This window comes from Hemicordylus capensis, chromosome 13 (genome assembly GCF_027244095.1).
Source record: "Hemicordylus capensis ecotype Gifberg chromosome 13, rHemCap1.1.pri, whole genome shotgun sequence".
Taxonomy (NCBI): domain Eukaryota; kingdom Metazoa; phylum Chordata; class Lepidosauria; order Squamata; family Cordylidae; genus Hemicordylus; species Hemicordylus capensis.
The window spans coordinates 244,914-314,008 of NC_069669.1; the positions used below are offsets into that span (position 1 = coordinate 244,914).

General features: G+C 59.9%; 1 protein-coding gene across 1 annotated transcript; it reads right to left on the bottom strand.

Annotated features, from left to right (window-relative positions):
- Window positions 1-1,824: 1,824 nt before the first annotated feature.
- On the bottom strand, window positions 1,825-48,488 carry LOC128336556 (heparan sulfate glucosamine 3-O-sulfotransferase 4-like). Its single transcript, XM_053276426.1, has 4 exons — window positions 48,466-48,488; window positions 47,122-48,132; window positions 4,916-5,600; window positions 1,825-2,950 (listed from the first exon to the last, which is right to left on the bottom strand). The coding sequence occupies exons 1-3, from the start codon at window positions 48,486-48,488 to the stop codon at window positions 4,955-4,957; spliced, it is 1,680 nt and encodes a 559-aa protein (XP_053132401.1). The 3' UTR covers window positions 1,825-2,950; window positions 4,916-4,954.
- Window positions 48,489-69,095: the final 20,607 nt, after the last annotated feature.

The following is a 69,095-nucleotide window of genomic DNA, read 5'->3' on the forward strand; positions in this document are numbered from 1 at the left end:
AAGCAGCAGGGCTGCCCAGGACCCGGAAGACCGCCCTCCCATGCAGCTGACCATCTTCCCAGGCCCAGCCGGCAGCAGGCGGAAGTCAGCCTTAGGGGCCTGGCCCAGCGAGGGGACCCGGCAAGGGAGGCCTGCAGGAGACCAGCTGCCAACCATGGCCGCCCGTCTGGTGGTGCTGCACACTTGAGGGGGTGGGGGGGTGGTTCTGGTCTTTCCCTTCCTTCATTTTAATCCTGTGGTTATTTTGTTCTCCTGAAAAGAACCACCTAGATGGAGCTTAAATCTTACTCAAACATTTTTTTGCCCAAGGAGTGGATCTATTTCTTAGCATAATTGTATCAGATAGGTTTGGAGTTGTCTGTGTGTGTGTGTGTGTGTGTGTGTATAATTGATCTGTTGATGGCTTTTTAAACATCTTGCAGAGGGCTGGAGAACAGCAGGGAGAACTAGGAGATAATTCTGGAGTCGAGCGTCTCTGCACCAAAAGTCCTCCTTATTTGCCTAATGCGAATTCCTCCCTGCCTTGGTAACACCCACTGCTAATGGTGCTTAATGGTGCCTGTAATTGGTGTCTCAAGTTATTCAAAAGTAAATTTACTAGAAAATAATTAGCAATTTTATAGTTCACTACTTCTTCATTTTGTTGATTAAAATTTTTTTTCCAGTGGCTTTTATCAGATGACACAATAGCAAGTGGCTGCAAAATAGCTTCTTCTACCCTGCAGGATAGGGTGGGAGTCAGCAAAGGGCGAGGAGGCCCCGGCTCACCCCCCGCCCCACCCCAGGGAGAAACTCCTGCCTGGAGCCCCGGAGAGCCTCTGCCAGTCAGTGTAGACAGGACTGAGAGAGACGGGCCAAGGCTCTGACTCAGGAGGGCAGCTTCCTCTGTTCCTAGCCTGGCTGGCACCACCATGCGTCTGATCACGGAGCCTCTAGGGAATCTGCTCAAAGCAAGAGCCACGTGGCAGGAAGCCGGGCATGTCCCTGGGCATCCCCTCGCAGGATGTCCTGACGCAAGCCCTGGCAGCATCTTCCAGGAAAGGCTGGGGAAAGAAGGAGGCCCCTGCCTGGAACCCGGGCGCGCTGCGGGATGGACCAGGGCTCTGCTTCAGCAGGAGGCGGCTTCCTCTGTCCCAAGCCCCCCCCCCCGCCCTCCGGACCCCTTTCCCTTGGCATGGGGCAGCAAGCTGGGAGGAGGCTGGCAGGCTCCAGAGAGCTTGTGGGGGATGGCGGGAGCTCTCCCCTTTGGGCCAGGAAGGCCAGCAGCCCAGGAGAGTCGCAGGGGCCACCCTGCGGGTGTCCAGAGCAGGGGAGGGGGCTGCCGGGGTCCTCCTCGCTCCTGTGCCTGGGAGAGCATCCGGCTTAGGCTGGGAGCCCTGCTCGGGCCTGACCTCCCCTCCACCTTGCAGCCGGCCGAGCACAGCCCCTTGAGCCCGTGGGGCTCTCTCAGCAGACCCGACCTCACAGGGTGGTTGTTGTGAGGACAGACCAGCAAGGCAAACCCCGGAACAAGGACGAGGTCCAGGGGGGCTCAGTGGCAAGGGGGTGGCTGCCGCCTGCTGCCTGCTCTTACTGGGATCCACCCCCCCCACCCCCACTGGCAGTTCTGCAACCCAAAGGCCACCTCTGCCTGGCCCAGAGGCAATGGCCGGAGACCCCCGGGAGTGGCTTCCTGCAGGCCAGTGGAGCTGGTGCTCGCCCATGGTGGCCCCCACACCGAGGGCCCCTCCTCAGCTCTGGCTCCCCCCCCCGCCCCACCCAGAAACAACGGTGTCCAGCCCAGCAAACTGCCCCCACCCACCAAGAAAGGGAGCTGAGAGCGGCAGCTGTTGCAAGGTTTTATTGTGTGCTCTTCCGGCTTCCCTATTGTTCAGGTAGAGGGTGGTGGCAAGGGAGGGGGTGGGCGGGTGGGGGGAAGGGAGGGGGGCCGCGGTGCCCTGGGCTGCTCCCACTGTCGGCCTCCGGACAGTAAGATCCCAGCTTTCCAGGACACTGACTTATCCAGTCTGTCAATAAAAAATTAAATATAATTTATGCTTTGCTAATGGAAATCAAATACAAAATTCAATCTCTTGTGTGCTGGGAATGCAGACGCTTAAATAGGGGAGAGAGGAATCCAACGTGGGGAGACGTTTCTTCCTGCCCTGCAAAAGCAGATGGGTAGAGCGGAGGAAACACAGGTGTAAAGGCCAGGTGGTGGGTGGGTGGGTGGGCGGGGGCAGCAGACGACCCTCCGGCAGCAGACCCGCCTTGCATGGAGAGCTCCCCAGTCTGTTCAGACGAGCAAAATCCCTGCACCGCTGGACTCCGGTGGAGGAAGGGTCATGTGAATACGGGAAAAGACAGCTCCGTCTTCTTGTCTGGGAGGAACGACATAGGCGTGGGGTTGCGAGACTGACACCCTTCCTGACCCTCGGAGGGTCCTCACGCGCAGGGCAGGGCAGGGCAGGGCAGCCTCCAAAGAGACCCGGGGAGGCCTTGCTTCTGCTTCGGCCACTCGGGGCCCCTCCCCGGCCAGCCCCTATCAAAAATAAACATCTGGAAATCGGGCGCAGGACGCCAGACGACAAGGCTCTCCTCCCCGCTCCATCCACCGGCACTCCCGGGGGCGGCAGCAGCAGCAAGAGTTCCCTGCCCTGGCCACCACGGTGGCGGTTCCAGCATCTCTTGCCGAGGCCTCGGCCACTCTTCCCTCCTCTCCGGTGCACAAGGACCCTGGCTTGGTTCGGCCAAAGGGGGAGAGAAGGGGCCCAGCAAGGGGGCCTGGAGACCCACCCCATGAGGGACGCGGGAGGGCAGAGAGGTGCTGATTGTACGTCGTCCAGGTGCAAAATAGAAGCTTTGGCGGCCAACTGGGTGTCTGTTAGGCACATCCTCCTCAATGGTGGTGGCAAAGCCGGTCCTGGGTGTCCAGCAGGTGAATCGGGCCCTTCCCAGCCTCAAGCAGGTTCTGCATGGAGGAGGGGAAAGGGGGTCATTCCAGTGAGCCAAGCCTCCCACAGGCGCCCACCCGCACCCAGCAGGACTCCTCTGGCTTCCCCACCCAGCAGCCTGCTGGGCTGAATGTGGGTGGGAGGGGAGGGGGGGAGGGGAGGGGTCTCCCTCTGCCAGCCAAGTGCCCTGCCGGTTTCAAGGCAAGCGGATCTGGGCCTCGGCTCTTCCCTCCCCCGCCCTGCCTTTCCTAAAAGGAAAAAGAAAGCTCTCCTACTCCCACCCAGGCTAGGCCAAGGCCACACGTTCCCCAGGTGGCTTCTTTGCTCTGGATTGGTGGGCTGCTCGGTGGAGGGCAGAGGAGATGGGCCATTCTAGCCCTCGGCCTCTATGATATGGGGGTGGGCAGGGAGGGCCATCAAGGTCTTGCTTCCAGACAAAGCCTGAGCTCCCATCTGAGCACTAGGCTCACATGGCCAAAGGCGGGGGGGGGTGTCAAATCCTGGTGCCAATTCCAAGTTGCCCAGTTTGTCTGATCCTGCCACAGGCTCAGTGTGTGTGTGTGAGGGGGGGCTGGGGTGGAATTGCTTGATGGGGGTGGAATTTGGGAAGAAAAAGAGTTCTCCCATCCCTAGTGGCAAACATGGTACGGGGGCGGCATCCTCCATTCGCCCACGAAGACCCCACTGGTGCTGGCAGGACGGAAGACGTAGCCCTCCACCTGAATCCATTAATCATTGTGAATTAAATTGCATAACAACATGGTTCTCATTTAGCAGAGGAAATGACAGTTTAATAACATGTGAAACAATTTAAAGTCAGCTCTGGTGCATATTTCCAATTTTCATGTAATAATAATTTCTGGGTTTGGAGGTTGGTGGGGGAAAGAGAGTGTTTCATGTCAGATGCTGTTTCCGCACCTAATCGGGCTAATAGGAACTGACGTTTACTTGTGTGGAAACAAATGCTCCCATCTGAGAGCCGAGGCTCCTGCCAAACTTTGACAAATGAATTTAGCACCTTTTCCCTAATCCCCGGCTCTTGTGCCACTTGATTGGCTAACGAAGCACATGACGGACGGGTCCTGCACACTCCCGGCCTCCTCCCGGAGCCAGCGTGCACTTCGGGACCGTCTTCTCCGCTTTGTCCAATCAAGGAAGGCTCTGCCTCCCTCACGCAAAGCGCAGCTGCTGGCTGCAGGTCTGCAACCGGGGTCTCTTCCGGACAGCCCTCCCCTGCCCACAGAGAAGGGGAGAAGCCTCCCGTCAGGTACCAAGCCGGTGGGAAGATGGTCCCCTGTGCCCAAGGGGCTGACAGTCTAAAAGGAAGCGCAACGGAGACCCCAGCGACAGCCACTGGAGGGATGCTGTGCTGGGGCTGCAGCGGGCCAGTGGCTCCCCCCTGCTAAACAGACAAGAGCCCCCACTTCCAACGCTGTGCCTTGGCCCAGCTGGCAGGGATGACTCCCAAATAAGAGTGTTCCACAGAGAGGCCTGAGAGTGGTCCCCCTTCAAGGTTCCCTCTACTTTTTTGTTGTCTCTGTGCAGAACAAGCTTTGTTCTGGCCAGCACCTGCGTCCCGAGTGGGGCCCTGCTGAGCCAGCCTGAGCAGGGTCTAAGACTGCCTACATGGCCACTCTTGGGGGCCACAGTGGCAGCAGGCAGGAAACGGGGCAGTTAGCTTGGTGGCCAGGACGGGGGGGGCAGGGCGGCCCTAGAAGCCAAGGGTCACTGCAGGAGCCAGGTGCCCAGGCCGGCTGCTGGGGATGGGGCAGGAGTGTTGCACCGGGATGCAAGGTCAAGAACATGACTGGAGAAGCCAGAGTGGGGGGGCAGCAGCAGCAGCAGAGGCCTCGCCCCCACAGGCTCCCCAGGGATGAATGCGAAGGTGCCCTGGAGGCCTCGCCCAGTGGGAGTCTTGCAGGTCCCTGGCAGCCCCCTCTCCCACAGGTCTCCTGCCCCACAGGGGACACCCCCCCCCTTACCTCGGGATAGGAGAGAGCTTCTCCCTGCCTTCCCCGGCCTCACTTCTCCCCCTCTTCCTGCTGCTCCCACTGGAAATCCTGCCCCGTCATTTGGTAAAACATGACATTGAAGGGCTTGTAGAACTTCTGCAGCCTCTGGATCACGTCCTGGTCGATCTGGGGGTGGGTCCGGCCCTTGGATTTGCCCAGGCAGCGGGGGGCGCTGCTGCCGCTGTCCTCCGGCTTCTTCAGGCAAGGGAAGCCCTTGGTGGTGTTGAAGGAGAAGAACTTCTCCGTGACCACCCGCCGGAGGCCCAGGAAGTCCTGCACCTTGGCCATCTCCCCGGCGGGGTCCGTGATGAGCCGCTCCCCACTGACAAAGTGGATCTGCGAGAGGGGGAAGTACTGGAGCCAGTTCTCCAGGTGGAGGGCATAGATGCCGATGCGGAGGGCGCTCCAGGAGGCGTCGATCAGCCCCAGGGTCCGGTTCTTGAAGGCCAGCACCTCGAAGGTGGGGATCTCCGGCTTCTTGGAGAGGGTCTGGGTGTAGTCGGAGATGGCCCTGGTGATGGGGTTCCTCACCACCACGATCAGCTTGGTGTCCTTGGCCATGGAGTGGATGCGCTTGGGGGCCTCGTTGGTGACAAAGTAGCTGGGCGTCTTCTCCATGGTGAGCTGCCCTTCCAGGGTCTTTGGCATCACATCCCTAGAAGACCAGAGAGAGAAGGCGAGGGGGGTGGGGTTAGGTCTGCTCCAGCTCCTGGCTGCAAAGCGTGGAGCCAGCCACAGCGTCAGCATCTCCAGGGAGGCGTTGCACACATGCCTGGAAGAAGAGGAGGGCTTGGTGGACCCTCCACGCGCAGAGGCAGTCTACCTCCAAAGGCCCCCCACCTTCTGGCCCTGCTTGGGGGCTTCCCTTCAGGGCGCCTGCTCAGCCCCCGTGGGGAGGGGCAGCAGGAGGCTGGGCCTTGGCTCTGACCCGGCAGCCGGGCTGGCCAGGCGGCGGGAGGCGCCCCACAGAAGCGCAGCAGGAGCCACTAGGCCGGCTGGTCATCCCTTGCTGCTCCGCTCCAGGGCACGGCAAGCATTAGCGCTGGTCTCAGGAAGCTGTTCTACAGTCAATTTGCCATAGGCATATGTAGACAAAAGTTAATTGACAATAAACCTGTCCCATACCTGCCTGAGCGGGAAGCCATCTGCTCAATTAAGCCTATTCACTTCAGAGCCTTGTACCAAAGTGGAACATTTAGGATTACACAAGACCTTTTTGTTATGATGACATGCTTTTAAATGTCTCTGCTAATAAAACTTAATACAGGAAGATCCCCTGCCTCTTGTCCCATAATTAAATTTATTTACTATCTTGTGTGCAAGGAGGAACGGCTTCTCTTTTTATCTCTAATTCACATGCTCCGTCAATAATTAACTGCGGCTGGGTTTTGAGGTTCCCACGCAAGAGCTTTTTATGAGGCCAGAGGAGGCGGGGACACCGCAGCACCTGCCAGCCGAGCGCCGGAGGGCTGGCACAGGCCTGGGTGGCGCCCTTCGCCCAGGAGGATCCCCGCACCCTCCGCCCCCAGGGAAGGAGCGGGAGGGCAGCCCGGGGCAGCCAAGCGGAGGTCCAGGCAGAGGGAGGTCCCCCTCGGGGTCTGCAGTCTCATTTGCAGGCAGCCCACTGCTTGTTGATCACCACATTCCCGTCCCACCCCTCTTCCAAGCAAATCATGGACAGGCCCCCCCTTTATCCTCACAACAACCCTGCGAGGTAGGTGAGGCTTAGAGAGTACGAGTGGCCCAAGGTCACACAGGGTGTTGCATGGGCTGAGCAGGGATTTGACCCTGGGTCTCCTCCCCGCTCTGACTTGGACGCTCTCACCACGATGCTGTGCTGGCCCAGAAGGGGCTGGGCGCAAGCAGACGGAGTGACGGGTGCTCAGCGCTCCACAGCACAGCCAGGAGGGATCCACCCGGGGGGGTGGGGGTGGGGTGCGCTTCCCCCGGGAGCTGCGCTCTCTGGACGGTGGCGGCGGTGGCAGCAGCAGTGGCCGCTCACAGAGAGACCACCAGAAGCCCACCGCTGGCACGGCGGCAGCCCTGGCCTCCACGGACTGTCTGTGCTCCCGCCAGGAGCCACCTTGGAGGGGTCCTCTCAGGATGCTCCTCCATGCTCAGCCGGCCAAGAGGAGGCGAGAGAGGAGTCTGGGGGCAGGCAAGGTCTAGGGCCCAGGAGGAGACTGGCTGAGAGCATGCGCAGTGGGCCAGGGTGCTTGGCGGCTGCTTGGCACATCCCTCCCCCCCCCCCGGCCTTCTTTGCACCCAGAGGGGGAGGAGCCGGCACACTTTGCGGACTGCAGCTGAGCTGGGGGGGCCTCTGCAGAGCAGCTCAGAAGGACCCCTCTGCTTCCCCGGCTGCTGCTGCTGGCCTGCCCAAGAGTGCAAGGCCGTCCCGAGAGGAGGGGGGAGGGCTTTCCTGAGACACCCCCCCCACCCCACCCCGGAGAGCAGCACTTCTTCAGGGAGAGCCAGAGAGCCAGGCCGGCCGGTCAGAAGAGGGGCCTTTGGAAGACTCACTGGCAGCAGGGAGCTGCAATGCCCGGAGAGGGGGGCCCGTTGCTAAAGCCACCTTTCCGCTCCAGTTCCCGGCCATGTCATGCCCAGGCCAGCCTCCCGGATCTCCTGAAACAGGACCTCACCTGGGCCAGTCCCAAGCGCAAGGCAGCTATTGAGTGTTACACTGTATAGACATGTTTTTCATATCAGAAACTTCCTCCGCCAGCCAGTGGCAGACATTTGGCGATGCTTCAAGTCGTCGCCACAAGCATTGAACTGGAAGCCCAAGAAAGCCTTCCAGGGCGGGGCAGGGCCGCTCAGGTACCGGGCGCTCTGGGGAGGGCTTGGCCAAACCGTTACCAAAGGCAGACGGCCGGAGCGACATTGCAAAAGAACAAGGATCCATTCCCGTCTCCTCTTCTGCAGCAAGCAACTCGCTAATCTGATCTCACAGCATGAAATGCACACACACTCCAAATGCATTTGAAGGGAGCCATCAATATGTGCTTTAGGGCAAGAAGGGATTGCCTGAAAGCAAGTAAGACGCTGCAGGGGAGGGAGCGCCAGAGGTCCCCAGGCAGGGGCCGGAAACTGCCAGCCTCTGGCTCCCAACTTCCGCCTGACTTCTGCCCAGGATCCTCTACCCAACTTCCAGTGTTGGTGACCAGCTGGGCAGGGAATCTCCGGGAGAAGCTGGAAACCAGTGGGGGGGGGGGGAGACACACTGGTTCGAGAGGAAACGTTGTGTACTTCCTACTTTCATCAGGGGCATCACTTCAAGCATGTTGGGGGGTGGGGTCGTCGAATTCTCACTGCGCTCTCAGCTCTGATTATGTTTCCTCCAAAGAACTTGACAGGAGGGCTCAGTCGCTTCCCCTCGCCTGGAAAGACCGCCTGCCCCAGTTGCAAGGAGCCAGCCAGCCAGCCAGCCAGGCGGGCAGGCTCCCGGGAAGCCCCTGTGAGTGGGGAAGTGCCGCGACCGAGGGGCCGGGTAGGTAGCGCCCTCCTCCCCCTCCGGGGCTGCCCCCCCTCTCTCTTGTGGCCACAGGGTGCCAGTTGCTGCTCTTGCCCGCCTTGGAGTCCAGGAAGGTCCTTGGTGGTTCTAGCGAGCTCTGCTTGGGCTTGTGAGGGCTTCTCCCTCCAACACGGAGGCCGGCCCTCCTGCCTCTCCAGGGCCCGCTGCTTTGGGTGCACACACAGGAGGGAAGCCTGGCTCTGGCTGGGGCCCCGGCCACCTCACTGGCGTTGCGGTGGGGGTGCTGGAGGGGCCTCGTCGTGCTGCCACACACACACACACCATGTGCAGAGGCTCAAGGTGGCCACACTCCTGCCTGGCACCGGCTGCCTTGCTGCAACCCGGGAAATGTGAGGGCAGAATTCCTCTTTGGGTGGAACAGTCAACTTCTCTGCTCCATAAAGGCGCACATTATTTATCTGCAAACAGCAGGAAATTTGTCTCCCATTCGTGGCTGCAGCAACTGTGGGCACAGAAACCGCCTCAGAGAGTGGGGGGAAGGAGTTTGAATAATGGCTCTTAACTGCTAGCTTCAAACAAGCTCTTAATTTTGAAAGGATACATTTTATAAATTGGTGAATTTGCATGTTGCCAACCCCCCCTTGTGGCTTATTTAAATCCAGATTATCCTGTTTATTCCTTCAGTCACAGCTGTCATTTATCTCTGCGTAGGCAGCAGCTTGTTCATTATATGTTGGAGGCTTCCTGCAATCCTGCTCGAAAGGCACCTTTGTTAACTGCATGTTTGTGCCTGTGCCACAAAAGAGGAAAGTTTTGCAGCAACTCCCACAGAAGGGAAAGTCTCCCGCACTATGCAGGCCAGAGGCGGCCCTGTGAGCCGGGTGGAGCCGGCTGCTTGCCAGCGCGGGACAGACATCTGCCTGCATCTTCCCACAAGAGGCCCTATGAGGCCTTGTGAGCAGGGCGCCCCCCTCAGGCAGGAGAGGCATTTCCCCCAAGGGGACCCAGCCCGGCTGCCATGAAAAGCAGCCGCCGCCTGCAGGAGAACCCGTCTGGCTCTTGTTGAATTGTGCTCCAAGAGAGGAAAAGGGAAAGGAAAGAGAAAGAGAGAGAACGCAAAAAAGGAATCGCTTGGCTTTACGCCAGAATTTGCATAGATGTAATGTCTTGTAAATCTCTTTCTGGTCTCTGAATCCATATTCAAGACCAAAAGCATTAACTGTGAAATGTGGTGCTTAATGCTGGAAATAATCCTACGCTCTCCAAAGCCCCACTACCGCAGCCCGCCCGCCAATCCCTTTGAATAAGCAACGCAGACCCCACAGCTGCCACTCCATAATGGGGGCATATTGCTCTAATTCCCGGGGGCTTTTAACAAACCTGGAACACCAGCTCATAAAGAGCTTTGCCGAGGAACATCCTGGCTGGCCATATGCTGCTCTCAGAGAGGGCTGGGCCACGCCAGGAGGAGCGCAGGCGCGCGGGGGACGGACACCTTGGCTCCCTCGTGGCTGCAGGAGCAGCCTTGCTGGCGGGAAGGGGGAGGCCCAGCAGCCGGGCCCCGTGGAGCCGGAGGGCCAGGGCCCCTCCGTGTGCCCAGACTAGCCCCACAGGAGGAGGCAAGTCCTGCTCTGGGGCAGGCCACAGGCTCTTCCCCCCACCCAAGGGCTCTGGAGTGTATCACCTGGAGCCATTTCTATGCTTTCCTGGTGCAGCAGAAGCGTCTATGGCAGCTACCAATTGGTGGTTAAAATGCAGCATGTCATGTTAAGACTGAAGCCATCAAATATTAAAGATCAGAAAGAACAAGAGGAGAGAAATAGCAGGAATGAGAGAAACCATCCCTTAACCACGCAGGAGGCTAAAAGGGTATCCCCCGCCGGCACCAAACAGCTTGGACACCGGGGGCAGGTGAGTCTCTCTGGGGAGCGCATTCCACAACTGGGGCACCACCACCCAGAAGGCCCCGCCTCCAGACGCCACCCATGGCTGCACCCCTGAAAGGGGTGGCAACATGGATCAGGGCCTCGGACGCACATCGGAAGGAGTGAGTAGATTCACGTGGCAACAGGCAGCACTCCAGAAACCCTGGCCCCAAGCCGCCCAGGGCACTGGTTGGTTTCCCACAGTCGGGCGGGCGAGAGACAGACACTCAAGCATTAGCAGCTGGTCCTCATAAGTTGCAGGCTGGCCATTCATCAGGCAGTCAGGATGATGACCCCAACTGCACCACTCTACCGGACGAATGACCAGCCTGCAGGCAGTGCAGGCAGAGAGAGAGGAGCCCCCCCTCGAGTTGCTTCCAGGAATCAGAGGCAGCTGTGCCTCCTTTGCCCCCCCCCCACTGGCCCGTGAGGAGCAGCTGCCCCATTGCACTCCCACGGTGCTTCCATACAGCGCACCCAGGAGGAGGCGGCGGCAGTGGGGTGCCGCCAGCCACGCCCTCTCACCCCCCCCCCGGCCCAGCAGAGCCCTCCTCCTGCAGGGGCAGCTCACACCAGCCAGCCAGGCTGCCCCTGCAGCGAGCCAGGCAGGCGGGGTGGGGCGGCGGCAAACAAAGAGAGGCAGCAAGCGGTGTCCTTCCAGGAGCTTTTCCAGACAGCCGGCTTCACCTCGGGGCGACCGTGAGGCTTTACCGGGAGTCGAGGGCATCACAGAGACTCCAACGCCAAAAGAGGCTTTCTTTATTTTTTACACCCAACGCACATCAGGCTCGGTTGCAATATGGAAAGGAGAACCCAAACTGTGTGTGAAGTGCTCTTTGAAATATCGCGGGGTCTTGGGGTAAATCTGGCCCATATGTGACCGCACAGCCACCCTCCCAAGGTAAAGCTGCCATCTGAAAAAGCTCCAGGCACTGCCCAGCGAGGGAGGGAGGGAAGCACCTGTGTGTGGGGGGGCAACCGTTCTGCAGGCTGGGCCCGCACAGCAGCCGGGAAAGGAGCTGGCTGCGTCATTTTGCCCGAGACTAGCATGATCTGGGGAGAGACGGCAGCCCGGATTCTCTGTCAACTGGGGGGACCCCAGAGAGAGCTGGCCTAAGGAGAGGCCAGAGACTCAAGGCACCTCCAAATCCTCCCCACTCGTCCTTGGAGATCCTGGCCCTCCAGTGCTGGACTTCAGGGCGGCCTTCCTGAGGCCCCAGGACTCCCACGGAGAGGCACCGGCCGGGCGGGTCATCCCCAAGGCTCAGAGCAGACCACAGCCGCCGCCAGACACCAAGGGTCCCCAGTCCTCCAGAGGGCTCTCCGCCTCTTCTGGGAAGAGAACGCCTTCCGTGATGGGAATTGCAGGGACCGCTTTGGGTAGTGCGCTGCCTCAGAACGGAGCGGGGCCCACTGCCTCCATTGCTCCATGGCAGCTGGTCAGCAGGTTCTTGCGGGAATCCTCCCCACACCCACAGCTTGCCCCTGCCCTTTTGCCAGTTATGCAGAATGCCCAGGGAGCGAGGAGGGCGCTCCTCTCCCCAGATGCACTCGCTGCACCCGCATGCAACATACGCAGGGCCCTTTTGCATCAGCTCCTCCAGGGGACCATCCTGAAAGGGCCTGGCGCTCCTCTTACAGCCACGTTCCCTGTGGAGGTATCTGCACTCTGTCCGTGCACAGGAGGGCGCAGAGAGCGATTGTGATGGCTGCCTTCGGCTCTGGGCCTCCTGGAGCCAGGCGTGAGAAGGGCTGCCTGCCCCCCACCCCCCAAACAGCCAGATTGAGCACAACGCTCTCCTCGCCTTTGGGCTTGGTGTTGGGGGACAGAGCCAACATCTTGGGTGAAATAAACCGGCATGTCTTAATCCGGGGGATGTCAATTAATCTTCCTTTGCCCCTCAGTGCAGCCTTCACCCTCTCAGTCAAGCTACTGAGAGAGTTGACCCTGGAGGGGAATTGGAGGGGTCAGAGGTGGGGAGGGTTTTGCTCAGTGCCTCCCCCCCCATCTCCCCCTCTGATCAGCTACTGATTGGAGTGGGTTACAGCCTGAGCACTGGCAAAGCCGGAGCAATTAGACAGATTAACGAACTCATCCAGTTTGCCCCCTTGGAGAAGGGGAGCGGGGAGGACTCTCCCAAGGGACCTCATGGCCACCACAAAGAGGAGAACAGAATTCAACGTCATTGGAACAGAATGCAGAAGGCCGAGATCTGCTCATCTGCGCTGGCATCAACCCCATCAGCCTTGCTGGTATCTCTGCACCTGGATCGGACCCACAGCTCAGCTAGGCCAAGATCCTGCCCTCAAGGGGCCACCAGCAGCTGCTTCAGAGAAAGGGCAGGAGCTCCGTACGGGCAACGAGCCTTCCAAGGAGGGCCAGCAGAGCCCACTCCTCTGCCAACCTGCCACCAGCCTCTCGGTGATCCACTCGGCAACAATGGCTGGTCCCGTCCCCCCGCCCCGCCCTGCCCCACCACCACGCCAAGGAGATGTGTTTGAGAGTGTTGCCATGACAACCAAGGTGCTAACATCAGCCGCAAACTGATAGGATCAGTAAAAGCAGAGAGAAGAAGGGAAGGACCAAGTTGCTACAGCAACCAGAACATGGATTTGGGAAATGTGTCAATAGCCAGACACGGAGGAAACCCAGGCCTTAGAAGGGCAGCGTGGTGGTGCCTCTGCCAGACCCAGCAGAGCGGGGGGATTGTGCTGGGAGGGCCCAAGACGGAGGCCTCTGACCGACTCCCCCCCACCCCCACTCTTCTCTCCCCCCCCCTCGTCAGTTCCTTTGCCTGCAGACCCTCCAACGCTCTGAGGTCAGCTACCGATCTGCCAAGGGCCCAGAGGGATCTGGCCACATAAACACACATGGCTAGGCGGCACCAGTCTTGCCCTCTTCTGAGTCACCCACTGCAGCAGCCTCCTGCCCAGTACTCTGGCTGATGCCAAGGCTGCAGGCAGGAGTCTCTCCCAGCCCTCTCTTGGAGATGCTGCTGCCAGGGAGGGAACCTGGGACCTAGAGGCTCTTCCCAGAGCCCACTGACTCCCCACCCCTGAACCTCAGCTGCTCTTTCCGAGGCCTGCTGCCTTCTCCCCCCCCCCCCGCCACCTTGTGTCTGGCCTGCAGAAGCCGCCTCTGCCCCTGCCTTGCCCTTCGGCTTGGGTAGCTGGCACTCTCTCCAATTGCCCCGCGGATGATCTCCCTTTCCCTGGGGAGTTCTGAGCGGCCTCTCTGAAACCTCTCCGGATTACGGTGCTCAGATCTTTCCCCTTCACTGCCTTATCATCGGCCCCTCTCTTGTGGTTTGGCTGCAGAAGCCGGGAGGGAAGACAGCTGCTGCTGCTGCTCAGAGAGTTTAAAGAAAGGGGCAAAAGGAAACTTGGGGGCAACTTAAGCTTCAGCAGAATTGACACACACACACACACACACGTTGAGAAACTTTCCAGATTAAGAATTTGTGCAAAGCCCCAAGATGAGAGCCAGAGGGCCTCATCCTGCTGCATGGAGCGCAGTCCTTTTGCTCGGCATCACCACTCCCTTCTGGGTCTCTCCAAGAGGGGCTCCTCTGAGGCAGCCCCCTTGGGCTCAGGCAGGAGGAGGAAGCTGGGGGCGGGCGGGCAGAGGAGGGAGAGCCCAGGGCCTGGGGGCTTGCCCCGCTCCCCTCACTTCTGGGGCAAGGTGTGCAGCCTCGAGGAATCCAAGCCCGCAGGCGGCCTGCCTCTGCCCAGCAAGGGTGCCCAGGGGCCTGCTAATCCCCAAGATTAAGATCACCGGTTCCAGTCACTGGGGAAGCCAGTCTGACCGCAGAAAGTGATACGGCGGCGGCGGCGGCGCAGGGAAGCTTTCTCGCCCAGAGCCCCAGAAATATTGATTTGGCTCAATTGTGCAATTTAGGCAATTCTGATCCGCTGCACACACGCCCCCCCCCCCCCCCGCCCCGCTCCGCTCAAGTGCCGCTGCCGTTCCTGAGGAGAGAGGAAGGAGATTGTCAAAACAGAGTGTTAAAATGGTAATGCTGCCTGCCGATCTCCGTGGCGAAGAGTTCAGCTTCCTCGACCGGGGAATTTACTCCCACCAAAAGGAGCACGTGGGACATAATGGGCCTCTCAGTGAAAACCGCCCCTGCTGGATCCGCCGAAAAGCTTTTAGGAGGAAAACGGCAAATAAATGGCAGCGGCGGCGGCGGCAGTAGTAGTCCTGGGCCATTGCAAAGCGCGTGCGGGTGATCTCCTAACGCGGCGCGCACAGCAGCCCCGGGAACGGAGGAGTCCTCGGCAGTGCCAGAGAGGGCAGCCATGGAGGAGGGAGGGAAGCGACGCCGTCGGTGAAACCACGCCGTGGATCAGGCCTCCCTGGCTGCAGTGGTAATCGGGTGTGTGCGAAATGATGGAGCGGGTGAAGAGGGTCCTGCTGCCGCCGGAGAGGGCAGCAAGCGTGTCGCGCTCCGCTCCGCGAACTTGTGAACTTGTCACGCAGCAGCCCCACCATCTGCGTACCTCCTCTGCGGCTGGCAGCCGCGCTCAGAGGGTGCTGCTGCGCCTGGAGGAGCAGCGCCTTCTGCCCGGAGCTCTCCGGGGCCCCTCCAAGCAGAGGCGGGAGCGGCTTCAAGTGAGGCCGAGGCGCTGCCCCTGGGCTCCAGCCCCCACCAACATGCGGGGAGGGGTGCCCCCCCCTCCCCCAGAAGCCCGGCGTCCTGGGCCAGGAGTGCTACTGGCCCAGCGCCGAAGGGCACCGCTGAGGGCGGCCCCCTCGCCTGGCTCCTTCTGGGGCCGCCGAGCCCCATTCATTAGGCATGCAAACATGGTAATTTCCCCAGCATCTGCCTCTGGAGCGCCCCGCGTCCTTATTATTCCGAGCAGTGCTCCCTCCCATAATTGACTGGCTTGCCTCGTTCCGGCCCCTGCCTTTCCACTCTCCTATAGGGCGCTTAATTGCAACACAGGCGCCATCAGAGCCAGCAACGCGGCCGGTAATTGGCTGCATCCTAATAACTGCTCACGCAGCAGCAGCAGCAGCAGCAGCACAGCAAAGGGGGCAGAAGACCAGGGCGGGGCGGGGGGCGCCATCTGCCCCAGCTCCTCCTCCGTGGCCAGCGCCTGGTGGGGCCTCCCCGCACATGTGCTCGCCGCGCACTCACCCACAGGGTGACAGTTGGGGCATTAACACAGACAGAGCGCTATTCATATCAGTTTGTACATTTAATCAGATTTTTTGCAGCTTTCAGCAAGATGTGGACTCCATCCCTGTCCAAGGCATTTGGTTCAAATCAGCTGAGACAGAGAATAATCAAGATTTATGATGCTCATTCTGACTCCGGATCACACAGTCAGTGTGGCTGGAACAGCTTGGCTTCCTCTCCCAAAGCCTGACTGGCAGGCGCTCCGCTCTCCCTCACTCCAGTGGCTTCACGTCCTCCTCCTCCTCGTGCAGACTGTCAAAACACTCCTCCTGCAGCTCCAGATAAGGGCCGAGCAGCCCCCCCCCCAGCCGCCTGATATGGGCACCTGAACCCCGGAGCCCTCCCCGCTCCCCAGAGTGCCTGTGAGCAACTAGGGTGGCATCAGAGACTGGCGGAGAGGGCAGAGCGGCCTAGGCCTGGCTCAGACCCTGCTAGGGAGAAGCCCATTGGGGGGGGGGCAGACCCAGCCCCGCCAGCCTGCAGCCCAGCCAGCCTCGCCTCTCAGCCTAGAGGCTGCCCAGCAGCAGGGCCCTCAGGCTCCAAATGTGCGAGGCCCAGGGCCCCTTGGGAAGGGGGCACAAGGAGGCCGGCCCATAGGGCAGGTCTCCTTCATCCCCCCCTCCGCTCTTTGCTGCAGGGGCCACCCGCTGCTCCCCCCCCCACGCACCAGCACAGAGGCAAGGGGGGGGGCCTCTGGAGGCCAGGCTTTGTGCGTAGAGGCAGAGGGCCCCCTCCACCCCCCGAGGCGGCTCTGCGCCAATGTGCAGCGGACTGGCACTGCCTGGTGTTCCTGGCCGGAAAGGAGATCTCCACTCCGGCAGCTGGCACTCCCAAGAGGCCAGCAGCTCCAGGGAGGGAAGAGGACTGCAGATGCTCTCACCTAACCGTCATTTATTTTCCATGTCTTGTGCATGAAAACAAAGCATTAGCAGCACCCCGGAGATGCCCAGGAGATGAATCGCCCGGCACCAACTCCATCTTCATCTCCAGCATCTGAGCGTAGCCGCCCTTCAGAGGGGCAGCCAGTTGGCGGGGGGGGGCGAAATGCCCCCCTCCTCCAGTGGCACAAGCCCAGGCCCGCCACCCCCGACTCCTGCGCTGCTGGGGGCACGTCTGTGTGACTTTGCTCAGAATGGCGGGGGGGGGGAGTTCAACTGGCCCCTGGAGTGCGGCGGCCTGCCAGCACTTGCGAGAAGCAGGAGCCACCCCACTTCAGGACAACCAGGGGGACAGGGCCCAGTGTGGGTAAACAGCATTCCTGGCGCCGAAGCACCCTGGGCATCGCTGCACAGACGGATGAGCATGAATGCTCCACGCAAACCAATTAGCACTCTCTCCTCAGATTATCCCAGGTCAGTTAGCAGCAGCCAGGCAGGGCCCTGCACTGCACACACATCGGTTTCGCCCTGAAACCCGGCAGCAGCGGCAGCACCCTGCAGGCCCAAACTCAGCCGTGCCGGAAGGAAGGTGGCCTCCCCTTCTGCGGCGCTTGGTCCCCCAAAGTACAGGGGTGCACTCCGTTGGTGCAGGGGCTCAGCTCTGTGGATCCTCCCCCACCTGGCTCGGGGCCGACACAAACTCCTTCAGGGGCCTGACCCACAGCCTGGGTGGCTTCCTGACCCCCGCCCCAAAGCCTGGCGCCATTCTCAGCAGGGGCTGCACAGCCCCCTTCGAAGAACTGCTTACGCAGGGGTGGGGGGTGGGGGCACTATCTCTGGGATCCCTCTTTGCAGGGAGCTCCATCCAAACAGGAAACTTAAGTCACCTTACTGGTTACATAGGAAGCTGCCATAGACTGAGTCAGACCCTTGGTCCACCTAGCTCAGGATTGTCTGCACAGACTGGCAGCGGCTTCTCCCAGGTTGCAGGCAGGAGTCTCTCTCCCAGCCCTGTCTCGTTGGAGATGCTGCCAGGGAGGGGACTTGGCACCTAGATGCTCTTCCCAGAGTGGCCCCATTATCCCCAGAGGGGAATCTCTTCCTGGGCTCACACTTCTACTCTCCCATTCACATGCATCCAGGGCAGACCCTGCTTAGCCAAGGGGACCAGTCATGCTTGCGACCACCAGACCAGCTCTCCTCTCCAATGTTCACCCTACGGCTCCCAGCAGTCGGTGTCCTGAATGTGGGGTCCTGGCGTTGACACACATTCGGGGGCCCCAGTGCGCCAAAGGAGAGAAGCCACAGGGGGTCTGTGCAAGGGGCACCTGCTACTGGCACGCCTCCCTGCAGCAAGGCTTGTTGCCCGGGGGTGGGGTGGGGGTTGAGTCGGATGCCAGTGGACGCAGCTGCCACTGCTGCCAATGCTGGCCAGGTGGGCATCCTGGAGCCCTGTTCACCCACATTGGGCTCCAGCCCTCGGCGGGCACCGAGAAAAAGAAATCTCCTTTCATTCTGGGGCTGCCAAGCAGATCCTCTTGGTAGGTGGAATCTATTAAAAAATTATCCTCCTGCAAAGATGCGCAAGAGTGGCCAGCAGCAGCAGCTGGCATCAAGCACTAGGAAACTGGCGGGGGTGGGGTGGGGGGTGGGAAGCTGCCCAGATTGGAGGCTGCAAGACACAGCTCTGTGTCAACTGGCCAAGGGCTCAGATGGGCCCCCTCCGGCTCTGCGGCTGCGGCTGCTGCGGCTGGCGTGGGATTCTTGAGGGACTGAAGCCCACCAGCACCAGCAGCACCACCACCAGCAGCAACGCCCCAGGGCCGGTGGGGGCCTTCTGGGGGGAGAATCCCCCTCTGGCGAGCAAGGAGCCCAAGTGGGGAGAGCGCCTGGCCACACTTGGAAGCGAGATCGCCACGCAACTCATCAGCTTTGGTGCCGAGCCGGAAATAACATCCCAGCCCGGCTGAGTCAAAAAAAGCCAGGAAGGAAAGGGAAACCGGGCTTGGGAGGGAAGCAGCGTGTTCCTTGGGAAGAAGAAGAAGAAGAAGAAGAAGAAGACGAGCAGTTCCAGCAACACACACGGAGAGGGAAGCCGCCGCGCTCCTCCCCCCCCGCCATCTGCTCGCCTCCTCCTCCGAGAAGGGAACTGGAAGGAGGGCCACTGGCAGCTCAAAGGCACTTGCCAGAGAGCCCCAGGAGAAGAGCACAGGAGTCCAGGGCAAGTGCTGGCCAGGCAGCCAAGGGGCCAGCCGGCCATCCCTGGGGGCTGGGCCTGGGACCCTCTGCGCGCCATGCAGGTGCTCTGCCCTCGAGCTGCGGCCTCCCCCCCCCGCTTCCAAAGCGGCCTTCGTCCTTGCTCCGTAGAGCCCGGCACCGTCTACTCTGGCTGGCAGCAGCAGCTCGGCAAGATCTCTTCCAGATGGCGAAGACGGGCCCGGCTGTGACTGGAGCGCCATCTCTGACACGGGTGGAGCACCCAGCCTCGGAAGCCGCCTGTCATCCTCTCCTGGGGGAGCTGCCCATGAAGAGGGGCTGGACCCAACGCAGCCCCCAGAGCGGCGTCAACTGGCACGAGCCCTCCTGGACCCTGGCACCTCTCCTGCCCCACCTGCATGGGCAGCCCACTCTTCTCATGCTGCCTGCCCTGGACAGAGATATTTGGCCGGCAGCCACGAGCAGGCAGGAGCCCGGAGGAGACAGACCCGTTCAGCTCGGAGGCTGCAGCTGGGCTCGGAGGTGCCCCTCCTGGGAGGGGGGTCCTCATGCCAAGGAGCTGCTCCTGCTGCCAGGCGGGCAATGCTGCCCGGCCTTCCCTGCACAGGCCTTGGCATGGCACTCTGCCCCCCAGCCGGCTGCCCTGCTGACACCCTCCTGGCCGAGGGGACCCACAAGGGAGTCCCAATGCCCACAGGCGCTGGCAGGCGTGCCTGCTGCAGTGGGCACAGGAGAGCTGGTCTGGGGGCAGCAAGCAGGATGTGGCCCCTTTGCTAAGCAGGGTCGGGCCTGAATGGGAGACTAGAAGTGTGAACCCTGCAAGAGATTCCCCTCAGGGGATAACGGAGCCGCTCTGGGAAGAGCACCTGAGGTCCCAGGTTCCCTCCCTGGCAGCATCTCCAAGACAGGACAAGAAGATTTTTTAGTGAACCAACAAACTACCAAAGCACAATTATATACCAAGTGGTTGTGTGTACATCATGCATACAAAGATTTACACACAAGGATTTGGCAACCAACAGGGTTATAAAGTATATGCGGGCAGTACTGTAACTGGGGGTCGAGGCTGACTCCTGCCTGCAGCCTTGGAGAAGCCGCTGCCAGTCTGGGTAGACAATACTGAGCGAGATGGACCAAGGGTCAGACTCTGTGCCCACAGGAGAAGGCACGCAGAGCTCCCGGCTGGAGTGATCCTCGGAGCCCTCCCACCCTGCCGGAGAGGGGCCAGCCAAGGTGGGAGAGCGGACCCCGCCCCCGGGAGGTGACGCAAGCAAAGGGAAAGCCCAGCAGCAGCACCTGGCTCTTGCGGAGGAGGAACCCGGACGTGCGCTGAAGGAGGTTGGGCCGCCCCTATGGCCGGATCCTGGCGTGGTTTGTGTGGCCGGCAGCTGCAGGCCGCTTCCCAGAGAGAGAAGGGGGGGGGGTCACTAACGCCAGATCAATATTTACTTAACACGTAGGCTACCCTTTGGAGGCGCTTAATGGGACATTAATCATCATTAACTGGCAGTAATGGCACTCCCTCCCGTCAGCAAACCAGCCTCGTGGGAGGCTGCTCTTGAGGTTCCCGACGGCACCCGGAAGGGACCGGCCGCAGCAGAAACACTCCGCAGTGCGGCCCGCTCGACCTGCCGGAGCCTGCTTGTCCCTCCCCAGGAGAAAGCTGGTCTCCTTCCTGAGCAGAAAGAGGAAAGGCCTCTTGCTCGGAGAAACCCCCAGGCGGGGCCTCGTACATCCCCAGCCAAGAGGAGCCCTGTCCTTCCAACCCCCCCCCCCCGAGCCTTTTCCGTGGCCTCCGCCAAGGGCAAGTGGGGGAGGGGCATGCCGAGGGAGTCAACGCCGCCCAAAGGACTTGGGGGGGGGGGGCGAGGCACTCCTGCCCATGGATCACAACAGGGGCCCGCCTGCCGGTCAAGGCTGGGCCACCAGGGAGGTGGGAGGGGGAATCCACCCGCCCCCCCCAGGCGGCCACAGGACTCCTCCTGCCGATCCGGGCGTGCAACTGGCATTTACCTGGGAGGAGGAGCGAGTAGAGACACAGCTCGAGTGCCATGAAAAATTAGACCTTCCCCCCAAGCTGAAGCAATCGCAGATTTACGGTTTCATCTGCAAGGGCCTCAACACCTCCTTTAGTGCAGTTATGTGGCCATTAGGAGGGCGATTTAGCAATAAAATGTGACTGACTTCATTACGGGCAAAGCAAAAGAGCGCGGCCGCTCCTCAATCACCGGCAGGCCACACACAGGACCACGACCGGGACCGGGAGCAGGAGGCGGCGCCCGGGCTCGCAGGGGGGCACCCCAGTGGCCTCGCAAGCAGATCTCCAGCCCCAGTGATGCAGCAAGGCTGCTGTGGGGGATGAAGGGGCCAACCCCGAAACTGGAGGCGCCACCTCCGACAGCGGCACGGACGGCACCCATCCTCCTCTGGGAGGGGCCCCTCCTGGCGCTTCCTGCTGGCCCTCCCCTCCCCTCTCCTCCACCTCTCGGCCGAGGCAGCAGCATCTTCTGCCTCCTGGAAGGTGGACGAGGAGCTGCCCCCAGAAGGGGGGCCCAGTCTTGGATCTGGCCACGGTGTCAAGCCGTGGGGGGGGGGGGATCACTAACACGCCCGGCCCGGAAGGGAAGTTGCTCGACAGGGACTGAGAGTTGCCCTGGGCAGCTGAAGGGACTTGCCATCTCCCGGAGAGGATGTCCAATGCCATCCTCCTCTCCCTCGGCCACCCTCAGCCTGCCTGATTAATATGCAATGTTTCGGCTCTGGCTTGGGAGGCTCCACTTGCAAGGTGGAAACTGTGAAAAATGGCCAGCCTGCAGGCAGCACAGCTCTTGGGCGAGGTGGGCTGGGCGGGAGAGGAGATGTAGGTGTTTCCCACAGTCTGCCCGATGTAGGTGTTTCCCACAGTCTGGGGAACAGACCCGCAGGGATTCGAACCGGCCATCTGGCTTGCTAGGCAAGCCATTCCCTTGCTGTGCCATGAGGTGGCCGGTGCTTGGGAAAGAGCAGGAACCCTAAAACACCAGTGGGCAGGGCCCCTTGCTGAGTGTGTGTGTGTGTGTGTGTGTGTGTGTGCGCACATGGGGGCGTGCCAGGACCCTTGCCAGGCCATCAGGTGTGGGGTGGGGGGGCAGCCTCTTCCCAAAAGGGGAAGAGCAGCAGCTGCTGAAGGGGCAAGTGGGCGTGATGGGGGAGTCTCTCTTGCCACTGGAACCCCCCACCCTGTCACTTTGGAAGCAGCCGAGGGGGGAGTCCCAGTCAGGGGTGCAGGGGGGGGGAGCACAAGCCTGCAACAATCCCCAGATCCCCCCTCCCCCAGGAGCTGGGGCAGAAGAAGGAAATCCCCCCTCCAGCCCGGTCGGGGAATCTGCCCAGGAGGCTCCTTGCTGCAAAGGCAGCCAGCCAGCCAGCCAGGCAGCCAGCCCGGCCTCTCCCCTCCCCTCCCCTCCCCTCCCCTCCGCATTAAGAGCTGTGAAATCCTAAATGTGCTTGTTAAATGGAGAGCCTTCTCTGCACTTGGGCAGCTCCGCTGTTATCTCAGATAAGTCAGAGCCAAAATCAATTTCGCTTGACAGGTGAGGCACTTCAAGTAAACCTGCTCTACAGGCCTCAGGGCGCTGCTGCTGCCGCCGCTGCCTAGCTAAAACCAGGCTTCTGTGCGGAGAATACAGAGCGGCTGGTGCTGCTGCTGCCTTGGGCGGGTGTGTGTGTGTGTGTGTGTGTGTGTGTGTGTGTGTGTTTGTGCCTCCAGGATGGCCCCCACCTGCCACTGCAGAATGGGGGCTTCTCCTGGGCCAGGGACATCAGGCCTCTGTGCATACGTGTGCAGCAGCACCTTAAGAACAGAGGAAGCTGCTGCCTTCTCCTGAGTCAGAGCCTTGGTCTCTCTAGCTCAGGATTGTCTACCCAGGCTGGCAGCGGCTTCTCCAAGGCTTTCTCTCAGCCCGATCTGGAGATGCTTCCAGGGAAGGGACCGGGAACCTTCTGCCTGCAAACCTATTTTTCCAGTCGAACAGCAGGCGGAGAGAGTGCCAGGGCGGTGGCAAGGGGCACCCTTCCAGGGCGGCACCATCCTTGGGATGTGGGCAGCCAGGTGTCTGGAGCCGAAGGCCTTCTTCCTCCTCCCTGCAGGCAGAGAGGGGCGCTGGCCGCTCTCCTCAGCACAGCCAGGAGGGCCCCCCACGGCACAGGAGAGCTCTCCCAGGCTGCCGCGGATCCCTAGCCTTGGGCGGGGGGGGCAGGAGGAAGCAGAGCAGCCGGGGCAGGGGGGGGGCTCTGGAGGGCAGGTGTCCCAGCAGGCACCCATGAGCGGCCAGGCCCTGCTGACAGGAGGAGCCGCCCTGGCCCTGGAGGAGCCAAGGGCGGTTGTGGGTGGGCGGCCACCTGGAAGCTCGCCAGCCCCAGTGGCAATGGCCAGGGAGGCCCCCCCAGCCCCAGCTCCTGCAGCCAGGCATCCTCCATGCCCCCCAGGGCAGCGGCTGCTTCCACCGGCCAGAGCAGCAAGGCGCTTCTGTTCTGAGCTCCCTCCGGGAGGCCCTCATCCACTCCCGCTGAGCCAGCGCTTCTCCCCAAATGCCGCCAGGCCTTCCTGGCTCCAGAATGGACCCGCCAAGGGCATTCCTGCTCCCCCAGAGTGGACCACCCACCCCTCCTCACCACGGGGGTCTCGAGGCCCACGGCGCCACGTTCTGGAGGCCAGCCGCAGCCACTGGCCCCGTCTGCTGCCACGGGGCCCAGGGAGGCCTCCCTGCTGGTCTCTGCCCACCAGCATGCCATGAGGGCACACCGGCTCTCCTCTGCATTCTTCGCCCCGCTCTCTTCAGGTCTCAGCCCCAAAGAGGCCCCACTGCCCAGGCGGCCAGCTGCTTCACCATCACCTGCTTCTGTGAGGCCTTACTGGGAAGTTGCCCCCCCAAATGGATGATTATTTTCTTACCCTGGATATAAACCAGGCGGCACTCCAAGGCACCGTGGGAAACCCAAAGGTGCCTTTCACATGTGTGTGGAGTGTGAAGTGCTCCCGGGAGCTCGCAGGGACAGGACCTGGGGTCAATCTGGCCGGTCTGTGGACACACACACAGGCTTCTCCCGGCTGGCGCTGGCCACCTGCTCTCTCGGCGGCGGCGGCTGCTGCTGCTCCGGAGCCTCCACTCTTGCTCCTCCTCGCAGTCCCAAAGGGCGATGGAGGGAGCCCAGGAGACCCAGGCAAGTCAGCCGGCTCCGTGTGCCTCCTGCAGGGCAGCCGGTGTGTCTGGCAAGCAGCCCTTCCCCTGACAGGAATCAATGGCACATTCGACTTTCCTTCCTGTGGCTCCCGCTCAAGTGGGATTTGACAATGATGGAGAACAGATTGGCCTTAAATACTGCCAGGAGCGCCTCATTGTTCAAGGTGGCGGCAGCAGCAGCAGCATCAGCCCCTTGCAATCCTCTGGCTGGCCTCCGAGGCACCACCACTGTGGAGGCAGGAGCAGCTCCCCAGCCCCCGGCAACCAAGCCTCCAGCTCAGGGAGGAGGGGGGGGTCCGGCTGGAAGAAGGTGGCCCTGGCTGGCCAGCCCTCCTGCTCTGCCTGCCCAGCTGGTGCTGGGCTGCTAGGCTGGGCCTCTTCTGGCCGGGCCTCCTCCGGGCTGGCCTCCCATTGCGGGCTCCAGCCTGTGGCACAAGCTCGGAGCCAGCCACAGCACCAGCATCTCCAGGGAGGGTTAGGGCTGCCTCTCAGGCTGGCCTGACGGAGGAGGCGGTGGGGGTTGCACGTTCCCTGTTCAGTGGCAGGCCCACCCGCCTTGCCAGGCATGGCCTCTTCCGTCTCCAGCGCTTGCCAGCACAGGCCCACACAGAGAGGGCACCCAACTGGGGCATGGAAGGAGATGCCAGCCCGCAGACTCTGGCCTGCCCACTGCCGGCTCCATCCGTGCCAGTGCCAATATGACAACATTGGAAACAATAAAAAACGCATTACAACATAAAGTGCAGGTCAAAAATGTAGAAGCAACGCAGCCCCCCCCCCCGCCCCAGGGAGAAAGAGCCCAGTGAGCCGATAAAGCCGGCCATGAAAAGCCACTCCGGGCAGCCGGTTGGCGGTCTCAGGGAAGCCCAGCGCTCTCCGCCGTCGCCAATCCTAAGCGCGCTTACCCGGGAGGAAGCCCCGCCGAACACTGCAGGGGGACCCGCTCCTGAGCCCACAAGCGCGGGGCTGCTGGATGACCTTGTTCAGGCCACGCCCGCCCCGCAAGGCCCAGCCCTGGCCGCCCCCTGGCCAAGGGGGCTGCCGCTCCAAAGGGAAGGGGGCTGGCCGCCCTCCTGCTCAGCCACCACAGGCCCCCTCAGCTCACACGCTTTGCTTTGCTTTGCTTCCCAGGGGGTGTCAGGAGACCCCGGCCAGGCAGCTCCTCTAGCTCAGCCCGGAGGCTGATTCGTGTCCAGCTTGCTGGAATCATCACTTATTTAGAAGTCACTACAAAGATCCTCGAGATCTGAGCCTCGGCTGTGTTTTCAGAAGTGCCTAGTTTATCTTTTATTCCCTCTAAATGTTTGTTTGCTATCCTGTTTCCCAGGAAAGCTGCTTCCGGCTTGTCTGGAAATTTCAGGAGTCTGCCTTGTTCCGAGGCTTCCTTTTAAAGGACTGGCTTTCGAAACTGTGCTCTGCGGGGGGGGGGTGGGAGGGAGAGAATGGGCAGACACCTTGCTCCAGCCCGGCAGCCCAAGCAGGAGATGGGGGCTTTCCATCCGAGCCATCCCTCTGCAAGGCCTCCTTACCGGTAGCAGTGCCTTGGGATGGGGTGGGGGAAGCAGCCTCCAGATGGACAGCACCTGCAGCAACCGTGGCCAGGATTCCAGGTGCCAAGAGCTTTAGGGAGATGTTAAATGGGACTCAATGGGTCTGCTGCAAGGAGATGGGAGATTTCGGGCTGATTCAGAGCATCCAGGAGCCCAAGTGTGCCATGGGCAAACCAAGGCTGATCTGTCAATAGCCAAGAGGACCGCCTTGCTCCCTGTGCAGGAAGGGGCTATGCTGGGTCCTCTTTGGCCCAGCTGAGGCCAAGTGGAGCCCAGCAGAGGGAACTCCCAGGACCTAGGGGGTCTCCTGCAGCTGTCACAGCGGGGGGGGGGGTCCACGTGGATGGAGGAGTCCTCTTCAGTGCTGAAGCTTGAAACCAGAGATGGTCAAAGTGTCAAGCACGGGCTCGGGGCCTCGCTTCTCCCACACCCTTGCATTAGGGGATTCTGACACTCCGCAAGCGCACAGATGCCCTCTTGTCTTTCTTTGGACGTGATCTACTGCAGGGCGGAGTCTTGGGTATCTCCCCTGCACTGCTGCATCCTACTGACAGAGCTGGCTCTAACCTTGAGCACACCCATTGCGCATACACAACTCACCACCATCACCACAAACCTCCACAAATGCACAACTCAAAAACGACACGAGCATTGCAGGAAGCACGGCCAGATGAGGTGACCATTTTGACACCCGGCCATCTGCCACCACATCAGGCATGCGGGGGGGGGGGCTTTTGTCAGTGGGACAGCTGGGAAGTAAATGCTCCCCTCCACCCCAAGTGCCAGGATAAGCTCTGGCAACAGATAAAGCCTCTCCTTGTTAAAAAACACTTTGCGGATTTGATTCCCAATTCTGGCACCAGCCCAGAAGGGCTTGAGGAGATCTTAAGCTCAGGGAGTGGAGAGATCAAGCATTAGCCAGAGAGACGTTTCGCCACCAGGCGTCCGGAGGCTTAAACTTCCAAGGTTCGGGGTGGGGGGGGTGGCGAAAAGGGGGCGGGCAGGTGCCTGCTGGCTCTGGGGGTCCCTCCTCCACGCTGGGCTGGCCACAGACACAAAGAAGGGATGGGGAGGGAGCTTCCCCAGTGACAAACTATTTCAAGCCAAGTCCCTCGGCAACCCAAAGTGGGCAAGGCAATGATTAACCAGAAGGATGGGAGGCAAGGGGGGGGGCACACTCTGCATCAAAGGCCAGGAGAAGAGGGGCCTGAGGGCTGGTCGCCTTCAAGGCCTGCAAGCGAGTCATTAAGTGGTGGATCCAAGTCCCCAGTAATGAGCCGTTAGTTGGAAGGGGGCAGGCCAACATGGGACGGATCCAGCATCCACTCTCCAGGGCCACATTCCAGGGAGTGTCAATTCCTTGCTCAGGAAAAGCGCCGTTTTTGGGGAAGCTGGAAGAACAGCAGAAGGGAAGGGAGTCACAGCAGGGCCAAGAGAGAAAAGCCCATAGCGGTGGGATGCGGGGGGGGGGGGGAGGAAGACCCTCGGTCCATCTAGCTCAGTAGACTGAGCAGCTCAGTCAGCCCCTCTACACTGACTGGCAGCAGCTTCTCTCAGGCTTTGGGCCGGCATCCCTCCCAGCCCTCCCTGAAGATGCTGCCAGGGATTAATCCGGGGACCACGGAGCTATGGCCCTAACCCCCCCCCCGCCACCCCCCCCCGTGCACACTCACAGTGATCTCCTCTTGAAAGCAAACTCAGCCCACATAAAACATGTATTTAACCTGTTGCAAAAAGGAAAACAATCATCAGTTCTGTTACACTGTTGCATGTCCTTCCTTTTCGTACTAAAAACGTATTCCCTGTCGGCTTGAAGCTATGAATGAAGAGTCTCTCTCTCTTCAGTCTGTTAATTCAGAATGAATTAACCTCCCCAAGCCAACCTGGATCATACACAGACTTTTGCAGGTTTACAGAAAGAGCAAGAGCTTCCCAGCACCCTGGAAGCAACACTGAGGGAAACGGGGGGGGGGGCCACAGAGAGGGCAGCCGCCTCCCCGCACCACGTCTGGAGCAAGGAAAGCGCTCCGGAGGAAGCTCTGGCAAGGCCGCCTGGCCTGGAACAGCAGAGGGCCAGCCGGCGGGCTCTCTGGATCCGGCAGCACTTCCTGCGGAACTTGAATCTGGCACCGAGGCAGCAGAGAGAGCGAGAGAGCCGGCAGGAGCCCAGGAGGGAGCGTGGGAGGTCCTGGCTGGCTGCCGCGGTGGGCGTTCTAGTCTGGGTGTTCTAGCGGCAGTCAGTGGGGAGAGAGGTGCCGATGATCCCCCTGCAGAGAGGGGAGGGCCCAAGGCAGGATGGATGTCCAGAGCCCATCGAGCGCTGAAAACCCAGGACTGGCGGCAGGGTGGCCACTTGCCTGACGCTGCTGCAGCCCACCCTCCTCCCAGGACCCAGGCTCTGCTGTTCCCGCTCCTGTCCTCAAGTGCTGGGGTGGGGGGGTGGGGGGAGGCAGCTGTTGGCTGGGCCCGAGAGGTGGCCTCGTTGGGCATTCCAGGAGCAAGCAGGGCAGGACCCGAACAACCCCTGGCCATCAGTTCTGCCTCCATCCTGATGGGGTCGCACACAAAAGCACCTTCCCCACATCACGCAAGATCAAAGCTTGGGGAAGCCCCCCCACCCCGTGCCACAGCAGAGCGCCCACCCCAGGGACTAGGTGGCTGTTCTGAAGCAGGGGTGGGGTGGGGGGGTCTGCAGCAGGCCACCAGCAGGAGAAACCAGCCCAGAGCAAGAGGAAGCCGGGCAGCAGGCCCCTCCCTCTGCAGAAGGGGGGCCTCCCTTTGCTGCTGGTTCTGGCCCCCCCCCAGCATTTCCCCCCAGGCAGAGATGCTGTGCAGCCTTGAATTGCCTGACTGTCCTGATCCCTCAGCAAGATCAGCTGGAATATCCGTTTCGCAGAAGCACAGGAGCCAGGATGGATTTCAGCCACTCACAGCTAGCTACCTGCTTCTTTATAAATCAATCTAAGAATCAAGGTTTCCTTTTAAAATTGTTTACAGGACGAAAGAAAAGAAAACAGCAGACCCCAAACCTCGAGGGTTGCCATCTGCTGAATGCCACCCGTGCATTTGGAAGCATCACCTCCGGAAGGGACTGTGGGAGACGGGAGCGGAAGGAAGCCAGGAGGCACTTGGGGAGCCGCCTCCCTCCCCCAGCAGGAGGGAAAGGAGCTCTATGGGGCAGCAGCCGGGGCAGCTGGCTGCTGCAGCCTCCACTGTGGCAGGGGGACCTTGCCTGGGGGGAGGCAGCAGCACCGGCTGCCGTTCAGCCCCCCTCCCCGCTTTCAACCACCCGGAGAGGAGGAGAGGGGTCTTTCCTTCCCTTGGCAGCCCAGTCACTGCTGGCCCTGAGGTGCCTTCTTGGCAACCGCTTCCCCAGCTGTGCACTCAGCATTAAACAGAGCCTTGAACTGTCTGCTCTCCATCAGAAAAGTTATTCCACAAAAACTGGCACAAGCAGCCCTTGCGGGGAGCAGTTTTCGAGAACACAATGGATGCCCAAGTGCTCCTCACCTGATCCAAAGCAGCTCCGGCCTTCGGTATTTAAGAGAACTCCCTGCTCTCAGGACCGGCTCCTGGGCCAAGGATGGGCGTCTGCCAGAAGAGAGGAGTGCCCGGAACATCCTCTGCCCAGAGCAAGACTCGCCATTTGTGCTTCCGTGTGCCCTGCCCTGCCACACTCTGAGGGGTCTTGCTGGATCAGAGCAAAAAGGGGCTCCCCACCCAGCACTCTCCTCCCCGCAGTGGCCAACCAGATGCCCCAAGCCAGGGCGCGGCTACCATTGAGCGAAAGGCTCCCAAGGACACGGGCCCCAGCTCCTGAGGGCCCTCCAGCTCCACCCCTCCCTATTTTCTTCATTATCTCCCTCACGGCCCCCTCTCCCCTAGCTACACCCCTGCCCCAAGCAGAGCAGAAGGCAGGAGCCCTCCCCTGCTCTGTACTCCTCCCCATGGCACACTGCCCCTAGACAGGGAGGCTCCATCGAGCCCTCCTCACCCCTCTGCCCTCCTCCTCCTCCTCCTCCACAAAGGCGTCTCACCCCCTGCTAGGGCCACAGCCTGCGGTCAAGGGCTCCACAGGCCCCAACTGTCCTCTCCAGGCCTCGCTCTGGGGAAGGGAACTGAGCTTTGCCCCCTCCCAGCCCATCTCTAGGTGGCCCTGCTACCCCTAAGCCTCAGTGGGCGAGGAAGGCAGGAAGCCCCCCCCCGCCCGAGGGTGCTGCCCCTCCCTCTCCGCAACCGGATCTCTTCAGGCGTGTGATTACAGGCTTGCACGTTCCCTCGAAAGGTCAGATAACACAATGCCACGGAATCATATTAGCGAGCGGAGCGTCTCTCGGCTTGGTATTTCGCTGCAAAACCCCATAAAGCAGGTTGGCTGTTGCAGTGAAACAGACATTGTATAATAAAGTTGGCGTAATTGTCTCCAGAAACAAACAATCCGTTTACGAGGAGCGCTGCCTGTAATTGCACGGCCCCCAAACAGCTGCTTGCTGCGCCGGCAGCCGAGCAAAGGGCTGCGAGAATATTGAGCTCAGATATTACAAGGAGGCACCTGACACAATTTAGGTACAGTACCGAACCGCCTCGCAGGAGGAGGAGGAGGAGGACGAGCCGGGAAATAAACAACTTCCAAGCGCATTGTTGGGAGACAAATATTCGATACGCCGTTTAATGTATGGATCGCTCTGAGCGGTTCGTCTACGACAATGGAGGGAGAGGGCCCTTTTTCCACCCAGGCTGCCATGACGGAAATGCAGAATTGATTGCAGGCCTGATGGGGAGGATTCCAGGGGAGGGCCATTCCTAGGCCAGCCCAGGTCCCGGTGCTCCTTTTAAAGGTTTGCCTGCAACTGGCTCCAGCAAAGCTTCTCCATCACATTTATTTCCTCTCCACGTCCCCATCGGCTTTGAGGAATGACTCCGCTTGGCCGGCTCTCTCGTCCCGTTTGACCGTCTAATTTTTCATCCAGCTGTGAAAGGGCTTTTCCTGTCCTCAACAGAGGGACCTCGTTTCTTTGCCGGCTTCGGCTCCAGCTCCAGCTGGGGGCGGGGCGCTTCCAATGGGCTGGAAACGGAGTCCCAAATTGGCAGGCGGGTCTTGGGCCTGGCCTCAGACACCCCAACGCCCCCTGCTGCAGAAGGGTGTGTGTCTTCTCTCTCCCGTCCCAGACTTTGCTCTCCAAGCCAGTGGCAGGCAGGCAGGCAGCCCCCTGAGCAGCTCTTCCAGCTGCTAGTCACAGACTTGGGCGGCGGGGGGGACGGGACGGACAATCTTCCAAAGAGGTGCGTGCTGTACCCAAGTCAAGGGCACTCTGCCCCACACCGCACACAGGGGCTGCAGAGTGCGGCCCTTCACTGGCCAGGACCCCCCCCACCTGCCCCTCCCTGCTCTGCAGCTGTCTCCCACCCTTTAGAGGGGTGGGTCTGAGCTGCTGCGTTGTCCTTCCAGGAAACCAAGCAAGGCCATGCACAGGGATGGCAGAAACAGCACCAGCAATCCAGCCCCCGCAGTTTACAACCAGCATCGTCGGAAGAGGTGAAAATGCCCTCCGTCCTCCACAGTGCCTGATAAGCATGCAAAGCACTTCCCCGCAGAAATCTTTACAGCCTCCTTGCAAGTTTCACAAGGTCAGGATTCTCCAGCCCTGCTGGATCAGACCCCGAGGCTGCGCCTTGTCCCCCAGCAGCCAACCAGACGCCTCCTGGAAGCCCACAGGCAGGGTCAGGCAGCGACTTTCCAGCATCTAGTGGTAGAGTGCCTCTCAACATGGAGGTTCGTAGCCACTGACAGACCTCTCCTACCCCTCCACAAAGGGGTCTCATCCCCTTTTAAAGCCACCTCCGCTGGGAGGTAGCTCCATCTAAACTGCATTTTTAAAGGGTGCAAACAGGAGGGGTGCTTAGGATCTGCCCCACCCCTGAGCACACCCCCTGGACGAGTCCCAATCTGTCCCTTTTCAAAAGCCAATTCGGTGGTGGCCCCTCGGCTTTGGAAGGCCCTCCCTGAAGAGCTTCGCCATGCTCCCTCTCTGTGTTTGTTTAAAAAAAAACAACCACCAAAAACACATCTTTTTAAAGAGGCTTTTTAATGTTCCACCTGTTGCGTATATCTGGTAGGTTCTTGAGTTCTTTCGTTTTTATAATTCTTAGTTTTTAGCTCTAAGATTTTAATCTGGAATTTTAACAGCTAATTTCGATTGTGGTTTTAGCTTGGATTTTTAACTTGTTTAATTTGGTTAATTTTATTAGTCGGATTTTATATTGTAACTGTTTTATAAATGTTGTGAGCCGCCCTGAGCAGTAATGTACTGGAGGGCGCAGGGTAGACATATTTTGAAGAAATAAATTAAATAAATACTTTTGATGATGCAAGACACTCCTTGCTGGTGACTGGGGGAGAAGCCGCCATCACCCAGTTTCCTGGTTTGGGGGCTCCAAGCCGCTGCCTAAAGAGGGGTCCTGGCTGTAGACAAGTCACCTGCCTTGAGCCCTCAGGAAGAGACAAGTGAGGTGTTCAAAGGAAAGGGGCTGCCTGTCTTGGGGGGTGGCCCGTGCCCCAGAGAGCCCCAGAGAGCCCCAGCGGCTTTTTAACAGAAAGACAATCAGCATCCGGAGAGGGATCAACACAGGAAGCTGCCATCGACTGAGTCAGGCCCTGGGTCCATCTCGCTCAGGACTGTCTACCCAGACTGGCAGCGGCTTCTCCCGGGTTGCAGGCAGGAGTCCCTCTCAGCCCCAGCTTGGAGATGCTTGCTGGGTGGGAACCCGGAACCAAGCAGGCGGGGGCTCCCCCCAGAGCGGCCCCATCCTCCCCTCGGGGGAAGGTCTTGTCGCAGCGCTCAGCCCATCCCAAACGCGAGCCAGGGTCAGCCCTGCTTGGCCACGGGGAGAACTCCTGCTGGCTGGCACACTCGGTGGCCAGCCCTGCCCTGGGTCTCCCCCCTCCCCAGCATCGGGTGGGGCTTGAACCAGAAGAACCAGCGAGCCCCTCATCCCTCCCCCCCCCACTGGCCACTGCTCGGAGGCCGCCCAGTTGCAGCCTCTGCCCCCCGCCCCCCCCCGGCTCCCTGGCCGGCCCTTGCTGGGGGGTGGGGGTGGGGGGGCAGCAGCATCTGCCTCTTGGGCTGCCGCCTCTTCCCTGTTTCCAGAAGTGCAACATGGAGCCAAATGAAATACGGAGAGGAGCTCATTTTCATGCCACGGAGGGAATTGTTTTATTACTAAAGCAGCAAATAGAACTAATTGAATCCGCAGTTTAAGAAGGGGAAGGGGAAGGGGGGGATGGGTACGGTACACACAGGCGGGGGGGGGGGCAAAATGAGGCCTGAATATTCATAGGCCAGGAAGCTGCAAATCTTGGGTTGCAAAACATCTTCCTAAATGGCAAGACGGCCAGAGGCGAGGCAGGCCCAACTCTCAGGGGAGGCCGGCTTGGCACAAATCTGCTGCTGCTGCTGCTGCTGAGAGGAACGCCGGCCAGAGGGGCCAGGCAGTCACCAGCAGGACCGTGCAGGCAGCAGCCCAGCCGGGGAAGAAGGACTCCGTGTGGGGGGAGCCCCTCCCGTGCATGCAGAAGACGGGGCCCGTGGCCAGCCCTTGTCCTCCTCTCCAGGCAAAAGCATCTTGGGGAGCAGAGCTGGGCAAGGGACTCCGCAGAGCTGCTGCCCGCCAGAGCAGACAGTCCTGGCTGAGGCCGACCGAGAGCCGGACTCCAGAGGGCAGCGTCCCAGGCGTCCCGCTCCCTTGACCCAGAGAGGGCCCCACGGCAGAGAGGCTGGCTGAGGAGCCAGGCCAGCCAGCAGCCGATGCAGAGGGAGGGCCCCCGCCTGCCGCTGGGTTCCAAGAGGTGGGCCACCAGGAGGGGCAGCCATATCGTGCCCACAGAGGGCTCCACAGGCTGGCAGCGCCATCTTGGCTCTGGGGAGCCCCTTGAAAGGCAGCATCAGCCACAAGGGCAGCAGTGTGCCACCCCCCCCGCCCCAGAACAGGGCAAGCCACGAGGAGGGAGCCCTGGCAGCCACGGATCCCAGCAGGGGCACAGCCCAGCCACCTCAATGCACCCCAACAATCCTCCTCCCGAGGAAGCCGAGGGAGCCGCAGCTCCCCTCACCCGGGGGGGGCACTCCCGATGCAGCCACTGGCAGCCTGCAGCCTGCAGAGGGGGGGCCCTGCCTGGGCCTGGAAGAGAAGCCCGGCCTCCAGGGGCCAAGCCCTTGCCAGCACACCTGGCCTCTGGCTTGCAGCTCGTGGAAAGGAGAGGCTGGCAAGGCCGCACCTGCCCCGATGGGCCTGCGGTGGAGGGCAAGGCCCGGCGATTCTGCTCCGTCCCAGGCAGGCAGCCAAAGCAGGGACAAGAGAGCGTCCCCACTCAAGTGAGCTGCCAATACATGGGGACAAGCTGAGGAGTCCGAACAAGACAGCCGTTGGGTTTGCTCCTGCAAGGCCAGTCCTAGGCCTCAGAAGTGAGCTCGGATGCTGGCCAAGGCCACGGCGACAAGCCCCTTCCCTGGGCCGGCTTCTGGGTCTCGAGAGCACCGAGGCGGGACTTGTAGGCAGCTACTAGAGAAAGCCTCCACCTCCGAGACTTAAGAGAGCTGGTCTGGTGGCAGCAAGCATGACCTGTCCCCTTAAGCTAAGCAGGGTCTGCCCTGGTTGCATACGAATGGGAGACTAGAAGCGTGAGCAGCACTGGAAGAGATTCCCCTCCGGGGATGATGGAGCCGCCCTGGGAAGAGCATCTGAGGTTCCCATTTCCCTCCCCGGCAGCATCTCCAAGATAAGGGCTGGGAGAGACTCCTGCCTGCAACCTTGGAGAAGCCGCTGCCAGTCTGGGTAGACAATACTGAGCTAGAGGGACCAAAGGTCTGACTCGGTATGAGGCAGCTTCCTATGTCCCTATGTCCATTTGCTGGTGGGTGAGACAGTTGGGAGAGGGGTGAAGCCGCGCCCTCTCCAAGTGTCTGCCCCCAAGTGTCTGGCAGAGTCCTGGGGACCCCAGAGCTCTCCCAGGGCGCTGCAAAATGAATTCACAGACCACCACGGACCTCCCCCCTTGCCCCCGTCCCCCCACACACTCAGCCCCCCCCCCCGACTCAGCGGTGTGTGGAGGCATCCAGCCAGCCCCCCTCCCCCCCACGGCTGAGCCTCTAATGGCTCCATCCTTTCAGCAGCATCACACACAGCCAATTAAACCTGCCACTCGCTTGCCTGACTCACCGCCATTTATGACCCTCCATTTCCAATGGCAACACAAATATTAATTACAACACAAAAACCTGCATTAATGTAACACCGGGGTTATTCATTAAACACCGAGGAGTCAAGCAATCAAGACGCCGGGGGTCTCACGCCTGGGAACAAAGAGGGCTCCGTCTGCGGGGTGGCCTGCACTTCAGAGAGGGGGCGCTCCTCCAGCCAGGCCCCTGCCTTTGAGAGGCACACGCTTGGGGGTGCTGCAGAGACATCTCTGCCCCCCCCCGAGGGAGTCGGGCCAGCACTCCACCCGGTCAGTCCAGCAGCGGAGACAGCTCCAGTGGCTCCCCTCTCTCCTGGCCCCCTGCCCGAGAGCCGAGCTGCCTGCAGGCTGGCCATTCTTCAGGTAGAGCTGTGTGGTTCCAGGCAGCACAACTCTCCGCTGAGGCAGGAGAGTGAGGAACCACCCGAGCTGCTGCTGGGAAGCAGAGGCAGCTGCACTTCCTTTGGTGCCCCCATAGCATGCGTCTCCCCCAGGCCAGCTTTGCAGCGCCTGTGCCATCTCCTGAACTCGGAGCCTTCCAGAAAGAACCCAGGAAGGCCCCGGCTGCTCACGAGGAGGAAGACGGAGGTGCCCCTGGTGGGACTGGCCAGGTCCCACCCAGGACTGTGCCGCAGCAGGATGGCCGGGAGCTGCACAAGGGGCAGACCAGCCACAAGCAAGCCGAGCGCTCAGCAGCAGGTCCAACTCCAGCCAGAGGCCCCGGCAGGATTGGCTTGAACCCCTTTGCGACAACTGGGGAGGCCCAAGTTGGCACAAATCAGCTTTCCGCTCAGGTGGCGAAGTTCAGCCCCTTCCAACAAGGCCAGCAATCAGCGCCCTGCAATGAGTAACAATGCAGAATACCATTGGGAGAGATCAACCCTCTTTGCATCAGAATGAGCAGCCGCCGGGCTTCTTGCTGGATCCCAGCACTGCTGGGCCAGGGAGAGGACGGCTCCCCCAGCTGTGGACTGGGAGCAAGGGGGGGACTGGCAGGCAGGGTCAGGCTGAGGGTTAGCCCTAACCCTAACTGGAGACACCCCCAGCCGAGAGCACCCCACGGACCAGGCAGCCAGCCAGAGCCCGCATGCAAACCAGTCCTTCCCAGGGCTGCGCCTACGTGCTGAGCGGCCCTGAGCGAGGAGGCTGGGATTCATTTACTTCCAATAAATAGCTGGGAAATTAGCCCAAAGGTGAGAGCAATGACTTTGCATGCAAAACGGGGCGGATCAATGCCTGGCCACATTCTCCAGGGGCAGAGCCAGCCGCCAGCCAGAGAGCTTTTCCACGCCCCCCCCCCGCCCTGGAAGCCCCCAGCCACTCCTTCCTGGTCAGCCGGTGCAGCAGCCGAGTGTGGGTGGGTGGGTGGGTGTCCCCGGAGGGCCTGCAAGAGGCACCGCCCAAGGAGACACGTCCGAGCAGCATAGGAGCAGGAAGGGACCCGGGAGGCCCCACCCACCCACCCTCTTGCTCAGTGCCGCAGGTGGTCCCAGCACCCCTTACAGGCCTCTGCTTGAAACCCTCCAGATCGCTCCTTGTGGCTCTCACTTCTGAGCAGCTGCCGGACACACCAGCCATCCACACGAGCTCTTCCTCAGTGCTCCCCCCGCCCGGATATCGGGGAGTGGGGGGGAGCAAGATGGGCCCTCGCTGCCCCCAACATGCTCCCTCTTGCTCTGCCACTGCCTCCTGGGAAGAGAGGGGAGATGGACTCTGGATTGCTTCGGCTTCCTTTCCACTTCTTGATATACACGGGATCGGTTGCTGTGCAAGTTGAACTGCTTTTCAAGTGCAAGGCTGCATTTGGATAAATAGCCAGGAAGAGGTTTAGGAGTCACTTTGGGCTGGGTCAAAAAGCAGCACATGTGCCCCTGCCAACTGGGCCAACTGGGGGCTCTCCTCCGGGGCAGAGCAACAGCCCCGATTCAGCCCAGTGCAGCAGCTCCACTGACTGTTGTGGCCATCGAGTTGGGGTTTGTTCAGACGACACCTTTCCCTCCCACAGCCAACCTGTCCTCTACCAGAGTTTTGTGCCATGTTGTCCCACAAACCCCGGAGTTTTGGGCTGCCTTGTTTAAGGGGGTAACAGACATCTCAAACTGAGGCCCCAAGAAAATGCTCCCCCAAATGCATTTTTTCACACCTTCCTCATATCCTGCCACAACCCCAAATGTTGTGTTGCCCTCTCTTAACCATGTGCCAAAAACACAGTAGTAGATGGGTGCAGGAAAATATCTGTTTATTACAGTACAGTTTATGTGGGTGAAAAACAAACACACAAATGTTTATTACAAACAAATGTGTTTGTTACAACAGGCATATTGCAACAGACACGCATTTCCTTGCACACACACACACACACACACTGTTCTTTTTTGCCTGAGCTGGTGGTGATGATGCCCTCCTGGCTCCCTTTGAAGGGTGTGGCTGGCAGCCAAAGTGAGGGCTCCACATGGGGCGGGGGGGGGAGCAGGGGGTCACGCCACCTAAAAGCGTCATCCAGAGTTGCATGCCAGTTCTGTGGGTTTGGGGACAAGAAACCCGCGTGGTTGCCACGGCCCTTGAAAAGGGACCTCGTTTTTGCAGAACCCCGTGGTGGTAGCCCCTTGCTTAGTGCTGGGAAATCTACTGCTTGCAGAGTTTCTCTGTAATAATTTGACCCAAAGGCCGGTGTCTGGTCGCACTGTGCAAGAGTGCAGTAAGCCGTCTGTGTGCCCCTCTTAGGAGCAGAAGCCGCACGCAGCGGAGCAGCTGGGAGAGAAGCCCTGAAGGAGGGCCGTGCGATGCTTCTCCCCCAGCACATGCTTCTCTACAGCAGCTGCAGCTGCAGGAGGCTCCATGTGGGCAGCTGCTCTGGGTGCCTGGCCAAGAGGCCGGCCAGCCGGCCCGCTGGCCCAGGGGCCATCAGCCAGTGCCAAGGGGGCAGGCATCTGGCAGAGCCCTCAAGGAGGAGAGCTGCAGCCCCGCTGGCTTACTGGGCGGCACGGAGGCAGAGGGGGCAGGATCTGCCTCCAGGCACAGTCACGGAGTGGCCCAAGAACACCCCTCCCTCCCAGCTAGCAGCGTTTCCAGCAAGAGGGTGCTCAGCAGGGCAGGCGCCGCGAAGGGAGCGCCCCAACACGGAAGAGGCCGGCCCAAGCGCCAACTCTCTGCCAGGTCGGGGGTGGGCAAGGAGAAAGCTCTCACCACTGGCCAGCAGGGATGCAGGGGCAAGAGCCCCCCCCACCATGGGCCACTGGGGATGATAATCAGACAGGAAGCCCAAAAGGGGAGGAACCACCGTGTGTGTGTGTGGGGGGGGGTGTCTTAATGGCTGCTGCAGCACCTGCACAGACCTGCTTAAGAAAGGAAGCTCTGCTGATGATGAGCAAGGTGGCTCCAAGGCCTGGAGGGAAATCGCAGGAGCCCCGGGTGGGGTTGGCCCCTGGCTGGAAAGGAACAGGGCGACTCAACCCCCTTCCCACCATTCTGAGCTGCACAGAGTTAGACTTGGAGGAGCAATTTGTGCACACATATTTATTTCTCCCTTGGGAAGTTATGTAATTTCCAAACCAAAATGTTTTGTGTATTATTATAACTTTTTAAAATGCTTAATGTTCACTGAGGGTCTCCAAAGTATTTCTCTCTCATTCCAATATGCTGCTGAACCAGCACCTCTTGGTGAAAGGAGGCAGAAGAACATCCGGGCACCCCGGTTAGATGATAATAGATACTAAGACAGATGCACATGAGACTGGCTGTACACATTACGCCTGCAGCACATATTTTCATATGCATATTTGCACTTTTGAAACAAGTGAATTCAGCAATCCAGTTCTACTCTGGCTTCTAATGCACACAGCTCATGTGATGCTGAATGAATCTGAGCAATCTCTGCAAGTGGCACCAAAGGATAACCCAAGAGCTGGAAGAGTGAGAAAGCAAACCAACAGGAGTGTATATCGCACAGTTGTTCAAATACTGTTATTTTACCTTTTTTCACTCACCCTGCTTCCGGATGAGGCCTGACCTGGATATGGTTTGGGGGCAGGGGGGGGGAGTAATGACAATTCAGTTCTCTGAGGGTGTTGACTGGGAACCCCAAACTGAGATGTTCATTACACCCTTCAAGGAGGAGGCACAAAACTTGTGATCTGAGGCCCAGGTATTTGGTAGAGATTTTGGGAGGCTACAACAGTGTTAATGTTGGGAGCATCAGGAGGAAGTGCAGCTTCATAACTGTATCACATGTGCACACACATATATGAACATAAATGTAAGCATTACAGTTAGGGAGACAGGCTACTCCAGTCACTGGCTCGTATCCACATTAAGTTACTCATAAGCAGTCTTACTAAAATTACTGGGACAAGTTTACTTCGCTTAATTTCAGTGGGAGTACTCTGTGCTCATTTTCTGAAGCCTGTCAATCAGGTAGAGGGGAGGGGCACACTGAGCTTCAGCACACAGCCAGCCAATCAGGAGAAGAGGAAGAGGGTCTTCATCCTCCCCCACTCCTTCTGCAGAGGATGCCTTGGCTTCAAGCCATGACCCTCAGAGGGGGGAACGAACAGGGCAGTGGCAGTGTGGGGAGGAAGGCGGGGCTCCGAGAAGCGAGAAGAAGCGCTGGGAACCACTTTGCCAGGCGAACTGCCTTGTCAACTTGCACGGAAGAGCGGCACAGAACCCTCAGTCTGAGAGCCCACCCACCCAGCCGGCTGCCCCCTCCACCCCCACTCCTTTTGGGGACTGCCCGGCCAGCCCACCAGCACTCCTGGAGGCATCCATGGCTTGAAAGCGGCCATGAATTTGAGCTGCGCTCAGCTGCTGTTTATGTTGCAGAATAAATTCTTTAAAGAAGCTGGCGCACTTCACAGGAGAGTTTGTTGAGGTAAATACCTTCATTTACATGAAATGCGACCTGCGATTGTAATGTGGAAGCCATAAAGAGCCGAAGGGCCTACAATCCAGCCTAGATGCCTGCAGGATGGAAAGCTGGCGGGGGCGGGTGGGAAAACCAGCAGTTCCTCCAACATTTACCAAACTGGGCCAGATACCCAAAGGCAGGCAGGCAGGCAGGCAGGCAGGCTGGGAGACGGCCAGCAAGATCCATTTTTCCCCATAAGTGTAGGCTCCTTCTCCTGCTTTCAAACACTTTGCCTCTTTAAAAGGTTTTTTTTTCCTTTCTCCCACTTCGACTTTCAAGATAAAACATGTAAATAAAGAAAAAGCCTCAATGAACACCGTGCTCAGGAGATGGGCGGGTGGGGGTGGCAGCACCTCGCTGCAGCAATGGACAAGCTCCCCCGGAATGCTGCCTCCCAACACCCAACAGCTCCTTTGCAGACACAATCTCTTGTATTCAGGCTAACTTGGACTCCGCTGTTTTTGCAGAGTCTATGAAGGTGATGTCCAGCAGTCTTAAATGGGATCCGTCTCAATCTGTGATGCCCGAGGATGTGGACAAGCTACTTGGGGCAGTGCGGCCTACCACTTGCTCTCTGGATCCTGCCCGACTTGGCTGCGTCTAACTAGCAGGGAGATTGTTGGAGATGGCCTCGTTAATTTCATTAACTCATCGCTGAGGGAGGGTAGGATGCCTCCTTGTTTGAGGGAGGCAATGATTAGACTACTTCTTAAGAAGCCTTCCCTAGATCCCTCAGTGATGGATAGTTATAGGCCGGTCTCTAATCTCCAATCTCCCATGGTTGGGCAAGATGATGGAGAGAGTGGTGGCTAACCAGCTCCAGGTTTTGGAAGAAACTGGTTATCTAGACCCATTTCAAACTGACTTTAGAGCGGGCTATGGGGTTGAGATGGCCTTGGTCAGCCTGATGGATTACCTTTACCGGGGAATCGACAGAGGGAGTACGACTGTGTTGGTTCTTTTGGATCTCTCAATGGTGTTCGATACCATCGACCATGGTATCCTTCTGGATCACCTGGGGGAGTTGGGGATAGGAGGCACTGCTTTGCAGTGGTTCTACAACTATCTCTCAGGCAGATTCCAGATGGTGGAGCTTGGTGACAGTTGCTCTCCAAAATGGGAGCTATTATATGGAGTCCCTAAGGGCTCCATTCTGTCACCAATGCTTTTTAACATCTACATGAAACCGCTGGGTGAGGTCATCAGGAGATTTGGTGCAGGGGTGTTATCAGTATGCTGATGACACCCAAATCTATTTCTCCTTATCATCATCATCATCATCATCATCATCATCATCATCATCATCATCAGGCATTCATTCCCTAAATGCCTGCCTATAGGCAGTAATGGGCTGGATGAGGGATAACAAATTGAAGTTGAATGCAAGCAAGATGGAGGTGCTCATTGTGGGAGATCGGAATTTGAGGGATAAGTTAGACAGTCCTGTGATGGGTGGAATTAGAACAGGTACGCAGCTTGGGAGTGCTTTTGGACCCAGGCCTCACCCTGGTATCTCAGGTGGAGGCTATGGCTAGGAGCGCTTTCCATCAACTTTGGCTGATTTGACAGCTGCATCCATTCCTTGAAGAGAATGATCTCAAAACAGTGGTGCACCAGCTGCTAACCTCCAGGCTTGACTACTGCAATGTGCTCTATGTGGGGCTGCCTTTGTACGTAGTTCGGAAACTTCAGTTAGTTCAAAATCTGGCAGCTAGGCTGGTCTCTGGGGTAACCTGGAGAGACCATATTATGCCTGTTTTAAAACTGTTGCACTGGCTGCTGATATATTTCCAGGCAAAATACAAAGTGCTGGTTATTATCTTTACAGCCCTGAAGGGCTTGGGTCCGGGCTACCTTAGAGAGCGCCTTCTTCAGGTGTCCTGCTCCTACCACCACCACTGCCTCCCCCGCCCCATGCATCACATTCCTGCCTTATCTGGGGAAGGCCGGGAGCTGCCTGGAGGGGAGGCAGGTTCCCAGCTCCTCAAAACCTCCCGTTGGGGACTCCCGAGCAATTCCAGATAAAAGTGACAGAAAAGCAGGTTTCCAGAGAGATGCTAAAAGACAGTGGGCCACTGCTGACTGATGTGTTGCGAGCAACATTATAATATATCCAGTGTGAATGCTTGAGGAAGTTTGACTGTGCACGGCCCTCCCCTGGATTTGGTGCTAAGAGTCCAGCCATTCCTTCACATCCATACCCTTCTCAATTCACTGAAAGCACTTCAAGCAAAAATCATTTGAAAGAAATTACCTCTGTGTATTATACCATGAGCAGCGAAAGATGTCCCACATGAGCCTCACTGGCCCCCAAAGCAATAAAATTTCTGCTGAAGTGCGCAGTATAATAACTCAGGGAAAAGAAGTCCCCATGACAACAAGAGGGGAGAGAAAGCCATGAACGGCGGCGCGGAAGATTCAATCCGCACTCAATACAAGGTGTCACCAATTTGCGTGGCTGCTGCCGTTCCCTCGCTGAATCAAAGGCCTTCACCTCCGATCCTCCTCCCGGGAGGAGCATAACAGCCGCTTCCCTCTCCCGCAGAGGGGAGGAAAAGTGGCGCTGCTGCTGCTTCGCGGCATGTGCCCCTTAATCGTATCAACTGCCTGTGGCTCTGGACCTGCCCAGCACCTAGCCCTGAAGGAAGATGAATCCTGACCAGGCAGGCAGTTCTGGTCAGCAGGCACAGAAGCCAACTCCTCCCTCCCAGCTGCCTTAACAAGGGATGGCGGCGCGGGGGGGATGGGGCATGGAAATCAGATTTCAGGTCTTGTTGCAGCTGAGGGGAGTGTGTGTGTGTAGGGAGAAAGGGCTTCCTTCCAAGGTCCAAGCCTTTGGGCCAGTTCAGAGATCAGACTCAAGCTCTCACGCTGAGCGCAACTACACCAATCCTCTGGCTTTCACCTTCCTCTCCTGGCTGAGAAGCCGAGATGTGTGGTGATGCCTGAAGTCAGCAAAGCCTGCCTTGTTCTAACCAGAGTCCCCGACCAAGCCAGGCTGCAGAACGAGAGGTTGCCCAGAGAAACCTCAGCTCTGCTCCTTGCAGCCACATCCAGATGTCTATTATGACGACCACCAAGATTTATATACCACTTTTTAACAAACACCCTCCAAGCCGTTCACATCAGAACCTGAACAACAAATAACGTAAGCTGGACCCTGGACCCCCAGAGGGCTCACCATCTAAAAGAAACGTAAGGCAGACACCAGCAACAGCCCCTGGAGGCATGCTGGGCCTGAGGTGGAGAGCGCCAGGGTTCGTGGCTCCCCACCTGACCTGCTCAATAGAAGACAACCCCCACTTTTAAAGGGGGCCTCTTTGCTGAGTCAAAGGTAAAGTGTGCCATCGTGTCGGTGTCGGCTCCTGGCACCCACAGAGCCCTGTGGTTGTCTTTGGTAGAATACAGGAGGGGTTGCCCATGGCCTCCTCCCACCCAGTATGAGATTATGCCTTTCAGCACCACCCTCCTATATCGCTGCTGCCCAATAGAGGTGCATTCCAGTGGGGATTCGAACCAGCAACCTTCTGCTTGTTAGTCAAGCATTTCCCTGCTGCGCCACTTCAGGTGGTCCTTTGCTCAGTTCGCAGAGGATAGCCGAGCAAGGATGGAAAGAGGCAGCAGCGGCCAGGCCTTCCTCCCGCCCCGCAAGTGGAGTCCCCGGCTGCAGAGCAAGAGAGCCAGACCCAGGAAGAGCAGAGGCCCTGAGCCAGGAGGCAGAGAGGCAGGAGGCTGGCGCCAGAGCAGAGCTGCCAACGCCAACCCCCCACCCCCAGACTCCAGCCGCTGGGGGCTGCCTTGTGCTGCGGCCCTGAGCAGCCTCCGTGCCACAGGTGGTCCACCTTGCTCAAAGCCCCCAAAGCTGCTCACTGCAGCCAGATCTGGAGCTCACAGCAGGGGCCCAGAAAATCAATACCTTCCCCAAAGATATAAGTAGTACTGGAGATGCAGAACACACCATCCAAGACGCGTCCACCAGAACACAGACTACCGAGAAGGGTCTGGAGGTATGAAACTGGATCAGCAGAAAGAGATGCCCCCCCCCCGCCCCCCACTGCATCAGAATTAGGAGGAAGGAGCAGCTCTCGCACAATCACGCCCGTCTGTCCACTCCAAGCCAAAAGCAGCCAAGGCTGGTTAGCCCAGCCCACGGAAGGGCCCTGACAGAGGAGGAGGACGACAGTTCTGCAGGTCACTACAGCCAGTCGTAAAAACAAGCCTGGTTGTGACTGCCTTGCAAGCTGCACATCACTACGGAACACTGAAGTCATCGGTCCGTCAGGAACAGGCAGGCAGACACACAGACACCCCAGTATTGGATAGTTTTCCATCAGTGCCTTTTGGGAACTGGGCTTTGGACACTAGATGGAAGCCAGCTTTTGAGTCACACAGGATTCTTCCTTCGCCCGAGTGCTCAGGGGGCTGCAGCACTTGGCCAGGCTTGCAGGGTGCTCTGCACCCAGCAACATCAATGGACCAAGGCGGAGGACTTGTGGCCAACACTTTTTGTAACTGTCATGCCGCGAGTGTTGCTAAAGACTGGGGCTGCCCCGGCCTGGTGCGATGAGCAAGGAGCAGGAGTGACACGCAAAGACCTCCCCTTCCAGGGGCAGAAGCCACTGCCAGGAATGGCTTTGGCTTTTCTGAGGCAGAGTGTTGTGTAGGCACAGCTGAATAACGCAGTAGGACTCTCCACCTCCACAGAGCTCCGTGACCCTTTGCTAGTCCAGGTGCTCGCCTTGGCAGCCACCCCGGCCCATCGCCACAAGGCCCTCTTCCCTGGCTGCCAAAACCTGGAGAACGCCCACAGCATGGCAAGTGCAGTTGGACACACACACACACCGCCCCCCCCCCCGAGGACGCCAGCCTGAACCCCACAGCACTGCGTCTCCCTGTGTTCAACGTGCCGCCACCCTGGGGACACACGCGCATGCGCACGCACTCGGCTGGGCCCGGCTCCGAGCGTGTTTTATAGCAGATAACAAAAACTCTGGGCAGTAAAAGTTTAGGCCTTTAAAACTTCAGGATGACAAATGGCAGCGCGCCTGGGAAACGGCTCAGCGACAAGGGAAGACTCCTTGGGCCGGGAGCTACGTCCAAGGCCAGCTGAAGGCCAGGAGCCCAAGGGGGCCGGGGGCAGAGCAGCGGCGGCGGCGGCGGCAGCCTCCTGCGGATAGACGCAGCTGGGCACAAGGGGGGGCACAAGGGGGCCCCCTCCCCGCCCCCACCCCCACGGGTCTTGCTTCTCCACTGCACACTCGCTCACACATGCACACGGCCTATGGAAAAGGAAGAACCACCCCAAACAGGGACAGGGACTTGTCCCCCATGTGGGGGGTGGGGGGGTGGCACGGCTCTCATTCCATGTCTGACTAATCACCATATCTGGGGCTGAGAAGAAGTCCCCCCCCCAACTGGGTCACGCCGTCCCTCTTCTCCTCCTGCCCCCCAGGCCTGGAACAGAGGTCTCTGCTCCACAGCCTGCCCTAACCCTGCACGGCCGGAATCGTGTGGGTTGGGCAAAGCCGAGCACTGCACCAGAAGGCGCCATGGCATGGCGGGGGGGGGGGGGTGGCAGGGGAGCAAGCCAGAGCAAGGAGCTGCCCAAACCCGCCACTCCTTTAAGGTAGGGCAGTATTCCAGAGGCAGGGCAGAACCACCCCCACTGCTCCTTGCCCAAGCTCTCCTCGGGAGCAACTGGTCCAGGGCCACCACTCCACAGCACTGCAGGGGGGGGGGAGATCACGTGGCGGGGCTCCAAGCCAAGGCTGGTGCAGAGCAGAGAGCCGGAGCCTGGACCAGCTTCCTCCAGCCCAGCGAGCCACGCCCCCACCCTGGGCCCACAGGCCTCTGTCCCCGGCCCAGAACAGGACCCCCACCCCACACACAAGGGGCCAGAGGAAAAGCAAGCGCCACGGGGGGGGGGGAGGAGGCAGCCACTGGTCCCAGCCCCCTCTCAGCTGGCCAGGGTGGCTGCCGACATCTTAGAGACCACTCCCTAAGGAAAGCCAAGCCGGCGGGTCCCAAAGCCCTTCTCCTCCTCCTGCTCCGCGCCATCTCTACAGGCCAGTTGGTGCAGGGCTTTGGTGGGCCGCTCTGGGGAGAGCCCGTTCCCCGAGGGGCCCCCCCTCTTCTGCGGGCTCAGCATAATCCCGCCTCCTGCCAGGCTCCCCCTTTCAGACCAGCCTGCTGCCCCATTGTTGGGCAACACACTGTGCAGCTGACCTGCTACCAACAGGCTGGGGGGGGCGGGGGGGCTGGCTCCTCCTGCACAAGAGTCAGGCTACCTGCAGGCTGGGGAGGTCCCTCCCGGGCCAGCCCCTGCCCTCCCACTGCAGGACTGGGGGGGCTCCTTGCAAAATAAAGCACTGGCCCGGCTGAAGCCAGGCAGCCCCAAGGTTGGACTCCCCCCTCGCCCGCCACCGCGCAGAGAAACAGCACCGGAGGCTTTGCCTGCCGGCCTCGTCCCTGGAGAGCTTGTCTGGAGAAGGACTTTCCCTGCTGCCCTCCCGCCGCGGAGGCCCCCTCCTCGGCGCAGACAGGCCCAGCAGCCGGCAGCAGCCCTCTGCCACAGGCAGCTCCAGGGCCGGGGCCGGGGCCGGGGGGAGTGGCGGGACCTCTCCACACCAGCGGATGTTGGAGAAGCGAGCGCGCGCCCCGCAGCCGCCTGGCACTCCCCAGACGGCCACTCGCCCCCCCGGCTGGCGACTGCGCTGCTCTCCTGCACTGCACAGCGGGTCAAGCGGGGGCTGGGGAAGAGCGCGTGGCCCCCTTTGCGGAGGAGTCCGGCTCCCCGGACAGGCGGCTTCCACCCCGGAGTTCGCTCGCCAGCTGGGGAAGTGGCTCCGTCCTCCCAGGGGTCCCGCAGGCTGCTCGCCTCTGGGGCCGCCGGGCAAGCCCGAGAAGACGACTCGCCCGCCCCACTGCGCCCGGCGCTCTTGGAACCTGTGCCGGGCCACGCGCCTCTCCGGGCCGCCCTCGGCTGCGCAGGCCGGCTTGGAGGGTGGCAGCAGCACCGCCCCCTGCTGCGCGAAGGAGAGGCGGCCCTCGGCGCCAGGGCCCCGGCCCCACCGCCCTCCCCACATGCCAGCCAGGGGGACAGGGCTGCTCCCGCGCTCAGCAGCGCTCCATCCAGCAGGGTCGGCCCGTGCCACGACGGGGGGCAGGCGCCACTGCTGCCCCGCAGCAAGGGGCAGGAAAGCAGCAGCGCGCACAGACGCCTCCCTTCGCCTGCCAGCCCGCCGGGCACCTTTCCTGGACCTTGCCAGTTTCCTCGGAGATTTCCAAGAGGCGCCGCAGGCTGCAGCGGCAGGGGAAGCCGCAGCGAAGCGCGTGGCCAAGCTCCAGCAGCCTCGTCTCCCAAGCCCCAGCCCCGAGGGGTCTGCAACACACGCGAGGGAGCTGCTGCCAGCCCTGGAGCACCACAGCTTCAAAGAGGCGGGGGGCGGTGGTTTTTTGCGACGCCCCTGCCCGCTCCTCCGGCCCTGGTGGGCTTCCTGGGCCGCGGTGCCCGGACCCCCCCCCCACCTCCCACAGACCTGTCGCCTTCCGGGGCTCTCCCGCTCGCGCGCGCGCACACACCCACCTGTACCAATCGAGGCCCTTGTCGTAGTAGCGATCGAAGAAATGGGGCTCGGTGCCCACAGCCCGCACGTCCGGGTGCGCCCGGAGAGCCTCCAGGAGGGCGCGGGTGCCCCCCTTCTTCACGCCGATGATGAGCGCCTGAGGCAGCCGCTTCTCCCCGTAGTCCGGCGTGGCCGACGAGCCCTCCGAGCTGGCGGCGGCGGCGGCAGCTGCCGTGGCGCTGCTGCTGATGTTGTTGCTGCTGCCGCCGGTCGGCCAGCTGAGCTCCTCGCCGCCGGGGCCGGGGCTGCTGCTGCGGCTGGGGCCGGGGGCCGCTTCTTGCGCGCCGCGCTGGGAGCCGGAGCCGCCGCCGGGAGGCGTCGCCACCGCGGCCGTGAAGCCGCCGGGGGTAGGGGGCGGCGGCGGGGTGCGGGGGCCGGCGGGGCTGCTGCTGCTGCTGCTGCTGCTGCTGCTGGCGGCCGCGGCTCGGCGCGGCGGGGCGGCGGGGCTGGGGGCGCCCTGCGGGGCCAGCGGGGAGCGGAGGGCGCCGGGGCCGCCCATGAGGCTGTAGCAGGCGTAGGTCAGGCAGAGCGAGAGGCTGCACATGCAGAGCAGCTTGCGGGCGGCGGGGCCCTTAGGCGGGGGGGCCATGCCGCCTGCCCGCGCCCAGCCCCGGCCGCATCCTGTCAGCCGCCCGGCCGCCCCCCCGGCTGCATCGGCTGCCGCCGCCCTCCAGCCCCGCCGCCCGGGGGGAGCCCCGCATGGCACAGCCGCCTGCGCGCTGCCCGGGCACCCTCGCCGGCCGGCCGAGCGAGCGCGGCGCCCGGGGCCGCTGCGCCTCCTCTGCTCGCAGCCGCCGCCGCCGCGGCGATTCCAGCCAGGGACTCCCTCGCTAAACTTTGTGCCGGACGCCGAGCGGGAGGCGGAGGCGAGCGGAGAGACGCAGCAGCGGCAACGGAGGCGGCTCGCGAAGGCCCGCCCAGCTCGGAGAGGGCGGGGAAGGAGCGCGCTCGCAGCGCGCAGCCGGGCGCCCCTGAGCATGGGCAGAGGGCGCGCTCTTAACCAGTCTGCAGGGCCGGATCCGAACATGCCGAGACCCTAAGCTCTGGCACAATGGAAGCAGAATACATCAGGATAATGATAAGAATCAAGCAGCTTTATTTTTAGATAGACACCGGCAAGGATAAAACCAGCAACTACACCACCTCTAACAAACCCAGTTATCTTGGAAAGGCCTCTTTGCATGGGAAATCCCTTTTTCAAGGAGAACAGACTAATGAACTGGGACCTCTTACCTTGCACTGGTGGAAACTTGCAACGTACAGAGCCGCAAGAGCAGATACCACCACAGTTCCGCCTGACTCACCGGAGGCGCAATCCATCCTGCATCCTGTCGGTTCACATGTCACTTAAAATTGAAGACCGCCTGTTATGCACCACTGGAAATTCTCTCTTCCCACCGTGTGTGTGAGGCTCTGGGCTGTGGCTTACTTAGCTTGTGCCTAAATCCGTCAGGGTTATGGGGCAAGAGTGCTCCTAAGGCTGTGCAAAGGGCAGCAAACATGGTGTGGCAACGGAGGGGAGCACACCAAGCTTTCCTTCCCCACCGCCCCGTCATCTGACCGCCTCCCCCACCTGCCCCCCCCCCTCTGCCCAGGGGCGGCTTAAGCTTTTTGCTACCCATAGGCAAAAAGGCTTTTGCTGCCCTTTTACCTTAAACAAAAAAGGTTTGCCTCCCCGCCCAAGGTAAAAAGAAGGGCTTTCTCCTCTCCCACTCCACCCTTGCTGCAGCCGCTGCTGCCCACAGAGAGGGGCAGCACAATTTGAGGAGGGGCGAGATTTAGCTGCTCCTCAAAATTGGCCACCGTAGGCAAATGCGCCTCCTCGGCCTCTCTGTTAACCCACGGCTGGCTCTGGCTCTGCCCCACTCCACGTGGCCTTGATTCCACTCAGCCTCACTCTCACACTGAGCAACTCGGAAAAAAGCAGTGCCTACCTCGCAGGGTTGCTGTGGGGCATTTGAAACTCCCCCCCCCTTGGGGGAGGGGGAATGCTGTACTGGAAGAGGTGGGGGGTTTGCATCAAGATCCTACCCCCACCCCCAGACAGAGAGTTGGGTTTTCTGGGAAATGTATGAATTGGAAATTTTTCCTATGCAACTTTTCCTGCATTGGCATAATTTTCCTGATGCTCTAAATAGATTGCGATCTGATCTGCATGTTATTTGATCTATTTATTTAGATTTTTAAAAAACATATTCATTTTCCATACTGTATCTCTAAGATACAGAGTCCTATATGTACCGTATGCTTTTATTTTAAATTTTTTTAGGCATTTTCATGTTTTTATATTTTAGCTGTGTGTGTGTGTGTGTGTGTGTGTTTCTGTGTTTCTGTGTGTGTGTGTGTGTGTGTGTGTACCACCTTGGGATTGTTTTAATGAAAGGTGGTATATAAGTTTAACAATAATGAATAAATAAATACATAAATAAATAAAATAAGTTTCTTAAGCAGCCAAGTAGTTGAACTGGGGAATATTTGATGGGGGAATCACTAAAAACTCTGAATGTGGTTTTACATTTTGTAGTGAAAAGAATAATTTGTATGGGGTGTGTGTGTGTGTGTGTGTGAGCATCACTGACCTCCCCCCCCGCCCCCATGTCACACAGAGGCGGACACGCCCAGTGTGGTCAGTGCCTGGCAGAACTTGCTATTTCCAATGTGTGTGTGGGAGAGGGGGCAGTTCCACCAGAACCAGAAGCTGCAAATGGGTCACCAGGAAGCCACAAGATCACCAGGGTGTGTGCAGATGGCACTCTGGGAAGGCACTGACTCAGAGACACCCCGTGGTGGGGAAAGTCTTGGGATGAAGGAGTCCCCGGGCTCCTCGTGCATCCTCCCGGTGACCCCACAGCTGCTTCCCAGTGTCCTCCTATTTGCAGCCTCTGACTCCACTCAAAAGCAACACACACCCCTCCCGCCACACAGGAATGGCTGCCTCCAGGCCACACAGCACCAGGAGACGGTGCCTTTCTGTGGGAGTCGGGAGATTCCGATAGGCCTGACGGTTAGGGAAGTGCTCAGTGAATGAATAACAGATATGCATACTCTCTCTCACACTTCCTAGGGATCATAACCCGAAAACGTTGAAGTGGCTGAACTAGCCGAATATTGCATTGGCATGCATTCATTGTTCCTAAGGAATGTTATGAAACGATGGCCAACATCCAGGTGAGCATTGCGCACATGCGCGTTCCAGACTATGCTGCACTGATGCTTGAGCACGGGAAGGGGTGGTTTTCGCCAATCTCCTCTTTCCTCTGAAGTCCACTGAGTGTCACCAAACTATGTCCCTGTGGGTTGTGTGACTCTTGGGGACATATTTTGGAGACACATGGTGGGCTTCAGAGGGCAAGGGAGATTGGCAAAAAGCGCTCCTTCTGCCACTGAAGCAGCTGTGGATGTACACAGGGCTAATGTGGATGTCGGCCAATGCATTTTTAGAAGCAGTGGGGTGAAGAATTCCCATGGAGAAAATAAGCCGAATTAATTTCCATGAAATGTTTCTCTGCCCCCATAGATCCTGCAGATCTGGTCAGCATAAGACAGACCTTTGGCAGTGGTCGTGATTCCCTAAGATCTAGCCTGCAGGTGCAACACATTTCCAAAGGCCCTTTGTATTCTCTCAGTGATCCTTCCAACAATCCTGTAAGGTAGGACAGTTCTCCCTACCTATGAAGGAGGGCTGAAGCTAGGGACCGACCTCATGGCGTGCAGGGCTCTGGGTCTGCCTGCTCTTCCCCCACCCCAGGCTGATAGAGATTTCACAGGTGTGGAGATTCCAGCAGGCCCACCCGCCCACCCCACTCTTAGCAAGGCTGGTGACCACGCCCCGGCCGGGAATCCCCGAGAGGCCAGGCGGCTTTGCCTGAGGTCCTTGGCTGGCTGGCTGCTAAAAGGGCTCTGCAGGAGACTGCGGGATGATGTGAGGCCAGGCTGGCATCCAAAGTGGTTTTGATGTCTTGGGCTTTGTTTGATCATCTGACAAGCCCAGCGCTCGGGAAGGAAAATAAGCGTGTGCCACGATCCGTGGCACATTCAGAATCTTCCCTGGCCGCTTTCCCAGCTGGGGAAGAGTGCTGCTTCCTCCCAGCATGAACAGAAGCTCGCTGCTGCTCTCCGCTGGACAAGCTGCTCTGCCGGCAGCTCCAGAGACAGGCCAGACGAAGAGGATGCCTCCTAGGCTTGTATTGCCGGCTGAAGCGGGGGGGCTGCCTGGCCCTCCTTCGCTGTACCTGGGGGCTCCCTGTCTGCTTGTGTCCCTCGAGGCAGTGCATGGGTCTCAAGCCCCCCCCCCCGGGTCTCTCTCAAGGGAAGGGTGCCAGGGCCACTGCCCTCCCCAGAGCCAAGCCAGGCGGGCTGCCGGACAGGCCACACCCGTATCCTCGGTCCCTCCTTTGCTCTTCTCTCTCTCCCTCTCCAGGATACTTTGTCCAACAGGTGCAGCAGGACGACCGGAGGGGAGGACTCCTTTTCAGCCCCCTGCTAGGCCTACCAGCCCAGATTCGCCCCCAGCTCTGCACTGCCGGCTGCTGGGGGTGCCTCCTTCCCCGGGGGGTGGGGGGCACCCGGTGGCGTCATGGCAGAGGGAAGCTTTGAACCCAGGGCAGCTGCCCGGCTCAGACCTCGTTCTCCCAAGCCCCTGCCTGCCCTCTTCTGGCTGGATGCCCTGGGCTTGGGCAACAAGGATCCATTGGCCTGAGAGCCCCAAGGATTCGGGGGGGGGGGTATTTTCCTCTATTCAAGGCTGGCCTGGGGGTTCTTTGGCACCCTAGGCAGAGTTTGATCTTGGCAGCCGAGAAGCGTGGAGCCTCGGCTGGAACTTGAGCCACACGGGTTGCTTGCTCACAAAGCTGAAAGGCCAGCCCCCTGATGGTGTGAGGCTACAGCAGGCCAGGGATGGGCACAAAACTGGTTTGCCCGGTTCGGTTCAAGTCCAAACCAAACGTGTATCAGATCCGGAATGTTTGGTCTTGGCACCCCGAACAAGGGGCCCAGCTCACTTTGAATTAGAACTGGATCAGGCCCAGTTTGGAGGCGCTAGGGACCCCGGGCCCGCAAATGACCTGTGCACATGTGTGGCAGCCTCCAAAATGGCCACCACTTCCTCAGAGAGGCCTGAAACGGGCCTGAAACGGGCCAGACCAGCCAGGGGGAGGGGGCACCACTGGAGGACCCCGACGGCCACCGATGGAAAGTTGCCTTCCGCTGAGACAGGCCACCCGCCCATCTAGTGTTCCCTTTGAGGCACAGCCACTCTCTGGGGTCTCCGGAGAAGAGGGCCTTTCCCCATCACCCGACCCTTTTAGCCAGAGAAGCCAGGTGCTGAACCCGGGCCCTTCCGCACGCAAGGCCGGGCCACTGCCACTGAGCGGCCTGGCCTGTCTCAGCCAGAAACCCCGGCAAGCTGAGCAAAGAGCAGGCACCTCGTTTCGGAAGTGTTGGTGCTCTGACATTTAGCAGGGGGAGAGCAACTGGCCCTCTCCAGCCCTAGCATGGCATCCCTCCAGGGGCTCTTGCTGGGGTCTACCATCTGTTTCTTTTTCTATTGTGAGCCCTTTGGGGACAGGGAAACATCTGCATATAAATACATACATAAATATCATTATTATCGTTATGTATGTATGTATGTATTTTTCTTTCCCTGCTGTGTAAACTGTTTTGAGAACTTTTGTTGAAAAGCGATCTAGAAATACTTAGAGTAACTGGCGTAGCAGAAAAGAGACAGGGCAAGCAGAGGAGGGCTTGCTTTAGAGTCAGGAATGGGAGGTCTGGGAAAGCCTCCCTCTGGGTGAAATCCACCCTGTCTCCAACATAGCTATGACTCCTGCGTTTACCCCGGGAAGCAGGCACAGCCCTCTGGCTGCAAGTCCTCTCGCTTCGGTCCAGGCAGAAGCAGCAGCAGCCAGCACCTCACCCCGAGGACACCCCTTTGCCACCCTGTCCAGGAGGCTCTTCAAGTGAGGGCTCGATGCCTGCTTGCCAGTTGCCAGCTTGTGGAGTGTGTGGCGGGTGTGTGTGTGTGTGTGTGTGTGGCGGTGGGGGGCGGGCGAGAACTTGCCGCCACAGACTGGCTTCTTGCCTTTCCCCTGCATGGAGGCCAGAATGCTGAGCAGATCTCAGAGCTCTCTCCCTGTCAGGGCAGGCGGGAGTGGATGCGAAGGGAGCTGATGGAGTGTAACTCCCCATTTGACAGTTCTGCCATCCAAAGCTCATTCGCCGATGCTGCATGCACCAGCCAGTCTCAAGCGGCCTTAATTAGCACCCAGAGTCACTCCGGAGTGGAGCAGGAGGGAGCCGGTTTCCGGAGGACGGAGCCCTTCCCGGGGATGCAGCTGGAGCAGGCTGGGCCGCCGGGCACCCATCTGGGCATCTTTGTCTGGAAGCTGCCAGGCTGCCCACAGAGAACAGCCGCAGAAGGGCCCGGCTCTGCTGGGTCTGGCCAGGGGTCCACAGAGCAGTCCCGTCTCCTGCTTCCCTCTGTGGCCAGCCAGATGTTTCCGAGAAGCCCACAGCAGGGCAGGGAGGCAAGCACACGCCCCAGCACACGCCTCTGGAGGTGGAGGCTTCCTTGAGCCACTAGGGCTCTTCTTCTCACCACCTGAGCAGGGCTGGAGGGATGCCTAGCCAGGCGAGGAGAGCCGGTCTGGTGCTCACCAGCACGAATGGCCCCCTTTGCTAAGCAGGGCCCACCCTGGTTTGCATTGGGATGGGAGACCACGTGTGTGAGTTCCGCAAGAGGTTCCTCCAAGGGGATGGGGCCGCTCGGGGAAGAGCACCTGCCCGCTGGTTCCAGGTTCCCTCCAGACAGGCTGAGAGAGACTCCTGCCTGGAACCTTGCAGGCGCCACTGCTAGTCCAGGTGGACAACCCCGGGCAGGTGAGCAGTGCCACCAGCGCCCCAGCCGGCCTGCACACCTTTGGGATTCAAAGGCAGGGAGGCCCCCCCAGCCAGAGGGCTACGCAGACTTCCCAGGAGGCAGTCCCAGCAGGCAACGTCTTCTAGGGAATGGAGCTCTGCTGCAAGGGGAAGCCGTGGCCAGAAGAGGAAGGAGCAGCCCGGCCGCCCTCTGGCTCTTCTGAGGCAGAAGCCCGGGGCTCAGGGGCTGCTGCTGACCCCGGCCCACCATGGCTGTTCAGGTGGGGCTTGGCACACTTGCTGGGCAGCCAGTGGGCTCCCTCCGCCCGCCTCGACGCCCCCGCCTGCCTTCCAGCTCCTTGGTGGCCAGAGTAGGGCGGGGGAGCTCTGCCCCGCAGGTCCTCTCCTGTGGTGTGGCAGCTGGCTGGTCAGAAGCCGGGAAGCCTCTCTCGGCTACTGGAGAAGGGCAAGCAGAAGCCACCCTTGGGCCAAGGGGAGCTGATGACCCATCAGCACGGAGAGCCTGCTGCTGCCGGGGTGTGGTGGCCAGCGGCCAGAGCCCTTCGCCATCCCTCGGAAGGCAGGAAGCGGCTGGAGGGGCAATTGGTGGGCACCCCGGGGTGCCTCCAGGCTAGCTGGACACAGGAGCTGCCACGGGGGGGGAGGGCAGGGGTGGTGGTGAGGCGGTTCTCCCTGAAAGGCCTTTGACTCCCCTTCGGCAGGCCTGGTCCAGCTGCCCCCCAGCGAATGAACTCTCCAGAAACTTTGCTCAGACAGATCCCTTTACAGAGCAGGTTGAGAAGCCAGTGGCAGAGCAGAGCAAACACAGAAGAGAGCCAAAGATGACCGCTCCAAGGACTTAAGAAATGCTTTCCTAGATTTACATAAAGACATATGAAATCACTGGATCGTAAAAGCGTAATCCATTTCTAATTGCAGTACTTAAGAAGCCAACCATAAGGCTCAACAGGAGAGATTGCTATGGAGGAATTCAGACTCATGACAAAACCACCAGGTGATTTGCCACCAGTGGAATCTGGAGTTGCACCTGTGGCTGATCAGCACCAGTGCAGGGAAGGAAAGCAGAGCAGCAAGGTCATGCATGTGAGCGCGCAGCCGAGGCGACACCCGGCCCTGGCCCCTGGGATGCTCCTGCCCCCTGCCCCAGCCTCACGTGGTGCCAACAAACCCTTGCCCCTGGAGTCAGCCTAGGAGAGCCTAAGACACACCCACCCACCCCCGACCTCCTCCCCTTCTGGTTCCCTGCAGCCAAGGCGGGCGAGGGTGGGCTTCTGGCTCAGTGGCCAAGGGCTGCGCAGGGCCGGGAGCAGGATCTGGCCCCCGCAAGGGCACACGGCCCCTGCGTCACAAGGCAGCACCACCGCATGGGGCTGCTTCCATGCCCTGCCTGCCGTGCAAGTGATGAGCGCCTTTGGGGATGGAGAACTCTGGGACATTCCCTTAGCACTGCACAGGCCACCAAGCAAGCAAGCTAGCCTCCCAGGAGGTGCAAGCGCTCCTTCTCTGCTGGGCCTACACTGGAGGAGGAGCACAGGAGGCCCTCCTTGCTGCAGGACAAAGGGTGCTGAGCAGGAGCGGTTGGGGCTGGGCACCAGATTCATGGAGCCTCTGCTGCTGCTTCTTCGGCTGGCCTGGCCCTGTCCGGAGCTCAGAGGCCAGCCGAGGCGGGGTGGCGGGGGGGGAGAAGGCGTGGGGAGGAGGCAGGCGTGCCGGTGCCGGAGCACTGCTGGCTGATTCATTTCCTAACACTGCTGCCTGCCTGCTCTTTTCGCCATCCCAATAAATATGCCGAAGCCTTTCCCAGCCCGGCTGAGAGAGGGAGTCTTGCTTAGGCTTGTTTCTGCCTTTGATTTATGACACGGCTGGTAATTTAAACGTCTCTGGAGGCCGCTGCCTGCCTGGAGTGATGCTGGAATCTCTGCCTTCCTCTGCAAGGGAGCGGGGCCCGAGGCAGAGGAGGGGGCTGAGCTGGCAGGCGGAGCAGCCGCCGGGGAAGCGCTGCCAACCAACGGGGAAGCCGGGCGGCTGCTGTTCCCTTGAGCTGTGGGGCACGGGAGGGGAGGGAGAGGAGCAGGGCCTCCTCGGGAGCCAGGCTGGGTGGCGGTGGGGGGGGGGGGAGGTGAGGCCGAAGGAGGCGCCGCTGCCTCTGCTTCCCGGCAGCAGCCTGGCCTGGGGTGGCCCCTCCCTCTCTCCCCCCTGCCTGCTTCTCAGAGGGGCCCATCCATCGGGGAGAGGATGATAGGCTGGCCTGGCCCTGGTCGTGGCAGCACCGGGGGCTGAGCACGGGGCCAGTTTCCTTCTGCTCCCATATCCACCCTCGCCAAGAGCCTCCTCCTTGCACAGGGCCTTCAGCACGTGAACTAGTGTCCTCTTCCGAGGCGGGGGGGGTCAACTCAGGGGTCATTCACAGCAGCAGCACAGAAACTGGGACCCTATAGCCTTTGACCACTTGAAAAAAGACACTTTTCCTGTCCCTGGGTGTATCTTGGCTGATTCGAACCCTTCTTGCAGCTGATGAAACGGATGCAAGCCCAAGGGTTCTCAGCCCAGGTGTGGTTGGACTACAACTCCCATCATCTCCAGCCACAACGACCAAAGGCTGGACACCCAAAAATGGGAACCCTTGGACTGGTCCACGGAAACTTATGCTGAAAGAAATGTGTGCGTCTTTGAAGTGCTAAAAAGACTCCATTTGTGCCACCGCAGGTGAAGATGGCAGCCTCCCTAGGAGCTGATTCCGGGCTCTTCTTATCTGCTTTTAAGCTGATCACAAGATTAGGCCTCTTGCATTTCCTTTGAACACCCTTTATCTCTCTGTATAGCTATCCCTGCCTACTGATGTAACCCAATGCAGTGGACTCTCGTGGGTTGCAATACATTGGCAGTCTTTAAGGTTCCACAGGACTCTTTTTTGTTTTTGCTGCTACCCCACAACATGACTGGTGCCAAAGTGTGGGTATCCCCCCAGCTAACCCACCCCCCTGCCTGCCGGGCGAGCAGCTCACCTGCCTGAGAAACCCAACTCGCTGCGGAGCGGAGCCAACTCCTCGCCCAGGACGGGCCCTCCTGGCATGGATGCCGCTGTTGCCCCAGCGAGCCTTGGCTGCCGCAGAGAGAGAATTCACCCACAGGCAGGGGTGTGTGGAGGCCACCAGCAACCCAGGACGCATGCGCAGCGCATGGGCTGGGCTGGGCCATTGGCTGAGCATCCTCCTCCTCCTGCTCCTCCTCGCCATGCCATGAAGCCCCCGACAGCCATCGGAGCGGGCCTGCATCCGGCTGCCCTTCCTTCCTCTCGTGGGCGGGGAGGCCTGTAGGAGGGAGGAGGAGGAGGAGGCCAGCACTCCTCAGGGTGGAGGTGGCTGGGCCAGACCATCTCCACTCAGCCCCAGGCTGGCTGCCAGGAAGCTGTGGAGGGCCTGGATGCGGGAGGGGAGACGAGAGAGCCGTCCTGCCTCGGCCAGCCTGTGCCACTTGGGGGCTGGCAGGCCTGCCCTTCAGCTGGGGGCTCCCCTCCCCTCCCCACCCACCGTCTGAGCTCCATGCTCCGCCACTGTGAAGGCCGCCTGCCCGCCTGCCCACCCACGGGGGTGTTATTTGAGCAGCTGCTGGGTGCAACAGTCTCCGCAGAAGCGGCTGCTTAATCCTTCCAAATTAAGCAGCTCTGTGCATATGTGTGTCTCCATCCAGTTTCAGCCTCCTTATTTATTTTTAAAAATGTGAACGACGTGCTACTCTGGAATACGAATGCCGCCGGCTCGAGGAAAGCCCCTGCCACCAGCAAGGGCCCCGCTCCATATGGCCTGACTTGAAAATGATGCAAAGCCATGCAAATGCGGCTTGGCGCCAAGGGGCTCGGGAGGAACCAGGGGCACCTTCTGGCCTTGGTTGGAAACCTGGTTTTGCCTTTGCTCGACTTCTTTGGAAGCTGCTCAGATGGGTCCAGCCAAGGGATTCCCTGCCCCACTGCAGGGGCTGCTGCTCCCGCCAGCCCCCAAGCCGTAACTGGACAGGGGCCGCCCAGCTGTGGGGAAGCAGCCTCCAGGCCCCCTCTCTGCTGTCCGGAGAAAGGAGCCCCGAGGTGAGGCTCTCCTCCCTCAGCTGAGCCGCCGGAGACCCCCTTGGAACAGCCACCGGACACGCGCGGAGGCTCTGAGGACGAGCGCTCTGCTCTCCTGCTCCCGATGCCGACGGACCCAGCTCTGCCCCCCCGCCCCGCCCCGCCCCTCCAGTGCAAAGGCTGCTCGAGTCCTTTCCCATCCGTTGCATTGGTGTCCACGGTCCCCACAGAAGACCATCAGATGCTTCAGCCAGGCAGCAGCGAGTGGGGGAGAGGAGGCTGCACTTCCGCAACCCACCCTTTCCTCATGAGGGAAAAGGTTAGGCCTGTGTGCTGTGGGACTCCGATGCTCCCGCTGCCTTCTGGCTCTGCTTGATTCTCTGGACATTCCCTTAGAATCTTGTCCGCACCAAAGGACCTCGGCGCATCCCTCGGCATGCTCCGGCCAGGCTGGGTGGCTCCTTCAAGCCAAAAGGTCGTGCTGCTGGCGGTGCTCTGAGGGGGGGAGCAGCCGAACCCCGGCCCAAGAAGAGGCCAGGGAGCCATGATGCCACACAGACAGAGGCCCCCTGGCAGCCCCCCAACCCCTGCACCATGCACCAGCCCCGCCTCCTCCTCGTTATTCCTTGGCAGGACCTTGGAGGGAGAGGTCCAAGGCGGAGAGCCCTGCGGCACCTCGGAGGCCAGACTGCCCTCTGGGTTTCTGCCTCTCCCTTGGGAGTGGGGCGCCTTGAAGAAGAGGCCCCCTTCTGGAGCCTGGCCCTCCTCCTCCTCCTCCTCCTCCTCCTCCTCCTCCTCTGCTCTCTCTGCCTCTGCCTCTCCCTGCTGCTCAGGTTCGGGGGATGCTCCCCCCACCCCAGTTTCATGAGAGGGACCCCGGGCTCCTGCCTGTCTGGTGGGGCCAGTGCTGGCCCCGCCTTCTCAGTGTCCCCCCCCCGCCCCACCACCGCCCATGTCCAGCTGCTATTAACTAAAGAAGGATGAAGCCCAGCCGGGCCATGGACACTTCAAGGGGCACCTCAAAGCAGCATCCGGGCCCTCTCTTTGGACGGCAGGTGGCAGAGTTATTACGTGCAGGAGGAGGAGGAGGAGAGGAGGAGGCGGCCGGAGGATGCAGCCTCCCCCTGGGCACCTAAGAGTGCTGCTGGCTCTCCTGGCTGGGCTCCTTTCGTTTCTGTTCTGCTTCCTGGATGTTAATAACGGAGGGACTGGATTATTTGGACTTTGGGGGTCGGTCGGTGGGGGGGGATCAATTCCAGTGAGTCAATACAATGCGCTTGTCGGCAAACAGAGGTCCACAAACAAGAGCTGATCTAAGCGGATTGGACCTGCTGCGCCTCACAGGAGCGAGAGGGCGCTCAGGGTGACTCACAGGGCAGCCCCACATTCTGCGTGAAAACCCACAGGGAGGCTGCATGCGGAGTCTGGGGAGCAGGGCCACTCTGCAGGCAGCCAGCAATGGCCAAGGGCAAAGCAAGCCTTGCTCCAAGCCCTGCTCAGCGCCGGGGGGTCAGGTTCTGGGACCCAGCAACATGGGTGGCAGTCCAAACCAGGCAGGTTTGGGCAAGTTCCAGAGAAGGTGGGTCAGGGCCCAAGGGGCGGTCAGAGGCAGGCACGTGTTGAGTCTCCAGGGAGCTGGCTTCCTTGTTTCCTCCCTGCAGTTCTATCCACACACACTGCACAAATAGAATTGCCATCATCGTGGTCACTGTCTTGGGTCAAGAGTGTGTTTGACTGCATCCAGTTAAGTTCTGGGTGGCGTTTTACGGATATGGACATACAAAAACACCACACCATCATGGTACCAGCAGTCACATGGTTGCAGTTGCATTTCATAGTTTTTTAAGGCATATGTGTCTGCCGGGAATATGGTGGGAGGAACACGGATGAAAGCTGTGGCAAACTTCTGGTGTGTAGCACACCCTACTAAATCCAGGAATCGTATGAATAAAAACCCAGAAGAACAGAGGGTTGTCCCTACGGCATCTGCTCCACTGCCAGAATCCAGACCAGGGAACTCCAGACTGCAAGCTCCGTGGAGAAATTTGGACCGGGGTGGGGGGGGCGGGATTTCAGAAGCGCCCTTGAGAGAGAGAGAGCACCCAAGAGCAGAGCAGCCCCTCTCTGGAGCACCCGGCTCTTGGAGAAGGAGGAGGACTGTGCTTGCCGGTGAGGAGGGCCGAGCCTGAAGCAGGGGAGGGGGCAGTCCGGTGGGCTCTGCGGGGCAAGAGAGGTACGTGCTGGTTCTGGACGGCCGTTGCCACTCTAGCACCACCACCACCACCAGAGAAGCCCAGCGGGGCCCCTTCATTTGTCCGAAGATCCACCAGGAGGAAGGCTGTCATCCAGGCGGTTCGGGCAGCCAGCAGCAACATCTCCATCACTCACAGTCAGCCTGAAATACTCCCCTAGCTCTGAATTCGGCTATAGGGAAAACCATTTATCACTCTAAGCCCCCCAGGTCCGTCTGCCAAGGCCCAGCTCTGTCTGGCGGAAGGTAATATGATAGATACCCGGGTAATAATCAATCGATACTTTTGTTTAGGCCCTTGTCTATCAGCCTGGCATTGTGCGGACTAATTAGATGATAAAATGTGATGAATGCGTATTAAAGTCAACTTCTCCCTGTTAGCACTCCAGGGACCCTTTCCATTTTCTCGCTGACCTTTTAGATCTCAGCTTTATTGTACGTGAATGCAATTAAATCCATTTGTCAGATATTTGCATCGCACCAGCATGTTCAGAATTCAATTAGTCAGTGTCACTTCCCCGTCCTTGTGAGCCTCTGGAACAACAGAAACAGCCACCACTTTCCCTTCTTTAAAGAGCCCCACGCTGAAGCACAAGGACCCCTCTAGAGCGCCCCCCTCCCCAATTGCCAGCTTCTTGCTGGGGGAGGCCAATTAAAAGCAGCCGCTCTGGGAGCCAGAAGCTTCTCTCCAAAGGGAAACCCCCTGAGAAACCAATTGCTGAACAAGGAAGGAGCAGGGAGGCCGTGTGGAGAGGAGGCCCAAGCAGAAGCTGGCCATCAGTGGGGCACAGAGGGAAGAAAGCCCCTCTTTGCTGCCTTCTGGTGCTATGCCAGGTTGCAGCCGATGTGTGGCCATGACCTGAGCCTCTGCCAGCTCAGAGACCTGGGTGCGCAGGGGCTGCTGCCAGACCAGAGCCTGACGCTGGCGTGCAAGCCCGAGTCTGCTCCGACGGCAGCGTGTGGTCTCACCCACATCCACAAAGCACTGACCAGCCACGGTTAGGGCCGCTGCACTGTGGAGGTAGGACAGCCGGGAGACAAAAGCCGAGCAGACGCTCCCAGCTCCGGTTTTCTCTTGAATGCCATGATGTGGGCTCTTCACACAAGCCATGCTCAGAGTAGCCAGTGCGCCGTCAGTGGGGGACATGTTGTGCTTCTTGGTCGCCCCCAGCCTCTTGATGCTGTCTGGGGAAATGCACCCACCCCAGCGGCTCCCCTGGGGGAAGATAGCGTAGCCACCCCCTCACTTCCATGGCATGGAGAGAGCCTTTGGAGATACACAATTATTTCCCTCCCTGCTGTTAAAAAGTGAAGACTCTTTTATCCATATTTTATCAGGCAGTGAGAAACTCAAATATTTTAACAGGCAGTGAGAAACTCAAACAGTCTAGAATCAATGGCTTGATTTACAGCCCTTGGAGTTTCCACAGACGTGGTCTCTGTCGGCCAAGTGGCCACAATATCGACATTATCAGCTGTGAGGAGAACAATATTGTCCACTTTTGAGTGTGTTATTTTTGTCTGTCAGCCTCAAGAGCGAAAACCGAATTGCAGGTGAATGAATGAAGAAAGAATTCCATGAAACATATTATGGAGATGGTGGGTGGGGTGGGGTGGGGGTGGGGGGAGAAGGAAGCCCTATCAGTCTGTGTCTTGAATTGTGTCAGGGCTCTGTCAAGGGCAACCACCCCAGAAATAAGTCAGGCCTGAGGAATGGAGCCAGGAGTCACTCAAGGGACAATGTGCTGCCAGAGCCAGGAGTCACAGTTGACTCCTGGCTCCCCATCTCCAGCAGGAAGGAAGTCCTTCGATTGGCCTTCTTTTCCGGAGGGGTCCAGTAGCCATCCTGGGTGGGCAGGGCCAGTCCAGAGCCTGAGTGCCTCTGCCTCCCGGGATAGCCCCAGGGTGCACCCCCAGCAGTGCACTACGGGGAGTAGCCAGGCCGCAAGGGTCAGCCTCTCTCTGCCCTTCCTAAGGAGCCCCGCTTTGTGGTGACTACCAGAACTGGGCAGCCATTGCTTCACAGCTGGGCTGCCTCTCCTGCCTTTTGCTCTGCAGGCGAAGCTGCGACGCTGGGCTGCCGGCTGGCTGCACGGAGCCTTCCCCTTTCACTCTCGGAAGCTGCTGCCGCTGCCACAGCCGGGCCCTGCCTGGAAACAAGCCAGTCAAGGAGCAGCCCTGGCTCCGCCAAGCACTGCACGGCAGCCGCACAAACGCCGCCCTGGAGGGCATTGTGCGCGTCTCGTAGCAACCAGCCGCCCAGGGCCATTGGCGGAAGGCCGTCCAGAAGCGGGGGAAGCGTAATTAGCGAGGGAGGCAGAGTCACACTCACAGGGCTGGATGGCACGACCCGCCAAGAGCCAAGCTGCCGCCCCCATGAGCAAGAACGGGCCATGCTGGCATGCACACACGTGGCAGCAGCCCAGAGGCAGAGTTGCTCCTGCGGGGCTCGAGGAGGAGGCAGAAGCCCGGAGCCGGACATGGGGGTGTGGGGGGGGCTCCTTTGCGCAGCCGCCTCCTCGTTTCTGCTCTCTCATCTCACTTAACAAGCAGTCCGCTGGGCCCTGTGCTTAAGCCGCACGGCGGGGTCCACTGCGAGAGCGGGAACCAATTCCAGCAGATACAATCCTCCAGCCAATTCCCCTGCATTAAATATGCCCGCAAGAAATGCAAATTGAGAGTCTGCTTTCGACTTTTAACAACTGTCTTGCTTGTGGAGACTGCTGGATTTAGAGAAGATTTAAACCAAAAACCAGAGCCTCTGTCCAGAGACAGTTAGAGGCACTTCAGTCCTCTGGAGGGCAAGGAAACCTCCTGAACCAGGCAGGAGGGCCTCGTGATTCCAGCAGCAGGACTGAGGAGGCCAGATCAGGTTTCTTCGGTGGCCTGCAAAAAAGCAGCCAAGCACAGAGGCCAGTTCCAGGAGGAGGCAGCAGCGCTTTCCGGGTCAAGAGAGCAAGAGCCCCCGAGGAGCAGCCCAGGAGCAGAGAGGAGAGGGTGCTGGGCACCTGCGCTGGGGCTGCTGGGGGACCCAGGTGGCCCTGGCCACGGCTGGACTCCTCCCTTCCCAGAGTCTCCAGACACAGAGTCCGTGGCCTGCAGTGCCGTGGTGCCTTCCCTGCGGGCTGTGCAGCATCCTGGCTCCTCCTCTCCCTCCTCTCTTTTGCCCTCAGGCAGCAAAACGCAGGCCCGGGGCCAAGGTAGGAGAGAGGGGCCCTGTGTCCCCCCTGGGAGTGAGGGACATTATGAAGGGGTGGCACTGGGGGGCCCTCAGGAGCTGCAGGGGGGGCCAGGTTCTTTGAACCCCTCCGCTCAGCTACCCCCCCACACACACACAGGCCCTCTCACTGGGCAGCTGCAGCCAGAGAGGGGACTGCCGGTGGGGGGGGGCATCTCCCCAGGCTGGGCAGGGCTGCTCTCCATCACCCGAGCGCCTGCCTCCAGCTGGTCATCACTCTGGGCCAGCTTAACCGCTGTCCAGATGTGGTCCAGGATCCAAGCCGAGCTCTCTGCAGAGGAGATGGAGAGGCTAGAGAGTCCTGGGGTTGGAAGCACCAGGGAGTGGGACTCCCGAGAAGGCAGCTTCACCAGCCCCTCTCTGCTTGCCATGGGGCGGGGGGGCTCCCTTTGGGGCTCCTGTTCCCTGGCGGATGGCCACGGACAAGGGCTGCCCCGAAGAGCCACCACAAGCGGATCGCCAGCGGCCGGGCAAGCACCCACCCGCCTCCCCCTTTGGAGACCCCAGGCGCGGCCCCTGCCTTCCCAACACAAGCCGATAGGAATCCATCAGTGTTGGTGCCCTTTCGATAGCTCTATTAAATCCTCAAGGATGGAGGTTTAGAGCGAGCCCCGAGCAGGTGCCTCCGCTGCTGGGAGAAGAGGCGCAGCAGAGACGGGGAAGCCGACAACATTAATATTGTCTCTGACAAAAGGCATCTGTGGATCTTGATGACTGGAGGCCTTCCGCTCGCACAGAGATGCCCGTCCTCCAGAAGAGGAGACCAGGCAGCCCGGCAGCAGCAGCGGCAGCAGCCCCGCCTCTCGGGGGAGCCCGGCAGAGAGCAAAGGCTGCTCCCACCCAGACGCTGTGGCAAGGCCAGGCCGGCGGGACCAGCCCATGGAGGCCTGCTGTGTTTCCAACCCCACCCCACCCCACCCCCGGCCAAAGCCATTGCCCAGCTGTGCCAGCCAACGCCACCCACACAGCCCGGAGCCTGTGCAGAAAACAGGCCCCTGGATCCCCTGGAGTGGGCTCAGGTGGGTCCACCCAGCAGCAGCAATGCCTGCTCCTAAGGAGGCCCGGCTGCCTCTGCTCCCTGGCAACAGCTCAGGTGGCTCCTCTCTCTCCCACACTGCCTGCAGGTGGCCATTCATCAGGTAGAGGTGCACGGAAACCCTACTTGAAAAATGACCGGCCTGCAGGCAGCACAGCTCTGGTTGATGTTGGGGTGGAATGGGAGTGGGAGGAGAAAAGAGAGGGCCAGGAAGCAGAGGCAGTGGGGCCCCCTTTGGCTCCCCCCCCCACAGCCTGTTAGGACCATCCGCTACGGCAGACAAGCGACTGCAAGGCCTGTTTCGATTGCCCTGCAAGCACCTCGTCCGCTTGCCAACGGCTCAGATGGGGAGGGCAAAGGGATACAGGCTCTCCATATGGAGAAATCTGCTGCGCATATCTGTTGTTTATTGCTTGCACTACCAAAGAGGGGAACTGGGTTGGTTTTGTAAATTAAAACAGGTTGCAGCTCAGTACGGAATACTTCATTTGTGACCGAGTTAAACAAGAGGAGCGCCATCAATATAATACAATTACTTGCCTGGTCTTTTCAGGATTCCTTTATAAGGGAGATAAGCATCTCCCCAAACACATTATCACAAAGAGCTCCCTTTTCATTTCAAGGCTGAACTTGTGTGAGTTGCATCAGCAGAACAGATATGTGTAATTAAGAATCTCCTTTTTAGTAGTCAATTTTCTAAGAATCGGGCTGATCAAAAAGAAGCATCTTTAATTTGCAAAGATAAATGGGATTTCCTCTTTTTGGCTGTAGCAACTCATTGATGAGAGGCACATGGGGTGGGGCGGGGGGGAGGCTGTGTAAGTGTGCTGGACTGGAGTGCTGCTGTGTGCCTCCAAAGCCTTCCGCTTCTGAGGGAAGAAGGCCCTGTTCAGCAAAGGCCAAGGCTCTGGAGGAGGAATCTCGAGCGCAGCAGGCCTTGAGGACAGGGGCGTCGCGACCATTGCCCCAGGCCCAAGGGGGCCTAACCCTCGGCCAGGGTGCCCCCTTGCCCCTTCCCACACCCACCCGAGCAAAGCACGAGGCACGCCCGTCTCCTCTCCAGCCAGCACGCCAATGAAACACGGGGGCTCTCGAGGGATGGACTCTCCCGCCAGGCGTTGATCCCTCCCCTGCGCCTGAAGCAAGGGGTAGAGCCAGAGCCAAGAACGGGGGCAGAGTTTCATTTCCCCATCAGTAGCTGGTGGAATCCCAGGGAAAGGAATCCTCTTTCTGGGTTGTGACAGGCCCCGCCCCCTCGCTTCTGACATCAGAGGCAGGGGGAGGAACTTGGAGGAACACCAAGCGGCAGGCGGGAGCCACCAGTTGGACTTTGCCCCCCAGCCCCCACCAAGCTCCCTGCTGGAGATCACCCTCCACCTTCACGGCAATTCTAAATTGCTGTCCGGGGTGCTGAAACCACCCCAATCTGGCCCTACCACCCTGTGCCTGACGTCGTCCATCTTGTGATCCATACAGGGAACCTGAGGAAGCCACTGGCTGGGACTCCACGGCCGGCCACTGAGGCCTCCCATGGCCAGTAGCATCCTGTCCTAATGAGCCCGTGGGGTGGGGGGGCACTGCCAAAGGAGGCGCAGCTGCCTCTGCTTCCCAGCAGCAGCTCCGGGGGCTCCTCTCCCCCCCACCCAGCCTGAGAACTGCGCTGCCTGCAGGCTGGCCATCCATCAAGCCATTCACACCGCTCTACCTGACCAGTGGCCAGCCTGTTGGCAGGGCAACTCTCCAGCCAGCCAGGAGCAACACGGACCGCCTCCCTTGGCGCCCCCCAGCTTGTCTGGATGAACCGCGGCTGCCTGGGGCCCTCCTCCCAAAGGTCAGCCCTGCTCCTCCCCACCCCACCGGAACGGCCTCTGGAAGCAGCCCAGCCAGGCTCCAGTTCTGCTTTGGAGGCTCTTTGATCTGCATGAAAGATGAAACTCTTCTGTGTTTAACAGCCTCTGCTGCCTTTCCCCCAGCTCCTGTTTGTTTAATCGCTGCAGGCAGAAAACAGAAAGAGCCTCCTTGGGCCAGCTCTGGCCTGCTTGGAGTGTGCAGTCAAAAAATAATCCCTTGTTTTGCAGCTCGGTATGAATTGCCCTCCTGGGTAAGAGAGTCCAAATCACAGTCTGGATCTGTGACCGGGAGTAGTGAGCGAAAGCCAGTATGGAACCAGGGGGGTAACGGACTGAGCGGTGAATTGCAAGGTCTCTGGTCAGGATCTCACCTCTGCTGACATTCAGCAAGCTAGAACCAGGGGTCACCCCATAAAACTGATTGCCAAGAAATTCAGGACTGACAAAATGAAGTACTTTTTCCACACAAAGCATAATTAACCTGTGGAATTCTCAGCTACAAGATATGCTGACAGCCACCAGCTTGGATGGCTTTAGGAAGGGCTTAGATAAATTCATGGAGGACAAGTCTATCGATGGCTACTATCAATGGCTATAGGCCACTTCCAGCCTTGGAGGAAGGATGCCTCTCAATCCCAGTGGCCAAGGAGCAACAGCAGCAGCAGCAGCAGGAGAGGGAGCCTGCCCTCACCTCTTGCCTGCGGGCTTCTTGAAGGCATCTGGTGGGCCACTGTGGGAAACAGGATGCTGGACTAGAAGGGCCACCTTGGGCCCGATATGGATACGAATACTGATCCAGTCAGGCTGTTCTTATGTTCCTAAGTTATTGGGCCTTCTAGGGGTACAGATTCTCAGCTCCACACTGCACCCCCATGAGAGCTGACGTGCCCACAAGCAGCACTAATTGGGGTGAAGGCTGTGGGTCCTCCTTCCTCAGCCTTCACTGGATAATCCTGGGAATGGTCAAGAGTCCCTGTATTGTGTATTTCCTCTCTTAATTCCTGCGTGTATCTCTTTAGGCTTTCCCCCAACGTTGTCTTTATTGTGTATCATTCTATGAGGCTGATTGGCAGGAGATGCAGGAGGACAAAAGGGAGGACTTCCTCACCATTCATGTTTGGAACTCATTGCCACAAGCTGTGGTGATGGCTGCTGCCTTCGAAAGGCAACGAAGCAAACGCAGGGAGAAAAGAACGATCCGGGCTATAATAAGCCCTGGCAGCTAAACGGAGCCTCCAGACTCCAGTCCAAAGGCAGTGTGCTTCTGAATGCCCCGTGTGGGGGACCAAGAGCAGGGGTGGGCTTCAGGACCTGCCTGTGGGCATCTGGCCAGCCTCCCTGCCTGGGATGTGGGGCCCAGCATGTGCCAGGAGCACCGAGAGTCCTTTTGTCCTACCTAGTTCAGCCTGGCCTCAGCCTCTGTCTCTTTCCCTAACTGGAGGGATGGTCCGTCCCCCGCTTCGGTTCCCGTCTGAGCCATGGAGACAGGAGTGACTTTCCTCCCACTAGGTTTGTCTCAGGAGCCGAGCGAGGTGGCAGGCAGGAAGGGGGCTCAGCTCCTGCCTGCACCACCCACCTGGCTTGGCGATTCATGCTGGAGTGTCTGCCTGCCTGCCTGCCTGGCCTCCCAAGCCCTGGCTGTCTCCTCTGGAGCCTTTCATTAGCAGGCAAACCCTAATCAGAACAAAAACTAATTGCAGATTTGTAGGGAGAAGGCGCTTGTCGGAAGGGACGGCTCCATTTCTGTTGCTGCGCGTCGTGCTTTGATGTGGGATGCCAGGAGAGACAGCGAGTGGGAGGGAGGAAAGAGAACAGCAAGCACTCTCTTCTCCCCCCCGCCATCCCAGGCTGCCTGACAAGCATGCTGGCAACTGCGTGTGCGGGGACTGCTCTTCCGGTGGGGGGGGAGACACATGCAAAGCCTGATTGCTCCCCCAGCGCCCCCCCCCCAGCTCTTCTCTGCAGCCCAGAGAGTCCTAGTGCCTGCCAGGGGAGGCTCCCAGTGGCTCATCCAGCATCTCTGCAGAGCTCCCCAGTGTCCAGTCTGCTCTTCTGGACTTTGGCCTGATGGGCGGCATCAGTGTGGCACCAGCCCCCAGCCCCCCCGCCACAGCTGGATGTTTGGCTGCTGCTTCCCATGGGGCAGAGAGCGCCTCCCTGCAATCCAGAGGGCCCCCCCCCCATGCCAGGAGCTCTCCCTGTGGCCCCAGCGGCTGCCTTGGGTGGGGGTGATGAAGCCCCTCTCCAAACAGCCACCACCCGGCTTTTTCCAGGACATTCATCTCAGCCACTTGCTATAAATACTTGTTGTCCCCACACCTTGCAGCAATCCGAGGCGCATCATTTTGGTTCAGGCGCCTTCCTCTGCGTGGGGGAGCTCGGCTGGCAGGAAGATGAGCTCGATGCTGGGCGGGGGCGGGGGGGGGCCTGTTTTGCCCATCACCAGGTCCAGTGATCACATGCTTGGGAGCCTCATATCCACTGAGAATAACATAAAGACCACCGGAAAGAGCTTCTTCCCCACATCATCCCAGCCAATCAGGGATCACATAGCCAAGATGCTGATGTCAGAATGCCTCTAGCCAATCGGATCTGGCTATGCAATGGCATTGCTGAGGCGGGG

Coding starts and splice junctions, on each gene's coding strand:
- LOC128336556 (XM_053276426.1), bottom strand. CDS start 48,488: ATGCAGGATGGATTGCGCCTCCG. Junction 48,133..48,465: donor CAGGATGGATTGCGCCTCCG/GTGAGTCAGGCG, acceptor GCCCATGCTCAG/GGGCGCCCGGCTGCGCGCTG. Junction 5,601..47,121: donor AAGGGCCTCGATTGGTACAG/GTGGGTGTGTGC, acceptor CTGGTCTTCTAG/GGATGTGATGCCAAAGACCC.